Source organism: Adiantum capillus-veneris, chromosome 30 (assembly GCF_014529385.1).
Source record: "Adiantum capillus-veneris isolate H3 chromosome 30, ASM1452938v2, whole genome shotgun sequence".
Lineage (NCBI taxonomy): Eukaryota > Viridiplantae > Streptophyta > Polypodiopsida > Polypodiales > Pteridaceae > Adiantum > Adiantum capillus-veneris.
In genome coordinates this window covers 93,847,197-93,919,285 of record NC_140960.1, presented here as the reverse complement: position 1 = coordinate 93,919,285, position 72,089 = coordinate 93,847,197, and positions in this window count along the sequence as shown.

Below are 72,089 nucleotides of genomic sequence, written 5' to 3'. Positions count from 1 at the left end.
TCTCATATATACTTTAATTATATATATTTTTTGTAAACTATGCATCCGTACAATCAATCAACTCTCTCTCTCTCTCTCTCTCTCTCTCTCTCTCTCTCTCTCTCTCTCTCTCTCGTCCACTACCCTTTTTCTCTTTGGCTCCCTCCCACCCCATATCCTGCCCCCCCCCCCCCCCGCCGCCCTCTCTCCCTTCACTGGATTTCCCCATTAGTGATATCACTAATGGGTACTGGGAAATTAGCGAATACACACACGAACACACATGTATATATGCACATATATACATGCATATATATATATATATATATTTATATATATATATATATATATATACACATTATATATATATATATATATATATAGTATGCAAATATACATACATACATATATGTGTGTCTACCATCATGTTGCTTAATTGCATCCTCTTCTACAAGCTTCCTCATTGTTTCCCCCTCAATCCCTTTCTTTAGAAAGAGCGGACTCCCATTATGTTAGCAGCAAGCTAACACGGACACCATTTTTCGGAGTTCTCTTTGTAAAACATTTATTATTTTGATAAATCGGGAATATTGTAACTCCTATTTTCTCGGATAAACTGTGTAATTAATGAGCCGGGGCTACAAGTTTCCAAATTGTATCAGCTAGTCATTTCCCAACTTTGGTAGAACTCCAAATTATTAGTTTTGACCACCCAAAAACCTTGGCTAAGGTATAAAAGCCAATTTTTGTAAGTTTTTTAGAAGTTTTTGGATAAGAAATACACAGCGTGAGCTAAAGGTACTCACTTCTCTCCTCCTCGCGCTTCCTACTCCCTCTCCGGTTGTCACATTGTGATTGCGTTTGTTGCATTGTAACCGTAGGTAAGAGCTCTACGCATTGACGTAGGCCGTTCACAATATTTCATAGCTTTGGCATCGCCGATCCGCGGCCTAATTGCATCATAACTAGGAATTTACACTTTTAAATAAAAAACTAAGCATAGGCGGGGTATTGGGGCATCATTGCTAAGCATTTAGATACATTCTGGGTTGAAAACGACTAGGTCAAAATCCACTGTTGTTAATAATCGCGATTTTGGAACTTGACCTAAAGTGGGGTTTGAGACCATAAGCATGTGTGCTTAGGTCTTATAAATTTGTCCTAGAAGTTTCGTTATGTTTGGATGTCATTTGATGTTGTAACGGATGTGATTTGTTTGTCAATGGAGCGATTGGCTTTTGGTGATTTCAGTCACTTGAGTGAAGCTTGAGCTAGATGCGAGTTGTTAGTTGTTTTCCAAGAGACTGACAACCTCTTGTAGCCTCTATGCAATAGTCAAGTCAACTTCGTCCCATGGTTTGACAAATTAATCGTGGTTTTCGCTAATACTGCAATAAGATAGGATGGTGAGGTTAGACATGCGTCCCACATTTGGTGCCGTTGCCGGGGATCGAAGAGACCTAAACTAGAGAAAAACACGAGTGTCTTGTGTAGTTGTCCTTTAACTTCCTTTGGGTTCGCCTAGAGTTCAAAACTTTCTTTTAGAAACCGCATAGCTTAAGATTATCGTCTTTTGCTGTATAGAGGTAGCTTGGAAGTAATCGTACTTGCTGAGTACCTTTAGGATTGTAGGATTGTAGAATTAGATTAGGATTTTGAGAATGATTGGTAGACGAGACAAGTCTTAAGATCTGTGCTCAGAAAAACATAAACACAAGAAAACGAGTGTTTGTGGACACTTTCCACAAACCCATTGCATGAGAATCTAGGAGTAGGGTAAGTAGGATCCAAGGTAGATTTTAAAACATTGCTCTCTCTGAAAGAATCAAGTGTGAGTTGTTATTGGAAGTTGCAGAAATTCAGGTCTACCGCTAGAAATAGCTCAAAAAGACTCGAATCCACTCAACCCGACTGGAGAGTAAGCCTAAGAGTTGTCTGAAACAGTTGGTAAGCTCAACGACACTTCGAGGTAAAAATTTCAAGAGTTGGCTAAAAATCAGAGTATTTACTTTTTCTTGACAGTCTAGACCAAATTAAGTTTTGACTTGATTCATAGGCTTAAAATAGCTCATATAAAGACTGTCTTTGAAAAAATTACAAAAAAGTGTTCATTTCAAGCCTAAAGTTAATAATCGCGATTATTAACTTTCTGCTCTAAATTGATCAAAATTCATACCATTGACTCATTGCATGTGTACAAACAACTTTTGTAAAGGCCCAAGAGATTTGGATCACTAAACTGGCAAAAAATTGAGTAAAAACTAAAGTTTGTACGAACTTTTTGAATCTTGAGTGTAAATCGGGGAAAAATTTATCCAAACTTGTTGAAATTTGATTCATAGGCTTATATTGATAGGATAAACATGTGTACATGCTCAATTGACCAAAATTTTACAAAAAATTGTCAAAAGTAAATAATCGCGATTATTTATATCTGTCCAAAATTTCAACTTTTTTGACCAAGTCAGCATACCACTAGTTTTAACATGTTATAATAAACCCACAAACCAAATTTGGTAAGATTTGGATCACTGGATTGAAAATTGTGACTAAAAGTGCAAAGTTAGTCTACGGACAGATAATTGATGACCATTTGACTAAAAATCCTCCAAACTTGATGAAATTTGGATAGTGACCTTAACTTAAGGTGCTTAACAGATCTGTGTCAAAGTTGGGGCAAAAACTTGCAAAAATATAGCTGGAGTAAATAATCACAATTATTTACATCTATTCAAAACTTGATGATTTTGCAAATTTGAGTACACCACAAGGTCAAGCACATCAAGTAGACCTCACAAATCAATTTTGGTGAAATTTGGATCCCAAAAGTGAGACTTAAGTCAGATTCTCAAAATTAGAGTCTGTAGACACAAAACAGTTGATAAACTTGATCAGATTTTGTCCAAACTTGTTGGAACATGTCCAGGGACTCTAACAAGTTGTATACTTGCCAAATCCATTAAAAAAGTGCAAAAAACTAACAAAAGTAAATAATCGCGATTATTTACTTCTGCTATCTAGACACATCAATTTTGACTTTCGAACTTATGCAGTGTTACACCAACATAATTTAAAGCCACAAGGCAATTTTGGGTTCAATCGGATCAAAATTGATACATGTACACTGTGTTTACAGGTTGCCGATTAGACCTTTGATTTTTGCTAAAGTCAAATTTTGACTCTCGTAGCTCAATTTGAAGTGATACACAGAGACCAATCACGAGAGTTAGCAAAAACTCTACTGTATTTATAGAAGAGTAGCTAACTTGATCAAATTTGTACAGGAATCAAGTTGCAGACGAGGAATCAGTGGCTTGACAGAAAGTTGCAATTGAATCAAGTGGAAATTAACGACAAGTCAATCCAAAGGTGAGTACTCTATCCAAGGCTTCATAAGTCTATATGAACCTTAGATATGGTCGTGTACTAGGAAATCAGGGCATACTCAGAGAAACCTCCAGTAGAGTATCTACCGAAGAAAGCGTGAATCAAGGCAATTCCTTGCACACAATTCCTGAAGAAGTCTCAGACACTTTTTCAGATTCAACATCCAAAATGTATTCTTACTCGACTCACTCAAAAACCAGAATGACAATGCGCGATAAGCATATACTATCTTTTTACAAGACTAACCGTCATGGAGTCCAGGTTTACTTGGCCCCTAACACGGAGTATGCTATTCGCATTGATGACCATGGTATTGAGTTCGAAGAAGAGGTTAGGGCAAACAAACAAGGAAAAATATACATGGATCGAAATGGAACTCAGTATTTACAAGTCAGAAACCCTGACGTGATAGAAAAATGGGGGTTAGAAGTAAACACCATAATCCCAGATATGTCAGCAAAAGAAGGACCACCAACTTTAGAATTCAAGGGATATGATCAAGTAGACTTGAAACGGATTAGTACGGATAATCTTCGGATCGGAGTCTATTGTTGGAAAGATAGAAACATAAAAGATCTTCTGTGGACTTCTCATGCCAATCCAGGACAATTAATGGCCATGAAGATCATCTATATCTTCAAGGTCAAAGATAAGGGATCAGCAGACCTACCAACCCATATGTTTAGGGATTGTTATAACAATAACTTTGTTATAATGACTCCTGAGGAGGTAGAACAAACCAAATACCAAGGGTGTTCCATACGGGATTGGATATTGGGGCAAGGACAGAAACAATTACAAGAGATGAACACCGTGAGAGATCATCTGAGAGTAATGTGAAGAAACCAGAAACCACTTCATCTCGTAGAAAACTGGGTGACACTAAGGCCTATGCAGGGCTACATGAGTCACTATTTCCAACAGACTGGTTTGAAGGACTTGGAATAGGACCAACTGCCAGAAGACCGGGAGTTGAACCAAATAGACGCGTCAGACCAGTTGATTTTCAGAAATGGTTCAGAAAATACAGTGGATCAGAGGATTCATACGACCACTTAGTTGTTGGGGTATCAAGCCCAATGTGGTCGCCCAGGTAAGTGGGCGGGCCGCCAGGTATGTACACATATTCTTTTGTAAAAACCTAATAAGAACTCACTATGCTCTACACATTACAGTAGAGCGAGTTCACCATATCGTCGTGCTCTTCTTCTCGCACTCTCTCTCGCGTCGCACTTCCGCTCGTACTCCTTCAACTGGTATCAGAGCTCAGATCGAGGCTCGGGACAGCACTGCAGGAGGCTAGAGTCACCAACTCAGATTGGAGTGAAATTCGACAGGCGAAGACATGGCCCCAAATCTCGTGGGCGCGCCCAAAGGGCTCGGTGTTGTCAGAATTTCATTCTGAGGTCATCTCGGCCACCGTTCGGCTTCGACAAAGGTCTGCGCAGGCCATTTTCGACTCTGACTCTGACTCTGCAAATTTGGGGTTTTCGGCCTACGATTGCAGGTGCTGAGGATATTGACACTCCCAGAGTGTTGATTTGTGGCTGTCTACACATCGAAGGACGGCTCACAGTTCTTGGAGGCGTGTCACATACGACACGGGCGCATCTACACACAGACTGTAGGCGACATCCACTAGTTCATCAGGTAGCTTGTGTTTGCTGCTTGATATTCTAGATTTCATCTTGACATTGCAGGTACTTTCACATGGGATGTATTGTTAGAGATGATGTATGTCTATTGAGGGTTTGCTGGCTGTGAGTCACGCAGCAAACAACCGCCGCAGCGGTTACAGCATACAGTGGGAAATTTGTGGATGTATGACTTTGTGAGAAGTCTATGTACTGTCAGATTTACTGCAGCCTTTGTTGAGGGTCGAGTGAGGTTTTATTGAGCTGGGGGATTCTCGAATGTTGAGATCCTTTCGGTGATACAGGTCTTGGATCCCTCGAGCACCCTTAGATAGGCAGCTAGGATGTATTGACTGTGAGTTAGACAGTTGGGATTGCATCTTTGCTTTACTGCCATTGAGGCATTGTCACAGTCTATGCTTACAGGACAGTGAGAGGACAGTCAGAGACAGTACAGGTGTAGGACAGGTTTACCCACAGCTTATAGTGTTAGAGAGACAGTGGTTTTTTGAGCTGTTTTTTGGTCTGTTTTTAGTACACCAGAGCCATTTTACAAAGGAGACTCTGCCAAAATTTCTGCAGAATCTGAAGCTTTCTTGGTTCATTTGACAGGTTGATATTGGTTCAGAGGTCAGTTTACAAGGGAAACTCTGCCGAATTTTTCCCAGGAAAGTAAACTACTGTGAAGCGTAGCTATGGCTGGATCACAGGACACTGCTCTTTACAATATCAAGAAGCTGGATGGAACCAATTTCCCATTGTGGAAGAAGAAGATTTGGCACGTGTTGGTACAAAAGAAGTAGATAAAACCTATAAAGCTCAAGGGGATAAAACCAGAAGATATGGACGAAGATGAATGGAGCGAAATGGATGAATTGGCACTTTCTACCATTATGCTGACTTTGGCAGAAAGCGTTTACTTCAATGTATCAGACGAGATGTCGGCTTATCAAGCATGGATAAAGCTGAGTGATCTTTATGAGAATCAGAGTGCAGCTTCACAGGTATACTGGCTTAAGAAGCTTGTTGACTTGAAGATGAAAGAAGGGACCCCTATGTCCAATCATCTGAATGAATTCAACACCATCTACAGTCAGTTGTCAGCTCAAGGTGTCAAGTTTGATGAACCTGTTAGAGCTATGTTCCTGTTGATCACATTGCCAGAAAGTTGGGACACTTTTCGCACAGCTTTGAGTAATTCTGCACCTCCAGATGGTTTGAACATAGCAGGTGTAGAAGGAAGTCTGCTTACTGAAGAAACCAATAGAAAGACAATGGACAAAGGCAAAGGAACAGCCTTAGTTGTCAGGGGAAGGACCAAAGAAAAGTACAAAGGTGGAAAGAGGAATCAGTCTCGTAGCAAGTCCCGCAGTGCTAAAGGCAAGAGTGACATAGAATGCTACCACTGTGGCAAGAAGGGTCACATGAAAAGAGACTGCAGAGAATGGAAAGCAGAAAAAGGCAAAGAGAAAGCTAAAGACCATGGTGAGAAGAACAAGTCCTCAGTGAAGATTCAAGAAATAAATGTGACAAACACTGTTGCAGAGGATGACAGTCTAGTGTCAGGAGACATCTACTTCTTGAAGAATACAATGGACTCAGCTCTTCTTACAGCATCTGATGGAAATGCACTAAGTGACTGGATTATAGACTCAGGGGAATCACTTCATGTGTCTCCAAACAAGGAGTGGTTTACTTCTTATGTGACCACTAAAGATCATGTTCGGCTAGGCAATGGGTAGACATGTGAGATCTTAGGTGTTGGAGATGTTCAATTGAAGTTTCAGAATGGCTCTTCTTTCACGCTGAAGAACGTGAGACATGTTCCCGCAATTACAAAGAGCTTGATCAGCACAGGTTTACTTGATGATGCTGGTTACGTCACCATTTTTGGACAGAACATGTAGAAGATATCCAAGGGTTCTATGAAAGTAGCACATGGAGTAAAGTCTGGAGGACTTTACATGATTTATGTATCAAATGTCTCTAAAAATGTAATCAATGTAACCGAGCAGCCGAACGTTTCTTTGTGGCATAGCCGGTTAGGACATATGTCCAAGAAGGGAATGGAAATCTTGTCTCGTTCTGGTTATTTGCCTGGCTTTTCATTTAATGATTTTGAATTCTGTGAACATTGTCTGTATGGTAAGCAAACACAGCAGCCACATAAGCATAGAAGCAGTAGAAGAGATACACAGTTGGCACTTGCTCATAGTGATTTGTGTGGACCTATGCCTAACCTATCTCTAGGGTGAGCTTCTTACTTTATGACATTTATAGATGATTACTCGAGGAAAGTATGGGTTTACTTTCTCAAGCACAAGGATGAAGCGTTTAGTGTTTTCAAAACGTTTGTGACACTTGTGGAGAATCAGAGTGGTAAGAAGCTTAAATGCTTACGCACTGACAATGGTGGAGAGTATGTTTCAAAGGCCTTTCAGGACTTTTGTGAGTCAAAAGGTATAAAACGTGAACTTACTGCTCCTTACAATCCTCCTCAAAATGGTGTTGCTGAGAGGATGAATAGGACCATACAAGAGAAGGTCAGAAGTATGTTGTCTAATGCACAGCTGCCAAATGGGTTTTGGGCTGAAGCTGTATCAACAACTGTTCATCTTGTAAATAGATCTCCTAGCAAGGTTTTGCAGAAGGATTCAGTGCCAGAGATGGTATGGTCAGGCAAAATGCCCTCATACAAGCATCTCAGAGTCTTTGGATGTGAGGCATATACTCACGTTCCAAAGGAATTTAGGAACAAACTTGAGCCAAAGAGTAGAAAGTGCATCTTTCTAGGCTATGGTAATTCTGGTGAGATGGGGTACAGACTTTGGGATCCCGAATCCAGAAAGGTTGTCCGCAGCAATGATGTTCACTTTAATGAATCCAAATATCATTCTAAACCAGAGAGGGTTGAGGAGATTAGAAGAGTTGTCTTCCAAGAAGATGGACCTGCACGTGCAAGACAAAATGTCAGGGCTCAAGAGGAGCAAGGACAGGATAGAGTGGAACCACAGGTTGTGGCTGAGCCTGAGCCACCTATTGTGCGTAGATCTGGACGTGTCACGCGACCTCCTGATAGGTTTGTTCCATCTATGAACTATGTCATGTTGACTGATTGCAATGAGGCTTCATGTTACAAGGAAGCAGTGCAAATGAAGGACTCCGGGAATTGGCAATTGGCCATGCAGTCAGAGATGACAGCTCTGCATAAAAACTAGACATGGAAGCTAGTTAAATTACCACGGGGCAAAAAGGCTCTACCCTGTAAATGGGTTTACAGGTATAAGATCACCGCTCATGATAGTCAGCCAAAGTACAAAGCAAGGCTTGTTGCCAAGGGCTTTAAGCAAGAATAAGGCATTGACTTTGATGAAGTCTTCTCTCCGGTGGTCAAGATGACTACATTGAGATGCTTTCTTGCATTGGTTGCCATATTAGATTTGGTGTTGCACCAAATGGATGTCAAGACATCGTTCTTGCATGGTGATTTAGATGTGGAAATTTACATGCAGCAGCCAGAAGGGTTTGTTGAGAAAGGTAAGGAAGATTGGGTATGCCAGTTGTTAAAGAGTCTTTATGGCTTAAAACAATCATCGAGGGCATGGTACCATAAATTCCACAAGTTTATGCTTTCTCAAGGCTACAAACGTAGTGAGTTCGATCACTGTCTATATACAAAGAAGGCTAAGGATGGTAGTTGGCTGATCCTTATTTTGTATGTGGATGACATGTTGATTGCTGGCAAGCACTTGGAAGAAATTTCAGCTTTGAAGTCAAAGATGGCAAAATCGTTTGACATGAAAGACATGGGTGAGGCAAGTCATATACTTGGTATGCGCATTGAGAGAGACAGATCAAAGAAGTTGATTTGGTTATCTCAAACAGAGTATATTGACAAGGTTTTGCAACGTTTCAATATGGAGAAGGGAAAGGCACTGAGTGTTCCATTGCCACCATATGTGAAACTTAGCAAACAAGATTGTCCTGTGTCTGAGGAAGAACAGGCTAAAATGGATAAGATTCCATATGCGTCTGCAGTGGGTAGTTTGATGTATGCAATGATTGCTACTCGCCTAGACATTGCATTTGCAGTGGGAGTAGTAAGTCGATACATGTCAAACCCAGGCAAGAAACATTGGGAGGCAGTGAAAGGAATATTGAGATACCTGAAAGCTACAAAGAGTATGCGTATATGCTATGGGAGTCAGGAGCTAAGTGTAAAGGGTTTTACAGACTCAGATTATGCAGGTGACTTAGACAACCGAAGGTCTATGTCAGGGTATGTCTTTACATTGGCTGGTGGAGCAGTATCATGGCGTTCTAGATTACAAGATTGTGTTACTCAGTCTACTACAGAGGCTGAATATGTTGCAGCATCAGAGGCATGCAAAGAATCAATTTGGCTTAATCGACTAGTAACATATTTGGGAATCAAAGAAGAGATGCCTGTGTTATATTGTGATAGTCAAAGTGCTATACAATTGGCTCGCAATCCAGTTTATCACTCAAAGACAAAGCATGTGGATGTGAAGTATCATTTCATCAGGGAAATGCTTGAGGATAAGCAACTTCAGCTTGTCAAAGTTCACACCACAGAAAATCCTGCTGATCTACTTACAAAAGGACTTCCCTCAGAGAGCTTTGCGCATTTTCGCAAGCAGTTAGGTGTAGGGTAGTACATCACTTCTCTACATCTCTTGTATATTAGCTTGTATAGTAGCTTCTCTCACACTTAAAGTACCACATTGTACTTTAAGTGGGAGGTTGTTGGGGTATAAAGCCCAATGTGGTCGCCCAGGTAAGTGGGCGGGCCGCCAGGTATGTACACATATTCTTTTGTAAAAACCTAATAAGAACTCACTATGCTCTACACATTACAGTAGAGCGAGTTCACCATATCGTCGTACTCTTCTTCTCGCACTCTCTCTCGCGTCGCACTTCCGCTCGTACTCCTTCATTAGTAAGCTTTAAGCAAGTGCTAAGAGCAGAGCGTATATTCGATTTCCATACTCAATTCGAGGGGTTTGGAATGACATTAGAAGGAAAAGCATTGACATGGTTCCAAAACATTCCACCAAGGTCAATCATGGACTTGAACACATTAGCTCAAGGATTTGTAACTGCTTGTTCAAAAACGGGGATCAAACACAATATAGTAGCTCAAATCTACAGCTTTAAACAGAAACATGGTGAGTCTGTTAGGGATTGTGCAACTCGAATAAAACAAAACATTGCCAGATGCCGAGAGATAGAGATACCTGCAGAAGAACGACTTGTATCTTTGTTTCTAGAGGGATTGCTAAACAAAGAACTTCATGCTATACTCTATAGTAAAAAGCATACCACCCTATAAGAGTGTGTGTCAGATGCTATTGACGTAGGAGACAATTGTGAATTTTTCAATGAAGAAGATGTCCCTAAGGATAACCAAAGCGAGAAGTGGGAATGGCTGCTGCGGCACCACTCTCAGCCATAGAAGATATGCTAAAAAGGATGAATGACATGATGACCAACATGCAAAAAGCACCTATGAGGGGACCAGGACAAGGGATACCTCCACATGGACAACCAATTAGGCCACAAAAATGGTGTGCAATCAAGGGTAAATGGACCAAACATGAGACCCACGAGTGCTACTTCAAACCAAAGTATGATGGGAATGTTTAGTACGTGCCCATGAGGCCACAAGGACAACCCATGTGCAGATATCAGCCTAATATGGCCCAAGCTCAAAGACCACCAATGGGTATGGAAAGACCTCAACCTATATTGGGACAACAACCTCCGTATCCAGGACATAATGCAGTGCCTGTAAAGTACATGCACTTTGAAGGATGAACAAGCATTAGTGCATGTTACACCCTATGCAGAGCCTAGTCCATCTACAATAATGGTAGAAGGAGATTGGTATAATCCACATCCACCACCAATGAAAGAAACCGTGACTTATGCTCCACCAGAGCTCGCACCACTGTATTATGTAGCTAACTAGTCTTGCTTGGTGGGCCTTGCTATATAACATGCATATAATATAATGGACATATGCAAATTGACTTTTAACAGCTAGCACTGAAGGGAACAAGAGCAAGACTAATTTAGGAAGGACGGCATTGCATGAAAGGGATATACACTTGAGAAATGCTATAATGTTCATGGGAGGAGACAAAGTTAAGTGCATCAATTATTAGAGATTATAGGGGTGGTTACAGTTGAGATTATATCCAAGCGAGGTTGTACTACTATGTCTACAAATGAATGTTTTTTTTCTAGTATACATGCTACATGTGAATTCTTGCAAATGGAAAGTATTTCAAAAAATATTTTTCATTAAATGGTTGATAGCGCAACATGTCGGCCTGCATTTTTGAAGGTGAATTTCAAGTGTGTTTTGCCTTTCTTCTTTTATAGTTGTTTGTTTTGCCTTTCTTCTTTTGTAGTTATTCCCAATACAATGAATGGGGACAATGATACACGTAACTTCACCTTCCGTGTTCTGTGTTATGGCATCGACAATGCATGTTGCACCATTTGCCGCACCGATTGTGAAGTTGATATTTTCAATGATCATGCAATGCACGCAGATTGTGATTGAATCCAACTCATTGAACTTAGGAACTAGGAGCCACTATTGAAGGACATTTATGTTACCCGCATTCGTCTTCATTTCAAGTTTTGTAATGTCAATTTGATTGTATAATTTATGCAAGGCAAGGTTGTTATAGTGCTGGACGGCCGACATGTGAGTACGGATTATTGTAGTAGAGTTGTTGATGTAGTCACGCACATGCACTTCATCTATAATACATGCATCCAAGGTACAACTGATCTCATCTACGACTGGTTTTCTTTCACAAAAAATGGTGAGGAATTGAAGCAATTCAGGGTCCGTTGTTGCATGTCTTATAGAGCATGACATCTTGTACAAAGTTGCATGCAGCCAGTAGATCAAGCTTGTGTTATGACATATGTTACAAAGATCCCGTGCGTGACTACAAACTGGGGGTACTTGGGCAAGATCATCAAGCAAGAGAACGCATTTTTTGCTGAAGGGATTTGCCAATTTCTTGCTTGTTACACTGATATTTTGTCTTAAGATAAGGTCAAAAGTCGTTTGGGTTAACATGGATAGCTCATCTATAATTATAATATCTGCCTCTTTTGTGCCCAAATATCGCTCATCGGTCTCATGAATAGAGAGAGGATATCGTTGATTTGTGGTTGGTATCTTGAACTGGTAATGGACTGTAGATACAATGCTGCTAATCCTTGTTGTTGCCGCTTAGATGACAAAGCATCCAACAATAATACAGAAGTGAGGGCAACAAGAGTGTCTATTTCATTTATCTGTCGACCTCGTTTATCGCTATATATGTGAGGTATGCCATCACGCAACAAAGACATGTTTCTAGATTGTGAGTGAAGATGTCACATTGCATGCTCCAATCTTTATACAATGCAGTAATTTCAAACCATGACTTAGCATATGGATGGTAAGCTAGTTTCAAGTTGGCTGCAATTTTCTCTTTAGCTTATTGACGCTTGGATTGTAATCTTCTACGTCTTGAGAACTTTATACTGACACCTAGTGTGGGAGAAACGAGGACATATATAGTATGGCATCAATTATTTAGATACCTAGTATGGTATAAATTATTTAGAGCTAAAGTAAAGATGCACAAGGTGAATTCAACACTGTGATACACCACATGCATTCACTACTGTAATACATCACATACATTTGACAAGCAACCGTATGCAAAAAGTTGCGTGTGTAACTTACGTGCAGATCTTGATCGACATTGAGTGTATAGTTCTAAAAATGAGATCCAAATAAACCAAAGCAAAGGAAGTAATGCGAAAAATTCTAAAACAAGTAAGTAGATAAAGCGTGAATGAACTGCAACAATAAATGAGGTGCTTTATTGACCTGCAATGTTGTACTCCTGCTTTTTGATTGTCCAATCTACACGCTGATAAGTGAGTCAAGCTACAAAAAAGCAATGTGGATAGTTAAACATATCATCTTGCAATGAGACAACACACTGAAAGTGCAAAGTATATTGTGCACGTCATACAGAGGTGCCATACAAAAGTATGGTGGAGAGCTGGCACTGTGGTCTCTCCAAAAAATTATAAGAAACGAAAGCCGTGCCCTGCCCCGCCCCGTAGCGTTTATGTGTTGCGCCAAGCAAACGCATGCGCATGGGAAAGTGGGTGCAGATAACGGACCTTGCAATGTTGTCGAGCTGGAGTCGCGCTTGTGCAATTGGGACATGCAGTGTTGTGAATATATGTCCTCCTTGCCATACACAAAACATGTAGATGAAACTTTATACTCTATGTCCTATGATCAATATTACCTTCTCTCTCTCTCTCTATCTCTCTCTATCTCTCTCTATCTCTCTCTCTCTCTCTCTCAGGGTTGTAAACTGCTTCGGTTAGCAATTATGTCTTCTTGCCTCCTTGCTGACTAACCTACATTATGTATTGATACCAAATTGATGTCTGCATCTGCAACCATCTGAACTTGATCTAATAGCTGTTGCATTCACGGACCTTTGCTCATAGAATCCACCACCGAATCGTGGTTATTGGCAAGAAGGGAGCTCCGAAGCAGTAACTGCTATGCATTGAAATCCACACCACCAACATTCCCTACTTCGTATGCATTTGTTGAAGAGCAACGTTGTAGTATACTGTTGTTTCTAATCTCAACTGTGGCCGCATTGGTTGCTTCCTGTATGCGATTTAGAAAGAGAATCTCTTTACAAGCCACAATATTGACCATATACATGATTTAGAAATAGAATCTCTTTATAGGCACAATATTGACCATATTGTTTGTAGAATTTTTGCTATCCCACCCAGATGTTGAATGGCCAGCAATGAACTACTGTTGGAGGCTAATAGGTGCTGACATATTGGTATGCCTGTCTCCAGAAATGTTGTTACTCCGCAGTCCTTGCTCTTCAGCTTTTGCAACATCAAAGCTCTTTAGCTTCAGCTTTGTGTGAAAAAAAGAATTAGCTTTCGCTTTTGCTCTTTGACTATTTTTTTGATCTTGGCCAACAACGTATGCACCTGCATGATTGACTACGTGACTTTCGTTGCAATGCTGCTGCATCTCCTTGGAGCTACACATTAACCAACTCCCACGAACACCATACTCTACATTGAATTGGTCATGAGAGATGTTTCTGTTTGTTTGCAGATCATTCTGAACTGCTTGCCTCATCAAATTTTCAGATAGGCTATCAACAGAGTTGGACGAGAAGTGCGACGGAAGTCAACAGCTCATCAGACCATGACTTGCGCTAGTGGAAATATTCCCCAATGCCTTTCCCTCGACATTGAGTTGTCTGCCACTAATCCCCTCACACTCTCTGCTAAAAGCACAAGCAGCTAGCACTGAATTTGCTGGCTTAATTACTTGAGGATAACCATCATATGCTTCGGTATGATCGATCATGCTAAGCGTTTCTGCCCTCATGTCCACTTTGACGTTTATTCTTTCCATTTCTTCGGCCTCTTCCATCTGCATCACCAACACCCTGATAGCATCAACAGAAAAATGTGTTGAACGGGCCTATGAAGGCAACGAGTTTTGGTGGTTCGACTCTAGATTAGGCCAACTGATCATCGATTGAAATATGATTATCTTCTATTTCAATAGCACTAGAACAGACCTCTGCCATTGGTTGATCCATGAAATATCTGATCTTTGAGAATGCTCATCACATCGGCAAGCATCCGAAGTACCCTCCAACTTCTACGAAATATGACCAGGGTTTGAAAGGTCTTTGGTACTCCTTTCTGATTCTGCCCGGCTTACTGCTGCACAGGCAAACTGCGCCGAAAAGAATTGGTGTGAATCTTGAGAATTAGGCATGGGGACCTGCTGCATATCTCTCGCAAACTTGTTGCTTCTGAGGAACCTGCGAATTGCCTGTGCAAGCTTCACATCCCTGTTTGCGAATTGCGAATCGATCATTAGTGGGGGGGTTTAGCTTTTTGCTAGCGTGAAAAACTGCAGGTGAGAATCTGCCACATGGTGGCTTGTGCGATCAGATAGGGGGAAAAGAGCCTTTGGCTCACCAAGTAACCAGCATGTCAGGAAGATCCCTTGATGACTAGACAGCTGTCAACCCGAGCTGCATCAAAGTTGACTCCAAAAGCTTCACCTTGGTTGTGTGAAGCTTATTGGAATTGTAGGTGTAATCCGTCTTGCCCTATAGCGGCTGTCTCGAGCACAAAAAAACCTATGCACCACCCCCTGCTCAACCTCCAACCCTCACACACTTCTTGGTGGCACTTTTGACAGCTCACACACCTCGCCCTCCTGATCCTGACCGGCTTTCTCTCAGCCAGTCCTTTTTCTCTCTGCACACACAAGCACCCTCATCTCTTGCCCTGCACATTGTTCCCTTCTCTCTAACTGCACGCTCCGTATGGTTGGCGGGCCCTGCCCTCACGCTTCCTTACTGGCTGGCTCCTACTACCGCTTTGCCTTCATGCTCACACACTATATGTTTTGATAGCCCCGTCTGATCAGAGTTTCTTGGGTGTCATATTGATCGGCGGCGCCTGCCTGGCTTGTATTATCTGACCAGATAATCTGTAGCAGCATTGAAAAGATGAGCGAAATCCGGAGCTCTGTAATTTGTTGATAAAGATCTCAATCCTATGGTCAAGATTGAGCCAAGTGGCTCTTTACCTTGGCGTTAGCTGAAAAAGGAGCTTTGGCTCACCAAGTAATGAAGGTGTCAGACCTCCCATGGTAAGACCCATGATGAAGCCAAGAACAGGAAACTGTCACAATTGTGGTGCTGATGATCATTGGAAAAATGAATGTCCAGAGCCTGACAAAAACCTCAAACCGATCGAAGCTTATTGCATACAATGTTGCAAAAAAGGAGGACACTTTTCGGAAAATTGTCCTAAAAATCCTTTGAACAAGGATAAAACGATAGTAAACGTAGTCCAAGTGATACCTAGTAGCTCATCAGAGAGTGAACCGATTGTTCCAATCAAGGTAATCACTAGAGTCCAGGCAAAGAAAAAGAAACACAACTCCTCTGATGATTCGGAAAATACAAAAGTTTCTTCTCAAAGAATCAAAAGGAGCAGAAGCAAAAGCTATGAGATGAGAAAACAAAAACAACGGGTTGAAATCGAGGAGAAAGCAAAGAAGCTAGTCCAGGACAAGTTGAAAGAAACTGGCAGTGAATTCAAGGAAACAATCGTGAAATCTAGAGGATCCATTCTGGTTGATAAAATTTTTGAGCCTATTAATGCCGCCTTGGAAGCCTACCAAGCAGGACTTAAAGCAGGCCAAAACATGGAAAACAAGTGGAAAAACTATCCATCTCCAGACATGGAAGTAGGTAAGCTGGAAGCTTATCAAAATTTGATAAGAATCACGCAAGAAATGCTGGAAAAACAAAAACCCAAGCTTGAAAGTATTGCAAAACCTGAAGAGCTTGTGGTAAAAGAAATGAAAGCAAAATTCGATGTGGTGGCAGAACCCCACCTTGAAACAAATGAACCAGAGCTTATAGTGCTTGACAACGAAGATGCCTTAGACAAAATTCCATTCGTAGAGGAAGACTGGCCAGGACACTTCTGGGAGAAAGTGAGAGAGATCAATGATAGGAGCCTAACTCTTAAGTCAGCTCCTATAGAGGAAGTCTGGTTGGATAACCTATCTTCTGATATGAACATGGATTTACAATCCTTGTATGGGGATTGCGGATCGAAAGCTTCAGGAATGTCGAAACCATTGACCTTGAAAGCACTACCGTCTTACCTGGAAGATAACGAAGATGAATCCATTGTGTGCAAGACCACTCAAAGTAAAAAGAGCTGAACAGACCCTAGAAGTAGACAACATTCATTCAATTATGTCTACACCCATCCAATGCACTCTTACCTTGGGAGAACTGTTAAAACTTAGACCATACTTATGGAATGATTTACTGAAAACCCTAGAGAAGGTGGGGATAACGGGGTTAATCTCAAAGAATTTGGGAAAATTGAAAAAGGAAATGGAAAACAAAGAGATTTGATCAGTTCCTATGAACAAATTCGGAGAATATTATGAAGGGGAAGAAGGAAACACCACCCTCCCAATGAAATATAATGGGAAGAAGGAAACACCACCCTCCCAATGAAATATAATGACATTGAAACCATGGCGATACTCGATAGTGGAGCTGGCATAGCCATAGCCACTAAAGCAGTATGGGAATCCTGGGAACAACTAACCATTAGACAAACTCGAATGAAATTGCAATTGGCTGACGGACACATTGAGAGACCATTAGGGATGCTTGAAAAAGTGATAGTCAATTCCTGTGGAATTGAATATCAACACACTTTTGCCATAGTAGACTTTGAGAAAAAACTCAACTATGAAATCATATTGGGAAGACCTTTCATGCGACAGATACAACTTATCCAAGATTGGGGAAACAATTATCTGTACTTGAAGCAAGTGGGATCTATAACAAGAGTAAATCTAAAAGATCACACTTATAGAGATGTCTTGAAAATACCCATCCAAGAGTTTGATTCAGTCTCTTCGACTGAAACTAAACTCCCATCTTGGTTAAACAAAGACACTCCTATTTGGATGTGTGGAGCTTCAGAAAACGGAAGCTTAAGACGAGAAGAATGTATCCTAAAAAGGGATTGCACAGACAAAGCCTATGTATCCGAACCCTTTCCGGAGCATTTATTTGAGCCATTCGAGTGGACTCAAATTTTAGCAACAATGGATGTATGTGTGAGTACGTCTATGCCTACTCAATTTTGCAATGAGGATGGCTACGACATAATTCCCATCCAAATGATTTCAATCCTCCACATTGAAAACGAAGATGAGGAACCCAAGGACTTAATGAAAGCTCAACAGGCCTTTTTAGACCTCTATTACGATGCAACTGATGAGTTAGATGAACACTCAGCTACCTCAAAAGATTCAGGGTCAGAAAAAGAGCATATGAGAGCTAAGTTACTCTTAAAAGGAGGGGAGGAAATTTTTTTTTGACTTTCCAAACCAGAAATCAAGAAGACAAAAATGGTATAGACGAAAGAGAGACACCAGAATTGTGAAAACACGACCTATGCCATCAATTTCCAGTAAAACACAATTCTTGATGCAGATAGATGCAAATGATTGTGTCAAGGACAAAATAACTTGCAGATATCCTTCAAACAAAAACTCAAAAATTTCTCAGACATCGAGGAAAACAAGGAAAGGGTACTCAAGAAAAATCACAGAATAAGAAACTACTCATGACCAGAGTCGAGCGGAAAAAGAAATATCAAGAGTTGAAAAAAGCTCTAAAGGAGATATACACAACTGAAATGGAAACCACGGAAAAGGATGGTAAGTATGTAATGCATGTTCCATCCCATTACAAAAAGTATACTCTCCAAGATCGGAAAATCATAGTCGAACAACCTGTTAGGGAACTACGAAAACAGAGCGAGTCTTACGAAGGGCCTGAAAACGCTAAGAAGATAGACTTGGCTGAACCAAGAGAAGAGCCTAGACCTACTTACATCGCGAATGACCTAACAGCAGAAGAAGAAAAGCTTTTGTTGAGCTTGTTGAAGGAATACCGAGATATCTTCGCTTGATCTTACAAGGATCTCAAGGGTGTTGATCCAGAAATCTGTCAACATACCATACCCATGAGAGATGATGCGAAACCAAGTAGACAGAGACCATACACGTATAACAAAACATTTGCCAGGAAGATAAAAGAAGAGATTGAAAAACTAAAGCAAGCCGAATTCATTTATGAAATTGAACACACAAATTGGGTGTCTCCAATTGTGGTAGTACCCAAGAAGAATGGAAAACTACAAGTGTGTGTTAATCTCAAAAAGATGAATGCAGCTACCATTAGAGACAACTTTCCTCTTCCGATAACTAAGCATGTTTTAGAACGAGTTGCAGGGAAAGAAGCTTACAGCTTCTTAGACGGCTTTTCGGGATACAATCAACTTTTGGTTTACCCAAAAGATTAGCATAAAACTGCTTTTGCAACAGAATGTGATCTATGCGTACATTCATCAATCAGAGCTGATTACTTTGAACACCTCAAAAAGGTATTCGAAAAATGTAGACTTTATAGGATTTGCTTAAATTCTGAAAAGTGCACATTCATGGGTAGACGAGGAAAAATTCTTGGACATATAGTTTCTAAAAATGGCATAGCTACTGATATTGAGAAGATTCATGTCATTGCTGATTTGCCTAGATCAACAACAGTCAAGGGGGTACAAGTCTTCATGGCGCATTGTGGATATTACCGACGGTTCATCTACATGTATGCTATAATTGCAAAATGCATGTATAGCTTGATTACACACTTTGAATGGACCGAGGCATGTGAAGAATCCTTCATGAAGCTTAAGCAAGCTCTCACCTCAGCTCTAATATTGAAAGCACCAGATTGGGATAAGGTATTCCACGTACATGTAGATGCTTCCAATTTTGCTATAGGTTGTATACTAGCTCAACCAGGAGAGGGGAAAATTGACTTTCCTATTTCTTATGTTAGCCGACAATTGAACATGATGGAAAAGAATTATACCACCACTGAAAGAGAAGGATTAGGAATGATCTATGCTGTTAAAAAGTATAGACATTACCTATTAGCCAACAAGTTTGTGTTCTTTGTGGACCACCAAGCTTTGTTGTATTTGGTCAACAAGCCATGCAGCACAGGGAGAATAGTTAGATGGTTCATCATTCTTCTCGAATTTGATTTCACTATGGTTGTAAAAAAAGGCACTACACATCAACGAGCAGATCATTTGTCAAGGATTGTTTCAGGAGAATCACCTAAAGGGGTAGACGATGATCTACCATATGCCTATTTGTTCTCTGTGGAAATGATACCTAGATGGTCGAAAAACATTGTGTCATTGATGACAATAGCTCAAGTGGATTCACAAATACCACTTCCTATCAGAATCAGATTAATTGAGCAATCAGCTATGTATCAATTACTAGCTGGAAGGCTATACAAAAGAAATCGGAATGGGATATTTCTCTTATGAATTAATCTTGAAGAAAAAGAACTGTACCTAAGTCAAGCACATGTTACCATAGTAGGACTTCACTTTGCGGAAGACCAAACTATGCAACGAATCTTGAGACTTGGAGTATTTTGGCCGACTATGAGGAGAGATGTTAGATCTTTTGTAAAGGATTACCCTCAATGTAAAAAAAAAAACACCCATACCTCATGTAACATTGTTTCAAATGTCACCTATTCCTAAGTGGAGTAATTATCTGGTTACTTACTTATCGAGCCGAACATTTCCTAAGGATATGAGTAAACGCCGTCAAAGAGCAATTGAAACTGAAGTAAGAGACTGTGCTCTTATTGGGAACCAATTGTATCGGAGAGGTAAAGATCAACATTTGCGTCTTTGTGCAAATGAAAACGAGTATATTCCGATTATAGAACAAGCACATGCTGGATTAGCTGGAGGTCACGTTTTTAGTGAGACCACCGCAAGAGCAATCTTGATGACAGGCATATGGTTGCCAACACTTTTTGCAGATGCCAAAGAATATGCTCGAAGGTGTGAGGCTTGTCAATGAGCAAAAATGCCAACACGAGTAGATAGCATGCCCTTAAGACCAATGATGGGAGCTAGAGCTTCTGCAAAATGGGGTATAGATTTTGTTGGACCGATACAACCACCTGCTTATAGAACCCAAGCTCAATATATCATTGTAGCTATGGACTATTTAACCAAGTGGGCCGAGGATAAAGCAACTCAAAAGAATGATGGCAGAACCACTGTTGCATTCTTATATGAGTATGTATTCACAAGATATGGACTGCCAATAGAGATTGTCAGTGATCGGGGAACTCATTTTCTCAATGAGGTAATCGAGTATTTGCTTAATGAGTTTATGGTCATCAATAACAAATCAACTCCCTATCACCCACAAGCAAATGGACAAGCTGAGCATACGAATAAAATTCTTAGCCCGGTGCTGATCAAAGTGGTTAGTTCAGGGAGGACAGACTGGGAAATGAATCTCCATGCTGCTCTATGGGCTCATCGAGTTTCATTCAAAACAGCTTTAAATGCTACATCCTTTAACCTTGTTTATAGTCTTGATGCCACACTGCCAATATAATTTCTATTGCCGACATTAAGGGTAGCACAGAATCTTGAGTGGACTAGACATGAATTGTCAGAAAGACTCGAAGATTTGGAAAATCTAGACGAGCAAAGGCTAACTACTGTAGCTCATATCTATGCACAAAAGCGGAAACAAAAACAGTTTTTTGATTCCCACTTAATCACAAAGATCTTCAAGAAAGGGACTTAGTTTTAGTCTATTCCCTTAAGCAACACATTCCCAAGTTTAAGAAAAAGGGAAACGGTCATCGAAGATGTATCTCCAATTGGAGCAGTAAAATTGTTCACCCTACATGGTGAACCAATGGCTAATTCAATTAGTGGATGTTGTTTAAAGAAATACACTTTGCCACTAACTAATGATTTGCTAGAAAGAATGCATGCAGCCAAGCAAAGAAAGATAAAACGATAGCATGTTATTGATGAAGCCCAAGAGGAAACTAGGCTTCGGGTACTCAAGCAGAAAGCTGCTCTCAAGAATCAATAGATATCGATTCCCATCAACACTTTGGAAATAGATGATTGACAATAGGAATTACCTAAAGACGCAGTTTCAACAAATGACTGGTTAGATGGAATGGACCTGTGCATCAAAGTACAACTCAACAATCATAGCACCAATGCTTTGGTCGACACAGGAGCTAGAGTAAATGCAGTTAGTTATTCCACATACAAGTCAAGCATTGACGGCAGGAATAGCGACAATCAAAGGATGCAACAAGAACCCAACTCCAACATTGGGAGTAGTCAACTTGAACGTGATAGTACATGGATGTTCATGTCCTCATCAGTTTGTATGCTTGTCAGATGAACACATGAATGAAACGATGATTCTTGGAATTCCCTGGATGCGTACATACAAAGCAATACCAGAATGGGATACAAATCAGCTTAAGCTATCACCTAAAGGAGGGCAACTCATTGTTCCAATTGCACCAAGCAAGGAGGAATGGAAAAGAAGCAATCAACAGACCAAAACACGAAGTAGTCAATCTTCTCCATCCCCTCGACAATCAAATGCAACAAGTAGCATGCAAGGAGTCAAGAAAATTTGGGTACCAAAAGCACAGCTTAAAGATAAGCCGATTCAGATCTGGGTGCCTAAAACTTCACCGACAAAACAAAAGAAGGTTCCAAGGGTTAGAACACAGAGACGAGCATCTTCGAGCAGGGATCCTAACATGGAAATGGTTTGGAAGAAAAAGGAGCACTTATCTTCTCCACAAACCGTAAAACCAATCAAGCAATGGCGAGTTAAGTCCCAAAAGACTCCACCAAACCATGGTGTTTGTGTCTTAACTTGGAGAAAGTTTGTAAGAAAATGCTTTTGGACATTCTCAAACTCTTTCCAAGTAGACTTTGAGATGCTCCCACCCCACACTTCAACTCCATAAAGAAGAACTGGTGTCACCAATGCATCAAAAAGTTACTTCTTGAGAATCCAACACTTGATGTTTCCTGCATTACATATGTTCTCAAATGCATAATATGTTCTCTTTCCCGCTTCCAAATGACACATAGCACATTCATGCCACTTGTGATTGGACGGAACCTCAAGGCCAAGGTAGTTAAAGCTCTCAACAACTTCAAGTGTCTCTTTTTTTTACACAATGCATGGCTTCTCCTTATGGTTGGTTTTCACAAGCATAACCTTTGTTTTCACAATCAGCCCACTATGTAAGCAAAAGTTCTCAAGGACAGTTATAATCCTTTGTGCATCTTCTAAAGTGTGTGCTAGAAGCACAACATCATCCTCATACAACAAAAACATGATTACCGCATTGAAAATAGTGTCCTCTTCCATGCCTTCTTCTTGCATAAAGTCAAGTACCATTTGTTCCAATTCATCGATGCATAGACCAAATGGAGTTCGTGAAAACAAAGATCCTTGTTTAACCCCAATAGTGCTTACGATTTTTTTTGAAATTCCTCTTTCCATGCGCAATTGACAAATCACCTTGTCATAGATTCAAGAAATAGTTGTTATGCATTTTTTGGATGTGCATAAAGACATTAGATCATGCCAAAAAACTTGCTAACTAGCCTCATGTATATATGTGTACATAGTGCTTCAAGTCTTGGAAGTAACCATGTAAAAATTCATGTACAAAGGTTTTGTTTTTTTGGGTATGGATGCTAATGTTTTGGGTTGTTTGAGTCCCCAAAACATGATTTTGAATAAGTATTTTCAGCCATGTTTTATAGCTTGTGAATCGGACTTGTACATCATGAGTTATGTGCGTCCAAAGTGGGCGGTCTCAACTTAGAAAGTGGTTACAGATACATGCGACAAAGGCAACTAGGACAACTTGATGATCTAAAATTAGAAATGCTGAGAATTTAAATTTTTGGAGATAGATGAAGTAACGGGCTCTTAGCCGTGCTTTACGGCATCGCATTTGATGCCCATAGTGGTGCACTATGCTCCGAGGAAGTTGGTCCTGAGAAGGGGTCAAGCTAGGAATTCTCTGTGGGGAGAGAAGGGAGTTGGGGAAGAGTGGGAGGAATGTTCCATGTGGCAATGGGATTATCCCACATGAGAAGAGGAAAGGGGAAAGTGGGGGGTATAAGGGGAGGATGGGGTGCCCATTAAGGGTGTATCAATGGTGAGAGGAGCTCCCTCAAAGCTTGGCTATGGGGGCTCGTGGACATTTGGGGGAGAAGGGAGGCCATTTTGGATTCCCACTCAGCTGCCTAGGTGTCTGGCCCTCATTTTGTTCCTCTGGATACTTGACCCCATCCCTTCCCTTGGTCAAAAGGTCATCGGCTATCCATTTTATGCCCAAATTGAGCCCAAAAAAGGACCAATAAAATGAAGTCTTGCAAGAAAGCCTTGTCGGCTGAGGAGAGAGAAGAAATCTTTGGGGACAAAAGATAAGGAAAGCCCCCATTATTATAGCTGCAACACGTGCAAACTTTCCAGAGAGCTCATTTTTTAGCAAGAGAGAGTACACCCCCAACTTCGGATGGCCATATCTCTCTCATTTTTCCTATGTTTTTAGTATATGGATACTCTATGGACATCTAAATGAGCTACGTCATGATGATCTAGGTTTCAACTAATTCCAAGTGTGTTTCATGCTAGAAGGGTTCTTCATAAATCTTTACATGTGCTTATCATAGGTGGTTTTAGCGGTACAATAGTTCTTCCTTCCAATGGTGTGACTCGTGTAGGGCTATGGAGGCACTTGTTCTCCTTTTTGTTTGCACACTAACATTGTTTTGGTGCCCCCACTAAGGATCAACTACTCTTGTGCTCTAATTCTTGTGAAATATGTCTATTCTACAGGTAGAGAATGTAAAGCGGATGTGGGTTCTTATGGACAACTACCTATGTATGTGCAAATTGTGGACAACACTTGAGGGGGTCTTGTAATTGGATTGCAGTCTTTGGAGGGTCGTGAGGTTTTGTGAAGCCAAGCACTGGGGGCTTGGTTACCCAGTGTGAGGTGGATTAGGTACTGGAGCGATCCATCGACATCCCTTGAACTTTCGACGTCACATGTAAGTGTTTTTTGTGGCAATATCGAACATGGCGGACGAGTTTCCACAATTTCATGGATTGCCTAATGAGAATGTATGAACGTTTCTTGAGAAATATAAAGTCAATTGCTTACTGCAAAATATACTAGATCAAGCTATATTGTTGCGGTTGCTGCAATATAGTTTACAGGATGAGGCAAAAGTTTGGTTACAAAATCATGAAGAGCTGGTGCATGCACAAACTCTAGGGGTGGTTTTGGACTACAATCACGTGAAGCAAGCTTTTCTAGCACAATACAAAAGCATCAAAGTATCTAATGAAGTTTGGTATGAAATTTTGGGGTACACTCAGAAGGTTAATCAAAGTGTTGATGATTTTGTCATGCAATTCACCTGTTTATGGGATAAATGGGCCCGATCTTTGGGAAATGAAATCTCTCCGAGCATGTTAAAGAAGGACCATTTTGTTGCAAGCTTAAAAGAAAGTATGAAGTTCAAAGTTGTGCTGAAAAGGCCTGCTACCTTCAAGGAAGCAGTCACTATTGCCAGGGAGAAAGAATGGAAAGCTCAAAGACTTAATGAGTATGGGAAAGCGGTCCATGTACAAGGTAATGGTGCCCAAAATGATAGAAATTTGGCAGAGATTGGAGGCCAACCTGCTCAAAGGGTTGCGAACACTGAACAGTTACAACGAAATATGCAAGACATGATGACCATGATGCAGGAATTACAACTCAGTGTTCTTGGAGGTGGTCGTGGTCATGGTCATGGTAGAGGAATGGCCCAGCCATGTGAAGCTCAGCCTAATGCTAATGCAGGTCATGGACAAGGTGTCTTTGAGCAACAAAGGAGGTTGTCAAGACACGGGTTCGGGCGAAGGGCCAGGGCCAGGATGGACATGCAGTCTAGGGGGTCCCTATATTTAGAAGGCCAGGGGTCTATATAGGGCATGGCTGGGTGGAGGTTAGCATGTTCAGTTCCCTAGGCTTTACACTAGTATCAAAGCTCAGGGGAGGGGAGAGCTTTGGAGGAGGGGGAAGGACTCTCTCTCTTTAGGTCTCTCTCTCTGGAGTTCACTATGAGGCATGGCCTCCCTCTCGCTTCGGAGTCTTCTCTCTCTCCCTTGTTTTTCAGAATAGATGTGCATGGAAGGAAATATTGGAATTGGGAGAGCTTTGCAACGATCAAAGCGTAGAGGTGGAACAAGAGATTGCAGGAGGCAAGATGAATTTCATGCAAGCAAGCCTACAAACCATGCATAACTATGGTGATTCAATCTCGACGAGCACGAGCATCATCGAGGGAAAATTGACGCCACTTGGTATGCGATGAGAAGTTAAGGAAATGGGCCAACACGGCAAGTTCATTCAAGGATGAGGTATGCATTAGTTTTTGTTTAGTTTGATCAAGTTTTCAAACATGCTGTATATTTCTTGCATGCAGCCGCCTATGATTAGTTGTACATCTGAATCAAGCACGGCTTGTGTACAAAGAATGTTGATTCGAAGCAGGGCTTCTCCAGAGTACCTAGATAGCACACGTGTATCTAAGGTTACAATTTGATGCTACAATTGATGCAACGGCATGGCGAATTTCATGGAGATAAGCATAGCCTGTTACTCAATTTGCTGACGGGTGGTGCAAAGCTGACTTTCAGTCTTTCTCTGTCTACCTCTAAGTTTGGGGTTGCGATTTGGGCAAGGCCCTTAAGAGTAGGAAGTAGAGCAGCTATTGCACCAAGCAACATAATCTATGACATAATTTCTTGTTAGTCTTCTTAATTGCAACTCAATTTATTCTTAAAAGGGCAAAACGCATCGGCAGGAGTACTTACTGAGGTATGCATTTGATTTTTGTGTATTAAGCATGTGCTTGACACCCTTGGTATGAAATGGATGACTATGAATGATCACGGCTATCATTCATAGAGCCAAGAAGGTACGAGATGCCTAATTTTCACGTATTATACTGTTTTTCCACTAGATTGACCATTTGACAAAGTCCATTTTGTGGTGCATGATCGACAAGGTCGACTTTCTTTTGCTATGACATCTGTTTGTTAGCATACATATCCTTTAGCTATGAGCTCTCAGGAACTTCATAAGTGGTTAAGGGCAGCAAGGCTTCCTGTTCGGCATCTTGCATCGAGATTTTCCCGTCTAGAGTTTGCTATGAGCATAATATCGTGGAGGGATTTACGGATTGGAATGAATCTTTCCATCAAAAGTTCATGACAACTGGTTACAACAATGGCCAGGTTAGACAATTTTAAGTTTTCTTGTTTTCTGGTGCTTGGAAAGTATTGTTTTTGTGCAAAGCAAAGTGCTTTGATAGTTTAACGTGAAGCAAGGCTTCTCTTTAGTGCTAAGATACTGCTTCTTGATTGGGAATCAAGGACATTGGCACACCAGTTGGGGAAACTAGCAAATTTGGGAATATCTGCTCACACAATCCCTACCAGTTTGGGTTGCTGTCAACATACAACAACACTTATTTCACAGGCAACGTGCCAATGCTAAGTCATTTTCATACAATCACGACCCATACACGGTATATGGTCAAGATTGGACTTGTGTTTTCTGTTGTCTATCTCGAGGAGAGCGTCATACAGACAGTTTTTGGAATGCTTACAGGATAAGCTGCAACTCAGGCATAAGATGTCTAAGAGCACACATTCTGGGCACACACTCTACAAATTTAAGGACCATTCCTCAGCCCAGCATGCTCTTCTTTTCTCTCTTCTTCTTATTTCTTTCAAGAATAACGAAACTCTTCTAAGAAGCTTTTGACACATATTCTGCTCGTGAATAAGCTTGGGCCAAGGTTCTCTAACTCATAGCTAGCACGTGGCTAAGATTCTACTCAAATTAGTCTTCATCGGTTCGTCGATTGAACACTATTTTGCATAAAGGCTATGAGCCAAACAGGCTACGAGCCGTTGTCGGGTCAAGGGCAAGACCCAACTATTGGCATTCTTTGGGTAACTGTTTTCACGATATACCCAAGGAAGTACACATCGACGTTAATGGACAAGCAAGAGTCTTGTCATTACGGATGTTTAGGGTATCATTTTTGCATTATATGTTTCTAGTACGATGTTCAAGATGAGTTTTTGATACTCTTGCACTTACATCAGCTGATCTATACCATGGAGTCTAGAGGCAGCACACAGTTGGGACAACATGGTTGTTAATACGCGCTAGACATCTAACTTCTGTGGATTTCTTGCTCTCACTATAGCACTACGGCATGTCTATGGACATACTTTTTTGGGGTACGACCCGGCGGGTGATTGTTACATCACCCCATACACATTCAGGATCACAGGTGGATCTGCATTGAGAATCACAGTTGATCTCTCACAATTAGACTTTCAAGGAAAGAATTTTGCAATCTACCACGCGGTAGCGGACAAATTCAACTTTTCAAGTTGATTTCAATCATTACGTACACGGTTAACTATGTTGGTTATTGTTACCTGCTAGTTCAGTAGTTTCTACAAAGGGTCGTACCAAAGGGTTTGACTATGTAGATTTTAACCAAAGGGGTGGGATTGCGAGGGCAACACCCATGGTTCCCAGTGCAATGTTTTTTGTTTTTTCACATGTGGGAGACGTGCTCCTTTGCATTTCAATACGGGTAAGTGAACATTAAGTTCAATCCCCAGGTACACATCTATTGATTTGGTGTTATTCCTTTTTCAGTATGCTTTGCTGGGTTTTTCAAGGCGTATAAGTACGCTTGAATGTTACAGAGCCATGCCAAGGGCATGTCGGCACAAAGTATTTTGGGCCAAGTGTTCAATCTATTTTTCTGCCTTATGCTGTTACGAACCTACGTGTAGGGTTCAATTTGGCACATGTTGTCACATGGGATACAACATGGTCTAGGAACTCCAGGAGTTCAGTTTAGCCAGTGTGGAGCAAGATAATCAGGGTCCCTCTCACTCTTGTCGTAAAGTGTTTACAACTACCTCCACACACAAGTACATATTGTACTTGTAGGATGTTCTTTCTTCAGCCATCCTTACTTGAGACATATTCCACATGTGGAGAATATGAGTCTCTGGACTCACACTGGCGCCATTATTTCAATTATGTGTCACGACAAAGTCCCTAGGTGCTGGTCACATCTGTTTTCTGGACCATTTTTAGCACGACGTATCAGGAGCAATTTCATGGCCAGAAATTGTCAGATACTTAGAATGACTTGTTAAAGTACAAGTACTACTAAACAAAATTACGGATGGTTGTTTATACATATAGCAAGGCTCTAAATTGTTAATGAAAAATTTTCATTGTTTGTACCTAGAAGTGATCACTGTTTCACCTTCTATTATGGTTCAGACGTTTCCGCAAGGCTTGCAAAAAGATTGCAACTGAAAGTATTTAGTTTCTTTTCAGAACTATTTAATGTGTGCTAGGCGCATCACATTTGCCATAAGTATTGGCAAGGATCATTACGAATATACAGGTTCGGGTTAGTTTTTGCTAAATGCATGCACACTAGGTATTATGGGCCCTAGTGTTTAGCAAAGACTGATTTGGAACGGCATGCATATTCCTCAGGTTGTTGCTTATGAAGCATTTTGCACTCTATGTGCACTATCTCTATGAGATTACTTTTGAGTCTACTAATCACCAATAGAGGTCATGGTTCGGTTTGGGTGTTTGTGGATTTTTTTAAGTTAACCACGATGGTTATTTCACACATTGTTGATTCCTCAACAATGTTATACGCTATTGTGATTTCCTGTTTAGCAGTCGTCTGGGAAGACTATCTATAAACCATGGGGGAAACACACCTCAGTACTGTTAGTATCCAAGGGGATTGACAAATTACAAAGTGTAATCTTGGGTAAAGGATATGCGAAGGGTGTACATTAGCACCAAGCAATCAAATTCATAAGCATTTATTGCTCTTTTTGGAGTTTACTTACTATCAGTTAACGCATGTTGCGACTAGGTAGTCTCTTCATGTATAACTCAGGTTCTCAACCTTGAACACTCGTTAGGGTGGGGTTGTTTACTGATGATGAAAATTGTGACAAAGTCAAGGACTTAAAATTGACTGATGAGTTATGTCAGCATGCTACTTTCATGGAAAGTGACAAGAGGTACTCTTTTTACGGACATGCAGTCTAGGGGGTCCCTATATTTAGAAGGCCAGGGTTCTATATAGGGCATGGTTGGGTGGAGATTAGCATGTTCAGTTCCCTAGGCTTTACAGAGGTTCATCCCTACCTCTTATAATTGTGGTGAACTTGGTCATATCAGCACTTATTGTTCAAAGCCAACAAGGATGGGAGGTGATATGTTTCCACTTCCTCAACAGATTCCTAATAGGGCTAATGATTATGCATTGGATATGCGGGGATATCAAGGTACTGAATAGGAAAATCAGGCCTCAACCTCTGATGGTCATGTGGGTATTATGCGGGTTGAAAGGAAAGAAGCAGATATGATGCCCGTAGGCAAAAGAAAAAGGGAAGGCTATGCTGCTCCGGGTCCCAGTAAGAAGAAAGGGAAAGAGAAAGAGGGTGAAGATGCAAAAGCTAAGAGGAAGAGAAGACCTCGTAGACGGTTTGAAGTAGTAGATCTACCTTTGGGAGACGGCCAAACAACTTACAGTAAAAAGGAAGACCTACTTGGGAGGAAAATAGATTGTACTTTTGGACCAGTTGATGAATATGGTGCCCAAACTTAAGAGGCAATGGAAGTCATTAGTGAATCTAGAAAAAGAGCCAAAGCATGGACAAGTCAGAGTGTTGGCTGTGGGAGAATTACCCAACATTTGTCCTGTGGTGAACGCTTGGCACAAAGGTGTGGGCATGGGAGAGGCCTACATTGATGGAGGTTGTCAAGTTTGTGCGATCACATAGTCATGTGTCGAGAGATTGGGTCTCATTACATGCGAAAGATCTGGATTTAGGATTTGACTAGCAAACCATGCCAAAGTAAAGTGTTTGGGGTTGATTAAGAATTTGGAAGTTGAAGTATTTAACATGAAGGTTATAGTAAACTTTCATGTTATGCCAGCTGGCCTAGGAGCTTTTCCTCTCAATTTGGGATGACCTTGGTTGAGAGTTGTGGGTGCTATGCTTGCAAGATTGGGGCAAGGGCACAATCTGTGTGTATGGCAAGATGGGTGAAAAGATCACCGACTACCAAGCAACCTCTGGTACTAAAAGATGTGAGTAAAAATGATGAATCCAAAGTTACTAGTGAAGATAGTTTTGAAGATTTAGAAAGCGGCACTACTTCTAGTTCTAGTGATGAGGATGAAGTGTCATTCTTACTATTAGATGAAGAGAATAAAGAAATTGGTGAAGTATTGCAAGTGTCAGGGGATATAAATGCATCAAGCCGTTTAGAACAATTTGAAGAGTTGATACAACCTAAACAGGAATTGCCATTGAAGAAGGGGTTGATTCAAAATATGCTAAGTACTGATTTGACACAAGGAGAAAGAAGGGAGTACCTAACAATGTTGGACATGTTTTGAAATCTTTTCATCACTTCATATCAAGAAATAAGGGGTTTTGTTGGAGATCATGTGAAGATTGAACTGGTTGAAGGGGCAAAGCCAATAAGATAGAAATTAAGAAGGATGGGTAAGGAGCAAATGAATGCTTTAAAGAAAGAAGTGGATAAACTTTTGGATGCAGGGTTCATTGTGCCAATTGATAATGTTGAATGGGTGAGCCCTGTAGTGGTCACTCCAAAGAAAGATGGGCGTTGGAGAGTTTTTGTTGATTATAAGCCATTAGATGTAGTGACCAAGAAAGATACTTATCCCTTACCTTTCATTGATCAACTTTTAGATGCAGTGATTGGCTTTGAAAGATACAGTGTCTGTGATGGTTATTCATGATATTTTCAGCTTGTCCTTGCTCTTGAAGACAGGAAAAAAACTACTTTTATCATTGCATGGGGTTGTTTCTGCTTTTACTGCCTTCCTTTTGGGTTAACAAATGGGCTTCGAGCTTTTGAAAGAAAAGTGGATTGGGTCCTTATCCCATTTCTGGGGAAATTTGTCAAAGGATTCATAGATGATTTCTGTGTATACAGTTCAAAAAAAGAGCATGTTCAAAAGCTTGAAATGACTTTTGCAAGGTATGATGAATGCGGGGGTCAGCTGAACCCTAAGAAGTGTCATTTGGTGTAGCCAAGGATGAAGCTTCTTGGACACGTGATTTCAAAAAATGGAATTGAAGCAGATCCAAAGAAAGTAGAAGCCCTATTATTGCTGTTGTCTCCAAAGGATACAAGACAATTGGCCACTTTTATACAAAAGGTTAAATATCTATCTTGATTAATACCTTTGGCATTAGAATTATTGTATCCATTACAGCAAGCGGTTAAGAATGATCCATTGGAGTGGACACGTGATTGTGAAGATGTTTTTGACAGAGTCAAAGAAGTTTTGAGTACACTACCCATTATGCAAGCTCTTGACTAGGAAAAGGAGTTCTATGTTAACCCATCACAGTGGGATATGATGCCATTGGGGCCATGTTGTTGCAAAGGGGGAAGGAATCTCAGTATATGAAGCTTGTTCATTATGCTATCAGAGTGAAGACTCCTCATGAAAGAGGTTACTCAGAAATTGAATTGGCGATGAACAATATGGTTTATGCTTGCAAACGATTCAAATATTACTTGTTGCAAAAGTTGTTCAATTTTCTCACCAATTATTCACTGCTTCCTTAGCTGTTTATTAATTTGATATATCAAAAAACAATCATGAAATGGGTTATTGAACTTCAAGAGTTTGAGTTCACTTTTTTGGTGGAAGAGAGTACTCGGGCTACCCTGGCAGATTTACTTACTTATAAAGAAACTCATGTGTTGGTTAAGGAAGAGGTGGTGCGAAGGAAGAAAGTCGAGACTCTTGCCATATCTGATGCTTCACTGTTATATTTTGATGGCTCTTATTGAAGAAGTCATGATGCTGCTTCGAGAGGCATTGTCATTTATGATGCACAAGGAAAACTAGTAAGGAAACAAGAGCTGAAACTTGATGCAAAAAGTAATAATGAAGAAGAGTACATGGCTCATGAAGATGGCTTGCACATCTATTTACAATTGGGAATTAGACGCCTACAAATAAAAGGAAATGCCTTGTTGGTTGTGAAGCAAGTATTGGGAGTATGGAAGAATAAGAATCCTAAACTGATAAATTTATGCTTCATTACTCAAAAAGTTCAAACCAGGGAGTTTGCAGCATATTGAAAGATCTCAAAATGAGGAAGCTCATGACGCTACCCAAGAAATGATCACTTGTGTGTTTTTGTTGAGGGCTATGCCCTTTATATCATGGAAAGGAAGTGTTATCAAAGGAGGTGGAGTTTTTGTTAACAGGTGTTTTACCTGAGGGTCTACCATCATCCAAAAAGTATGCTTTTATAAAAAAATCTAGGCAGTACAAAATGCTTAATGATGTGCTTTACATGAAAGGAAGTGATTTAGAATTGCATCATGTGCCTTGGAAAGAGAAAATCTACAAGATTTTGGAAGAAAATCATGAGGGATCTTGTGGAGGCCATTTTGCCATGAAGATTACATTGCATAAATTTTTTCAAGAGGGCTATGCATGGCCAAGTATTCAGCGGGATGCTAACCATTGGTACAAGTCTTGTCAGAAAATGGGAAAGAGAATTTTGAGGCCTGAATTACAAAAGACAATTTTAGCTTTTGATGTGTTTGAAAAATGGGGTCTTGATGCTATTGGACCCTTAAGGACCCATGACTAGTTACATCTTGACAGCAATGGATTATTGTTTGTCACGTTGGATAGAAGCCAAAGCTGTCAAACAAATTACTAGTAAAGAAATGGGAAATTTTGTAAATGAGCATATATGCCGCAAATTTAGTGTGCCACTAGAACTACTTTCAGATAGAGGACTGGGATTTAGAGGAGAGCTGTTTGATTTCTTGTGCAAAAAGCTCAATATATAGCACTAGTACAGTTCTCCTTATTATCCACAATGCAATGGTCTCAATGAGAGGTTCAATGGAGAGTTGGTGAAAATCTTAGCAAAGAGGACCCAGGCACATGGGAAAACTTGGGATTCAGAGTTGCCTTGTGCATTATGGGCCTATAGAATTGCTATCAAAATGAGCACAGGATTTTCTCCTTACCACTTGGTCTATGGCAAGGAAGCATTATTTCCAAGTGAAGTGGAGATTCTTGCACTCAGATTGTTGTTATTGGGAGATGAAGAGCAAAGAGATACTTGGCAGAGAAGGTTGTTGGACTTACAATGTTTGCAATTGGGCAGAGTTTTGGCTTTAAGCTACTATGAGGAAGTGTCAAAAAAAGCTCATATAAAGGCTAATGAATGTGTGAAAGATAAGGGAATTGAAAAGGGTGATCTTGTGTTGCGATACAATAGTAAGTTGGACAATACTTTCCAGAAAAAAGTTTCAAATCAAGTGGGAAGGTCCTTTTACTGTTGTGAACAAGTTTGACAATGGCACATATTAGTTGGCTGATTTGGGTGGTGGATAGCATAAATACCGTGTTAATGGATATAGACTAAAGAAATATCTAGCACATTTGATGACAATTATGACAATGAGATGCTATCAATGGAGGAAGACAATGTAAAGACATGTGAAAATGTGAATGAGGTTTCTGGGAATGAGCTACAGCAGTTGTTCACCCTAGAAACCTCTGCTTGTCATGAATGATCAAGTAGAATAGAGGGGTTGGCAAGCTATGTCATGCATTTTTTGGATGAGCATAAAGTCATTAGATCATGCCAAAAAGCTTTCTAACTAGCCTCATGTATATATGTGTACATAGTGCTTCGAGTCTTGGAAGTAACCATGTAAAAATTCATGTACAAAGGTTTGGTTTATTTGGACCTGGGTGCTATTTTTTTGGGTTGTTCGAGTCCCCAAAACATGGTTTTGATTAAGTATTCTCAGCCGTGCTTTATAGCTTGTGAATCGAAATTGTACATGATGAGTTATGTGCATCCAAAGTGGGCGGTCGTGACTTAGAAAGTGGTTGCAGATACATGCGACAAAGGCAATTGGGCCAACTTGATGATTTAAAACTAGAAATGCTGAGAATTTAAATTTCTAGAGATAACCGATAGAAAAACTAGGAGGCTATTTGACATTAACCTCTTCATGCATGTCACTATTCAAAAGGGACAACTTTACAACTAATTGATGCACATTTCAAGCGACGTTATAGTATCAATTTTTTTTACATATACAACTAACTAAAAGTTGGTGCATGCATGCTTGAATGGTTGCAGGTTCTCCCTAACTTTAGACTAGATTTCTATATGTAGAACCATAGAATACTAATTATTCCCACATAACATGAGGAGAGATTATGCTAACATTCCCCCCTTAAGATTGACTACTAACAAAAGGACAAATTAATAGACAACATGATGATAAATTTGACAAGACACGTGAAAACAAGAGTTGAAGACCCCCTAGACAACATAGGGTGTGTACTTCGCTCTAAAGGCAATCAAAATGGAACAAAAAACTTCTGGAAGCATAATCATTCTTGAGAAAACGGGTCGGCTTGGAATTGCAATGACGTTGTTGCTAGTTGTGTCGGTGCCGTGTGCATGTGCCAAGCAAAGGATCTCATAATGGGCAAAGACCAAAGAGAGGCGTACACTAAGCTTGAAAGTAGGTGGAGAGATGGGTTGAATGAAAACCTATCATGTTGCAGAGTTCTTCAAATGGTTTTTCTTTGAGCGATTCATGCTACTTGGCTGCAAGCGATTCATGCTGCGTGTTCATCTCAGAAAGCCCATTGCAGCAGGGCCAAATATGTAGCTCTAAGGCTAGCAGGGATAGTGATGCCCGAGCTGGAGGGATATGTGCAGTTAAGGGCATCGCAAGCTCCAACAACTATGGGATAGGGCTGGAGTTTGTGGTCGGGATTGGCGGTAGGCAGATCTTGGCACCACAAACACACACACACATGCCATTTGCACACAAGAAGTGAATGGGGAATCCATTTAGAAAAGATTGTTGACAATGAGATGATCAATAATTTTTGACACAAGCCCTCAAGCCCCATTGTGATTAAATTTTTCTCATGAAGGGAGTAGTCACTGCCACGATGATGAGGACAACGCCGGTGGTACAACCTTCCCTATGACCCTATGATAGGACTACCTTGTGAGCTTAGGATGAGTCTCTTGTGAACCTTGGCGATGAATTTGTTATGAGAGCCATCATGATGTATCAAGCACTACACCTAGATGAATGAGTAGCACCTAAGGATATGATCATAATGACAAGTACACCAAGTTTGGTTGAAGGGGGCGATTGTTGGAGTCAGCCCAACTTGGGCGACCAAGGTAAGTGTGAACATGTTGTAAATGCTTCTAAAGGCTTAAGGAAAAAAAAACTAATGAAATCTCTCTTTCATTTGTACTCCACACTCGTGCCTTATCTTCTCTCTCTCTCTCTCTCTCTCTCTCTCTCTCTCTCTCTCTCTCTCTCTCTCTCTCTCGTCTGCTTTCTTGCCATGTCTATCAGAGAAGCAATACGCTTCCAACCCCAACAACCCAAGTATGACACATAGCATCATCAATGAATGTAGAAAAGTATATGTACTTGCCAAAAGATGTCTTCATGGGACCATATACACCACTATATGTACAAGTTTCAATTATGTTCAGCATGTACGGAACCATCTTTGGGTAAAGAGGCTTGATGCATTTTTCCACGTATAAAGGAGCGTGCACCATGCATGTGTGGTGTGAAGTGAAGGAGATAGCACATAGAGATGGGTGGAGCCAGCCTCACAACTAAGAGGAGCCCCTTATTATTGTATATACAATGAATAAGATATGGTTCGTTCAACAACTAGACACTATGTCCGGCATGAGGCAAGGCACACGCCTTTACCCCACAACCTCCCACTTAAAGGCATTGTGCCAATAAGTGGATATATTATAGGATCCAATAGAATATACAATGATAGGTGAGAAACTCTCTCAACCTATGCCCATTCTCTCTCTCAAAATACATGCATGCCCTAGTATAAACTCTAGTGATGTGCTAAAGTACCTATCTCTATTAGAGTGCACATGCATATCCCATAGGTAATGACCTCCTTGATGCATCATGCTAGTGTCAATCATTGCAAGACTTACAACGCCAACTGCTATCTCGGTTCTCGACACTAAAAGGTCATATTGAGACTCTCAAAAGATAATGATAAATCCATGATATATACGAGCACGTCCCTGGCATCCATATTAACACTCAATGAAACCTCTACCAATCTATCTATGGCAAGCACCTCGATGCTAATTGCATCAACTCCATCAGGACAAGTCACGTATGGATGTGTCAATTTTGAATGTGGGGTAGTCATCACTTCCACATCATCCATAGGGACTAGATCCACATGTCCTGGCATAACCATATCAGTCTCTATAATGAATATATAAAAAAAGTCCATATCATCCATCTCCATAATAGGAGGCATATCCAAGGGGATAAACCTGATGTGTCATGACCACCCCAACTATGCATCTATAGACACGTTGTGCAAGTAGTATGGAGATCTACAAAAAAGACTTGACTCGTCTCTGATGACATTTCTGTAACCAAATCAAGATTGAATCATCACGAACCTCAGATACATTCAACCGGTAGGCCAAGCCACTCCAGGCCTCCCCTCATAATTACTAGCGATCTACAATGCGTATGGAAAGAGTGATCTTAAAGCAATATATGACATCTATTGTTTGCTAACTATCTCATGAAGGTAAAACTTCATCTCAATTGAGGAACATGTTAAACTTTGTCTCAATTGAGGAACATAACACACGTGTTGTAGGGTATAAAAATGCATAACCGCATGTAGAAGTAGAGAGCAAACTCGATGCTCACTATGCATGCCACAAACCTATTTGCAAAATCCAAAAATTGTGTACAAACTATTTTGAGCGTAGGTGGGGTTTTGTGTGTGCAAGGGTAAGCAATTTTGTTAGTGGAGATTGGATCTCATCTTCTTCTAAGAGCTAGTTTTCTTTTCCTCATTTATCTTGTGAATATAGAGGTGTTATAGAGGCTACCCCCAAGTCCTTCACAAGGTGTCTCCTTCATGGGTGAGCTCCACCATGCTCATGAGACAGAGCATATAGTTGTGCAACACATGCAAGTAGACTTTGTAGAGACAGAGGTAGAGCGACAATGCTCCAGTGAGACACAATAGGTGTTGTGAGAATTTGTGCAGACAAAGGTTGAGTGGGTTTGCTTGAGGTCTGCTCCCTAGAGACACAGGCAGAGATGACAGACATGGTGTTCATATACTCATGCTAGAGGCTGATGAGTTTATTCTAGGACAAATAGTTCCGCCTATGGATGAGAGCGATGTAGTCATCCCTTTATTGACGATAACACATCCATATGTGATGAATAGTCTTAATGATGTAGTGCATGAAAACAGCACTGAGGAGGCTAGTACAACTAGGTTTGCACAGATTTTGTCAATGTTTGGGCGTCTCATACAAACTAATGGTGTTGACGTCTGACCTAGTAACTGTAGTGGAAGCATTTATAGCAGAGATTGTTAATCATATCGTGATTGACACTAGTATGATGCATTGTGGATCTATGTAGACCATACAGAGTTGCCCGTGAGACTTACATGTAGGCTCTAGCATGGATACACACGCTCGACTATCACGAGAGCCGATATGGTTGCATGTAGATCAAGAGAGCAAGCCAATGGGCATAGGTTGAGAGAGTATCTCACCTATTTGCTTGTACATATTAGTAGTTTAGCTAGTAGGACCCACTCATTGGCACATTCACCTTTAAGTGGGAGGTTGTTGTGATAAAGGAAAAGTGCCTTTGGCCGAGATGGAACGTTTGGTGTCTGACTGCCCACTGCATACACTTTCCTTATCTTTGTACATATATAAAGAATAAGGAGATCCTCACTTTGAGAGGCTTGCTCCACCCACACAGTGCACTCTTCTCTTTCTCCCCTTCCGCACCAACTGCACATGCACGCATTCGTGCACCGTGCTCTTTGAACAATCAAGGATTCACTCCCTATTGAAGCAATTATAGGCCCACATGCTAGGGTTTTGTTTGGCACATCTTGTTAGTCACAAGGTGTGCAACATGGTCTAGGAACTTATGGAGTTTGGTTAAGCCAGTGTGGAGCAAGGTTTTATGAGTGTCCCTTTCACTCATGTCGCTGAGTGTAAGGCAATATCCAAAAAATCTCAAGGATATGAGCTTCAAAAGGCATCAAAACCTCATTGTGTGGAATAATCCCCTTGGAGGAGGCTCGCCCTCTTTTGATCACATTACCCCTAAAAGTGGTGCTTAGTGTGAAAATAAGCTTGAAAAGATTCAAGGCTATGGTGTGGAAGCAATCTATAGCACACGAGAAAGGAGTCTACAACTCATGCTTTGATGCTCGGTTGTAGCCGCCCAAGAGACAAAAAATGCTCAAAATGCTAGGGAATGCCATTTGGAGCCACTTTCATTACATTCTTCTCACTTGACCCCGCCTCCTTGCTTGAGTATAAGAGCGCTTTCACGCCCGTAATGCAAGCCATGCAACGGCTCTAAAACAATGCAAGAATCCCCTTGAATTTGTCACATTTGATACACATATAAAAAAAGTTACTAGCTTCTCCCAAATCCTTCACTCGGGGGGTTCACCATTCAATACCCCCCTATATAACATGCCTTTGCAAGTTATTAAAAAAAACCCTCTTTTAACATGTCTAAATGAATAAAATGACCCTTTATTTTAGGAAAATTTTCCAAAATTGAATATAAAAACCCTTATTTTAATGTATCTCTATTAGATTGCCTAACTTTTTTTGCATTTTAAAACCCCTCCTTTTGAACTCACATTATATATTAACATAATTACATAGTGCACCCCGTGAGATCCTTCATAGCAAAAGTCTAACTTAACATTTACTTCAATTTTTTAATTTCATGAAAGTTCTTCCCAACAACTAGCATATCATTGATACATAACACAAGAAAAATGAGTGAACCATTACTAAGCTTCTTCGTGTACATGTACAGATAGTGATCCTCTTGAGTCCTCTTATATCCATAAGATTGCATAAATGTATCAAATTTATGATATTATTGCCTAGATCCTTGCCTCAAGCCGCATAACGCTTTTTTGAGTTCACAAATCTGAAGTTCTTGATTTATGGAGCATGTCAACCTTTTTTGAATCGACAATTCGAGTTCAAACGGTCAAGTTATGAGCAGTCAAAGTTTTGCAGAGGGCCAATTATGTGCCAGTTTGATCGCCTCGATCGATGTGCCATCAAAGTTTTTTTTGAGCATGCTAGGGTTTTAGTAATGGTATGCAATATATGAAGCCTACTAGAATTATAGGACACTGATCAAAGCTCTGAGTGTGGAAATATGTCTAGTTGAAGTTGGGGGGTAACGGCGACGATGAGGAGTCAGATATTTTTTTTGCCATTTTGCGGTTCCCCTAGATTATTTCTAGAATTCAATGCAACTTTTTATCATTTTTTAATATTTTTGGCACTATTAGGTCTCCCCAATCTCATAAAAATAAAAATTCTTTCGAAACAAATTAAACGTCATCTTTGTGAGGTTTAAAGTTTTGTTAGATTTCAACATGTTTCCATGCTTTAAGGGATGGAACATTTGTATTGAAGTTGTGGCCTATTTACATGAAATTTTGCTAACATTGATCTATTAACAGTTTTTGCATTTTTAAAGAGTTTTTTAGCACAACTAATACAATTTTGCTTGTTCACATGGATTTCATGTCTTTTTCTTTGAATTTTAGACAAGCTTATATCCCATATAGCTAACAATACAACATTGGGGTTATTTTTCATTTGTATCAAAATGAAGCTGAGATATGATTATAATCTCTTCAATATACATGATTTGATCAAGATGGTTTAAATATATATATTATATAATATTGTCATGATACCTTTACAAGTTATCTATATATTGGAGTTTTCTAAGGGATTGCAGAGGCTATATTGTGAAAATTTCATGTGTGCAGTATTTATTGCAAAAAAATTTATTGGAAATACGGTTGTAAAAATACACTCAAAGATGGAGAAGATGAAGGAGAAGCTCAAGAGCACACAACATAGGAAATAGTGTTATTGAGTGTACCAATACAAAAATAAATCTTGCCCTCAAGTGATGAGTGTATATACAAGCCAAGGGGAGAAACATTGTCCTTGTAAGTGAAAAAATGTCTTGATGGTCCTAAGTGTGTTCATGCATGTCACTATCATACGAAGTTATGCAATGCACATGAGCTGGCACTCATGTATAGGGACTCAAGTGCCAAACCCTATGTGATCAATCCACAAAGGGGACTAAGTTCAAATCTTTGCAAAAAGCTTCAAACTTCTCACAAGGCAAAGCCTTCGTGAAAAGATTAGCAAGGTTATCCTACCTTTATAAGGACATCCTACCTTTATGAAAAGATTAGCAAGGTTATTTTACCTATATAAGCGCATCCTACCTGTGTGAAAAGATTAGCAGGGTTATCCTACCTATATAAGCACATCATCCAAGCTGGCCTCTCCTACAGATAGTCTCTCCTTGACATAATGATAATTCAACTTTATGTGCTTTGTGTGATTATTAAACATTGGGCTCCTCGAAACTGCCAAAGCACTTTGACTATCAATGAATATAGTGGTTGTAGAGATTGTCCATAGTCAAAAGTTATCTGATCAAACCACACTCAATGGTAGTTGTGAAAAATGACATGTACAAAGCCTCACAGCTAGAATTAGCCATTGTAGGCTACTCCTTGCTCAACAAAGATATGCATGAGTGGCCGAACATGAAAGAAAAACCACTAGCAGACACTCATGTGTCATATCAAGAAGCCCAATCTGAGTCTAAAAAAGTATTTAAATCTGGCAGCAAAGATTTCCCCTTGGGATAAAACAACCCAAGATGTATATTTCCACTTAATAACGAGAAGATTGCTTATCTACCTTCCAATGTGCAAACCCTAGGCTAGAATGCATACTGAACATCTGGCCTTGTATTTCTACATAAATTCGACAACTAATAGCATGCTGATAGGGAGTGCAATCAAAGTAGCCTCCAACATCATGAAGACTGAGCTTCAAACCTAGCTCCATAGAAGTGGAAATAAGTCTACATTCATCAAGGCTATTGCCATGTAACAATGGTTTGATGAACTTTGTTTGACGCTCATCAATATCTCCATCAACCCACTTAAACATATGCCCAATAATGATGCAAAAGCCCCAAATCTAACATCTCAAAAGAGGCATTCAAATCAGCCTTGAAATTAACAATATGTCCATCATTTGGTGAAGGAAGCATGTCATCAACATAGAGTATAATGATTTAAAATACATCATCCACATGCTTGACATATGAAGTGCCCTCAATTAGACTATTTTGAAAACCATGTGTAGCCGAGTAAGTATATATTTTTTCATTCAAGCCTATGGAGCATGCTTCAAATCATAAAAATCCTTTTAAAGCCTCTGTATCCTTTTTGAAAAAAACCATGAGGCTGGGCTACATACACTTCCTCATACATATCACCATTCAAAAATAAGCCTTCATATCCAACATATATACATTCCAACCATTATGAGCTACCAATGCACAAATTCTATGAATGGTAGTCATACAACAAGTGTGAGCAAACGTCTCATCAAAACCAATGCCCTTTTCTTGATCATATCCTTTTGCACAAGTTTAGCTTTCTACTATCAATGCTACCATTAGGCTTACATTTTCACTTAAAAACCCTTTCAGCACCAATGGATGTTTTTAGGAAGTCCAATAAATATCATAGCATCATACTTAAATTGCATTGTAGCCAATCAATTTTCTAAGTTTTGTGCTTCATCCAACGACAAAGGTTCTTCCTCATCATACATAATAGACACAACCAAAACATAACAATCTGATGCATAAGAGGCATGTTGAAAACTCGAACAAGTACAATTAGAAAAAAGTGTGCCCACTATACTGTAAGGTGTGCACCAACCATTTTGGCATTCAATCCTATCCTCGTCAATTATGTCTTATAAATTTGCATCAAAAAATGGATAATCTTCAACAACATTTGAAACCTACATAGGCTGGACATGTTCCTCATTAGGACTTGCATTCATATTCACACCATTAATAAAGGAAACAATGTACCCTTTTTATTCTATGAGCTCATATCTGTCTCCTTGGACATGCTTACAAGGGTTGAATTACATTACTCACAAAAACAATTTGAGTAATAAGATATGCTTCATTAGTGAACGATACTACTAGTAATATTTTTTTTTTCTAACCTTTATCGCTAAGCATGATCCTTCCACCCCCCTCAAGTAGATAAGAGGCATTGTTGGCATACATGACAATATTCTCATTAGGGAAAGTCTCAAGAATAGTGAACAAATTATGATGAGAAGTAATGTGTTTGAATTTTGTAAGACTAGGGGTATTGACATGCAAATCTCCTCCCATGCAACTCTATTAATTAGAGCTTTTTGGCTCAACTACCATAGCCCCTTGCCATGCAAGCCATACATGCGTTTCCCAGCTAGCCTTGCCATTATAGAACCCTTCGCTTGACTTTACTCCCACTTGGAGAAGAGCTTTTATCTTCTAATACAAAAGTGGAACATTTCTTCTTAAAATCACTAATGTTTTTTCCAAGTGGCAGCTTGTCCAGGCCTGTCTTTCCACTTGACTAGTACGAGATGATGAATATGATGCCGTGTCCATAACTCATGAAAATCCATGATTGTTTAAATTTGATTTGGTACACTTAGAGGCTCAAGGAATTTGACTATGATACCTTGGTCAAAAACATTGTTGTCTTATTGTAAGAGTTTTTGTCAAAAATACTAGATTAAATACTTACATGAAATACTAGATGAATAGGAGAGTGAGGTGAAAGTTTTAATTTGTAGGCGATTTGTCCTACTTGCTTGATTATCTTGAATGGTCTAGGAGATAACATAGGGGTGGGGCCAAACTTAAGACTATCTGGAGCTTGCAAAATACATCACCACCTTTGTCGAAAGTGACACAATGATTCTTTTCATTAACATGTTCTCTTTAGTTGTCTAACATTTTGGCAAGCAATTCTTAACAAATTCTTTACGTGTTGAAGCTTTTCTATGGCCAACCCCGTAGTGGTGAACTAGGTTGAAAACTGTATATGAGCATAAAGGGAGTAAACTTTGTAGACACATGTTTTGTACAATTGTAAGAATATTCTAGGATGGGGAGAGAATCTTCCCAATTTGTTTGTTACTTGCTGCCATAAGCTCATAGAATATCTTCAAGTACTTATGTGACCCATTTGGTTTGAGTAACTCATAAAAAGGAGTGAACTTAACCCTCATAGCACAATTGAATCATAGGGTATAAATATTTAATAGCCACTGAAAAGAAACAATAGCACAAACCATCCAAAGACATTATTGGTAATTCGGGATGTACTTGTTGAAAGTAATGCTAGAATTAATACATAACCATTGTAGAAAAGAAGAGCTTTGCTATAAACATGGAACCATAATAGGATAGGAACATACATCGTGCTTAGGTTCAACAAATGAAACATTTTTGTTTTCATCAGATAGCACTTGCTATTCATGTTAGATAAACTTGGGTTGTTTATATTCATGTTAGATAAACTTGGGTTAATAAACAAGCATAATCATAACTTGCTACAAATTTTTTTAATTTAATATTTGATAATTTTGGCCACTTAAATTGTTCTAAAGGCCTTATGATATGGAGTGGTCCTCTCAAATGGAAAGTGGTGATTAGTACCAAGAGGGGAACTTGTCATGACACATTATTAAGCAATGGTGGGACCATCGGTGTAATGTACACCATACATTGAGAGATTGTGTGCATTATGTGTATGTGTGTGGAAGAGCCTGTGTAATAAGAATGAGTGTGTGTGTGTGTGTGAGTGAGAGAGAGAGAGAGAGAGAGAGAGAGAGAGAGAGAGAGAGAGAGAGAGAGACGGTTCAAGATTGAGCCACCAGCATCACCTTTATCGTCTTCGTTGAGCTTCTGTCGTTGCTCATGGAGGTGAGTGGCCTCACTCACCCCCCCCACTCTTAGGAGCCGTCCTTCAATTGCCTTCTTCTCTTTCACCCACAATGTGCAATGTCTAATGCATTGTGCAATGCAATAGGATGAGAAGGGATTTAGCTTATGAACCTACCCTTAACACATTCACATTTACATGAGGTGAGATTACATAACATGAGATGAATATTAGGTGCATTTGTTGACTTCCTATTTCAAGTCCTAGAATGTTCTAAGGTCAACCCCTTTCCTAAAGAAGATGCTTATGCACATGCATTTGGCCTTTAATGTGTGTAATACACTATGTACTATCCATGCACAAAGTTTAGCTCTTAGCTATAAAGAGATCCCCTTGGTATGCTCTTGTTGTTAGTTTAGTAATAAAGTTCTGCTTTCATTTTCACTCTCTCTTGTTGTGTGTGCTTATAATTGTTTTAATCATGAATGTTACTTTGCTTAACCCTCCATACTTCATACTTAACAAGTGGTATCAGAGCCTTATGAGAGTTAGTGCAATGCATACCTTTTTGGACTAATTAGCACTTGTGCTGGTATAATTCTCTAATGAATTGTGGCATTAACCAAGTGAAATTATGCTCTTCGGTATTAAGTCCTTTGAGTTACTAATAGCCTTAGTTAATTTAGCATTGATTAGAGGAAATTATGGCACTCCCTTTGTGTGAGTAGGCTTTTCTTCATTTGCACGATAATCCATCTACTAATCACCTTGCCATTCGTAACTATTGGTGAATTTTGAGCACACTTTGCTCAGTGTCAACTAATCAATGATAAGATATGCTAATTGGTGAGATTTAGAATCTTTGTATTAGGTAATCTATGCTCATTTTGTGTGTCTTATCTTCTCTTAATTACTCCCGTGATTTGTATTGTTTGTCTTTAGAGATAAGGTAATTGACACTTTAAGCATTGGGTGAGCATGCGAAGATTTTCTTCGAGATTTCCTAGTCCCTCCCGAGTAGCTCGGCTTTGGAGATTTAAAGAATGGAGGGGATATGTAGGTGAATCTTTATAAATGAGTTTGTTTCCCACCTTGGGCATTGGGCTTTGTGCTATGTGCATACTTGGATGATGGAGACAAGTTATGGCTTAGGTCATCGTCGCCTTCTTGCTAACTCTGAGAGGTGGTGTGTATTTTTTTAGGGTGTTTTGTGTTAAGCACGACTCTCCCTAGGTCTACAAGGTGATGAAAATGTGGTTTACTTAGCGCTTACAAGCTCATCCTTTCATCAAAAGCAATTCTAATCATAAAAAGTCCACATATTTGCAGGTAGGATAGTATAGAAATTGTAGGGACATACTGGGTCTATATCACTTTTCATTAATTAATTAGCTAGCAACATTGCATTTGAAACAAATCTGCCACTCCAGAGCACAACATTTGCAATCGAGAGGACGATTGATATCGAAGTGATCAGGCTTTTGGAGATTCATATAGTCCTTCACATCTACCCAACAACAGAAGTAAAATTCAGTTTTCTTCTTAATACCCTAAACTGATATGTACACAAAAACGACCTCTAAACTTGGAACGATAAATTGATAATATTGAACAATATACTAGCAATCAATTGATCCCTGGATTTTCAACAACAACATCTTAGTACCGCATAATAGATGAGCAACCTTGATCACTAAATCACCAAATAATGACAGAGTGTTAAGGAAATATGGTTTCTCAATAAAAAAGACAATGCAGAAGTTTTGCGTTAATTGACAGCATAGAATTATTTGTTGTAGTAAACTGTACAATACAGCAACATGCACGTGTAAAATGCTAGTGTTTTTTGTGCAAACATCGTGCACAGAATGCTAGTGTGTTGTGGGAAAAAAACCCATACATAAGTATGGTGTGGAGTTGGCACAATTCTCTACATTTTTTATAATACCCTAAGAAATGTGCCTTTCCCCCGCCACTTATATCCCCTCCAGTGTTGAAGGGGACTTATGCTTTTCCTCTAGTGTTAGAGGGGCTAGTTTTGTTAGTAAAATCTTTTTTTTTTTCAAATGACGATAGTTTGTTAGCTTCGCTTTCTTACATTTGATTCAAGGAACAAGCACGTATGTAGTACTGCCGATATGCAACGTACGAAAATTTGAAGTAGGGATTCTATTAAACAACTTTTTTAAAGGAAAAACCCAAATATTGGCTTAGACAAAGAATGTAGTGGTTAAGTTCTCTCTCTCTCTCTCTCTCTCTCTCTCTCTCTCTCTATGAGGTTATTGAAAACAGCACGCCCACACACACGTAGATGCATGCGTACATCTCCCCAGCTTGGAGTCAGCCAAGATGCACGCGTAGGTGATTATGTCTCTCTCTCTCTCTCTCTATGAGGTTGCTAAAAACAGCGCGCCTACACACATACAGAGATGCAAAGTTACAGCCTCTCTCTCTCTCTCTCCCTCTCTATGAAATCAATTCTCTCTCTCTATTTTTCTCTCTTTCACTAGCACTAGCAAAGATACAGCCTTTAATATCACAACTAATTACCAACTCTCTCTCTTTCTCTCTCTCTCTCTCTCTCTGTATTTCACTAGCACTGGCAAAAGATACAGTCTCTCTCTCTCTAAAACAATGATGTCTGTGTGTGTGTGTGTGTGTGTGTGTGTGTGTGTGTGGCATATCCCGCAGTCAATGCACTCCAAGAGACGAAATTCTGGATAGAGGGTCCTCAAGAACGTTTTGTGGTTTACAAAGCGCATCACGTTTGGCATACATATTGACCAAGGCATTGCCAAGCACAACAATTTTTTGCAACAGCCCCTCACTAATAATGCTAGCTCTTCAACAGCCTTAGACTAACAATATCATCGTGAATTTTATTGTGTCGGGACATGATCCCTGTGTGTGTGTGTGTGTGTGTGTGTGTGTTGCATATCCCGCAATCAATGCACTCCAAGAGACGACATTCTGGATAGAGGGTCCTCAAGAACGTTTCATGGTTGTGACAAAGCGCACCACATTTGGCATACATATCGACCAAGGCATTGCCAAGCACAACAATTTTTTGCAACAGTCTCTCACTAATAATGCCAGCTCTTCAGCAGCCTTCGACCAACAATATCATCATGATTTTCTTTGTGTTGGCACAGGATCCCTTTTCAGCAGTCCCCCCCCCCTCCCTCCTCTCTCTCTCTCTCTCTCTCTCTCTCTCTCTCTCTCTCTCTCCAGCAGCCTTAGACTAACAATATCATCGTGAAGTTCTTTGTGTCGGCATAGGATCCCTTTTCAACAGTCCCTCTCTCTCTCTCTCTCTCTCTCTCTCTCTCTCTCTCTCTCTCTCTCTCTCTCTCTCTCTCTCTCTCTCTCTATCTATCTATCTATCTATCTACGGCTTGGAGTGAGCCTTAGACTAACAATATCATCGTGATTTTTACCTTGATCATCTAAGATGGATTTAATGAAAGGAGCAACACCAGCTATGCCATGTGGCCACATGTGATTGGTGAATCTCATGCGTTTAAGATGCACACGTAGCTGATTGCAGACTGCAGCAGCAGTCCCTCTCGCAGTCTCTCTCTCTCTCTCTCTCTCTCTCTCTCTCTCTCTCTCTCTCTCTCTCTCTCTCTCTCTCTCTCTCTCTCTCTCTCTCTCTCTCTCTCTCTCTCTCTCTCTCTCTCTCTCTCTCTCTCTCTCTCTCTCTCTCTCTCTCTCTCTCTCTCTGTACGGCCTGGAGTGAGCCTTAAACTAACAATATCATCGTGATTTTTTTTGCATCGCATGCGTTTAAGATGTAGCTGATTGTAGACTGCACCAGCACTCTCTCTCTCTCTCTCTCTCTCTCTCTCTCTCTCTCTCTCTCTCTCTCTCTCTCTCTCTCTCTCTCTCTCTCTCTCTCTCTCTCTCTCTCTCTCTCTCTCTCTCTCTGGCTTGGAGTCAGCCAAGATGCACGCGCGCGTGTGTGTGTGTGTGTGTGTGTGTGTACGGCCTGGAGTCTCAGCCAAAACGCAAAACGCAGCGCATCAGTCTCTCTCTCTCCTTGTCTCTCTCTCTCCTTGTCTCTCTCTCTCTCTCTCTCTCTCTCTCTCTCTCTCTCTCTCTCTCGGGCAGTAGCATGGAAAAGGAAAATGCAGCAGTCTCCTCTCTCTCTCTCTCTCTCTCTCTCTCTCTCTCTCTCTCTCTCTCTCTCTCTCTCTCTCTCTCTCTCTCTCTCTCTCTCTCTCTCTCTCTCTCTCTCTCTCCCCCCCATGGACTTCCGACAGCAGCATGGAAAAGAAAAACGCAGCAGCCTCCTCTCTCTCTCTCTCTCTCTCTCTCTCTCTCTCTCTCTCTCTCTCTCTCTCTCTCTCTCTCTCTCTCTCTCTCTCTCTCTCTCTCTCTCTCCGGCATGGAGTGATTACAATCTGCAGCAGTCAGCAGTCCTCTCTCTCTCTCCCCCCCCCCCCCCCCCGATAGCAGCATGGAAAAGGAAAGATTATAAATAAAACGAAGCAAGCGAAGCAAACAAATACCTCTGCTCAATTGCTCTCTCTCTCTCTCTCTACGCTAGGCGAGGAGTATGACAACGCTATCATGCTGCTATAACAGTTGCTGCCTGCCCGCTTTTCGATCTCTTTTTTTAAAAACCATTGCTTTAAAAACCAACCATTGCTTTGTTCAATCTCTCTCTTCCTCTCTCTCTCTTTACATTCTCATTTAGCAGGCCAATCATATGTGGCCACATGGCATAGCTGGCGTTGCGCCTTTCATTAAATCCATCTTAGATAATCAAGGTAAAAAAGGTCCTCACTCTATCGCAGGGTTCACACACTTGTGCATATGTTGCACAACCCGCCGCGCTTGGCAATGGCGACCTCTGCAATCGAACCCCCATCAATGCCACCAACAGATCGTTGCTCGGACCCTGTTGAGCCGTAGCTCCCAAGTCGGGCATTGCTAGTAAGACAACCGACTGACCCAATGGCCTCCTCTTGTCCCCCTAGCACCGCCATACCCTCACGCACTGTTCCCTCGTAGACCATGGGAAGCCTTTTTGTCTTGCAAGTAATCAAAGATGCAATCCATAGAAAGAATGTATGTGCACAACCAACAAGACAGCAGGACCCGCTCCCTACTGCGTTGACAGCAAGCCAGTGAGCGAGAGAGACAGAGAGAGGAAGGGACTTGCCCTACTACTGCGCATCATCACCGCTTCCTGCTACAAACCTGTGTTTTGCGCCAACCTGCTGCCCGCCTCAATGGCCCGATATTAAGCTGAAACACATTTTTCCTATTCCGCCACCTACAACCCCCCCCCGGTGCAACAAAAAGAATCTCTCTCTTTCTCTCTCCTCCATGTGCCCTCCTCCCCCTTTTTGGCTCAAAAGCCTCCCTTTCCCTTCCGGCTCTAATCGTTTTCCTTTAGTTTTCAAATAGCATCTTCGGTGATTCCTCTCAAAACAAATGCAAAAAAGATTATAGGCACATGCTTGATTTGTGCTCAAAAACAGTTTTTGGGTCTAAAGAGAAAGTCTTGCTGAAAACACAAAAAAACATCAGGAGCTTAGTCATCAAAATTGTGGGTCATTTATAGCTAGAAGTAAACAACCGCTACAAAGAGTTATAACTAGTCTCTTATCTATTCCAAAAAGGCAAGTGCTCTAAGCAGATTCAGTGCTAATTGTACTAGCTTTGATTGTAGGGTAGAGGAGCCAGTAGGGGGACGGGTAACTTGGGGAGCTTCAATCTCTTTCCTCCGAGCTCGACTTCTTGCGCTTAGCTGCTCATTTTAATCGCCTTTTCACAAGCTTTCAGGAGAATTAATTTGGGGCTGGTTGGATTTGAGAGCCGATGGTTGCGGCACCATTTTTGGAATCATGTGTATAAAAAATCGGCATGAATAAGAAGATCAACAAAGACCAAAAGAGGTAAAATGTGACCACGGAGGCTTGAACCCGCACATTGGCTAATGAAATGACGTTATTTCAAATCAACTAGACGTTTTGGTTGCTCTTTTTCGTGCTTCTTTTGGTCATCAAGTGTGTTATATTATGGTTTTATTTGTCCTTCCTTTGGGGGCCGTACCACAAATGGCCCCTCTACCCTAGCGTTGGTTAGCTAATTAGTAAGGTTTTCCAAATCTACATACACCAACTCAAAGATCTTCTACTGTTCTTATTGAACCTCTTTCTTTGATTTGCATGGGCCTTCTTTGACATTTAGTAAAATACTCATGAAGGTTCCCACTACCTCGCACTTGTAATGGATGTGGATGTAAACGGTAGCATCAGAGATACAACAACAGTCTTTTTCATTCAACACCAAGCTGGGTTGCTATAGTAGAAGCTTCTATTTATAACTCATGAAGGTTCCCACTACCTCGCACTTGTAATGGATGTGGATGTAAACGGTAGCATCAGAGATACAACAACAGTCTTTTTCATTCAACACCAAGCTGGGTTGCTATAGTAGAAGCTTCTATTTATAACTCCATGCAGTAGCATTCAAGGGTTATGGAAGCCCCAACTACATGTCATCCACGAGATCTAGGGAGTTTGCCAACAATAGGATTTTCCAAGATTGAAACCATCAATGATCTCAGGGGTTTGTAGAGTAGACCTTGTACAAAGATTCATACCGTGAGAGAAAATAAGACTGGTCAACGAGAGCTAGCTCAGTTGGTAGAGCAAGAGCCCCTTGTGTCAAAGGTCTTGGGTTCAAACCCCCTTGACAGCTCGTATGACATGTAGCACTTAGGGGCTGTTTCCCTCGTCCAAATGATGGATTGGCCACCGTAACCCAGCTGGGATGACTCTCCTTAAGAGTCGGATTGCCTCCACCTACGGGGGTTGGGTGTGTGTGTTGTAATTTCAAAGTTCTACTCTCTCTCAAAAAAAAAAAAAAACCGTACAATTAAATCCATGATTTGCAAAACCGTTTGGCACAAAAAACAAGAAAACGTACGCATCATTGACAAGTTTATTTATTCTCCAATAGTATATTTTCTAAACAAGGTGAGGGATCACGAGGGCCTGCCGGTTGAGCGCAAGGGGGAATTTCTCCTTTCCCCCTTGCGCTCAACCGAAATTTTGGAAATTGAAGACGGCACGAAATTAAGCTGAGACACATTTTTCCGGAACACTGACGGCATGGTATTAAGTTGAGACACATTTTTGCCTATCACTGCCTGCAGCGAAATGTATGAGATTGATAGCATTTTAGAAACACTTTCTCTCTTTTGAGGTTGACACTTGACAGCATTTTCAAAAATGGCATGGTATTAAGTTGAGAAACATTTTTGCCTAACACTGCTGCAACGAAACGTGTGAAATTTTCAAAATAAAAAAAGGCATCTATACTCTTTATGAACGAGCCTCAAATTCAGGCTACTATGTGTCTTCAAAAGCACATTCCGGCTCAAATTCTACTCTATAGTCTTGATGAATGATGAGGCTCACATATTTAGGTGGGGAAATCTGAGGAGCCAACTTGCAAGAAAACAAGAAAATGCTAACCCTTCAACTCACCTGGCCGTCATGATAAAAAAGCATCGATGAGTAAAAAGGTTTGCTGCTGCTAACCTATGACGTGCAAGGTGAGCTAGATACTCTACAATTTGGCTCTCTCTCGCCACAATATGTAGATAGCTAATGTTATTTCTGTTGCTAGGTGGTTCTCTCCATTGGTGCAGCTAGTTGACCTACAACGACTGGCTGCCCCAGGTTCTCTCTCTCTCTCTCTCTCTCTCTCATAATGTAAAGATAGGTTTTTTATTTTATAATACTTTGTTGGGAGGGCAGTAGGATCCGCTAACGAAGCAAGTGATGTTGGGTATGAGCCCATACACACACTCTTTTGATTGCAGTCATTGCCTCTCTCTAAGATGCCATGCAGTAGTAATGCTACACACCTTTCTCAACCTTTCTCTCTCCGACCAGAGCTACAAACTCCCATCCATCACCATTTGCTCCCTTCGAGTAGGAGCATAGCACTTTGACGTAGGGGCAGTTTCATCCCATAGAGAGCAACGCCATGCAACCACAATGATGAGCACAATAGCTATGGTGACGTTGGGTACAATCCCATACACACACACTTTTGACTGCACTCGTTGCCTCTCTCTAAGTTGCCATCCCTCAAACACGTGGATGAAGCTTCTAGCTTCGACAGGTGTACCTTGCATCTCCGATGAGGGAGGCGATCAGATTTGCTGCAACAAGGTTTGCAACAACATTGTCTGCAGAAGGCTTTGCAGGAAGGTGTCACAAGTGCTAGCAACTTTAACTACAGTGATGGTTGTTGGTTTGCAGAGGCTTCACATCAGCGGCTCCATCTGCAGCAGTAACGTCTTCATCTGCTCCACGTAGGGCTGGCATCATTTGCTAGGGAAAGGTATCAACCGGGCATTAGCAGCAGGAGGCCGTGGCTATGTGTGGGCATGCAAGGGCTTGCCACATAATTCTAAGGCATGAGGTTCGTGAGAGGTAAGGTTTGTGAGGAGGAATCAACAGCTACGCATGTAAAAAGGTAATTTACTCCACCAAGGAAGAGGGAGGAAAGGTTTGAGCAGTTGCTTTGTCAGTGGTGTGCGCGTGTGCGGCCCAGTAAAGGACTAGGCTCTGCTTGAGGGAAGGTATAGGGGCAAAGCGGTGCGTGTAGCATGGGCTTGGCAGGACGATAGGAGGCCCAAGGCCAGGGATTAAGAGGGCGGCATCTGCACCAATGACAAAGGTATTAAGTTGAGACACATTTTTGCCTAACACTGCTGCAGCAAAACGTGAGGTTGAAAGCATTTTAGAAATCAAAAACTTGCAGCGAAACAGTATGCGTAAGCATCTTAAGTCCTCTCTCTCTCTCTCTCTCTCGCTGTGCCACAATTGAAGCGTGCGCTGTATTGAATGCAGGTCACAACTCAGCTGCAAACGTCTCAACTGCAAGTCTGCAACTGCAACATACGTGCTCTCTCTCTCTCTCTCTCTCTCAATGACACAGACGTGCTGAACGCAGTACTGGACAGCTCGCGACGAAAGACTTTACAAACGTCCACGTGGACGGCATGCATTAAAGAACGCCTAACTTGACCCAATACTAAGGCCTCCTTTAGCAGGCCAAAAAGATTCAAAATTGTTTCCTATTTTTCATAAGGAAAGGAAAATCGACTCAATCAACCTTAGAACAAACAAGCAGAATGATGGAAGAGACAAGACCAAATAGAAAACTAACCTCAGGACTAAATAACACATAGTATTAATGAGGGGGGGGGGGGGGGGGGGTAAGGGGATCGAGGGCAGAGAAGTGCGCGCACGAAAATCGGAGAGGTTGCAGCCGTAGATGGTCACTTAAAAACTAAACCCGGCCACAGACTAAACCCGGCCACAGATTAAACCCGGACAACATGTGCGCGCGGGTGGGATGGTTACCCCATGCATCACAATCTGGGCGACGAGGCCCTGGGTTCAAATCGAGTCGCTGCTCGGGTTCTTTTTCGTGTTGACTTGCCGCGCGTCCGGGTTTAATTTGCCTCGGGCTCCCCGCATCCACTTCCGCGCCGTCGATCCCCTTACCCCCCCCTCTTTAATGTTATGTGTCACTTAGTGTCCTGGGAAAACTAACCAATGGCAAGAATAAGAATAAGACAAGGAAGATGTACAAGAGGTCTAATCTTACAAATAGACAATGTGGCACATACCGGAGGATGTGCAGGTTTAGAGGGGGTGGATGTCGTGCTGTGACACGTACATAGTGGGAACGCATGCTACAAGATCTATCTTGTATTTTTTTAGATACATAATTATATTTCCTATAGTGTACATATGCATATTTAAGTATAATAATAAGCCTTCTATCTCATCCTATTATTTTTCTCAAGGGTAACATATCCTTACTTTACCATCAGAAAATACTATGGGAAAAGCATCAATAGCTCCGCCTCTTTAACTTGGGGCAAAAAGCATTGATTCTTTATTTCTACTATTTCATTATCATCTCACACCCTAGTTAGATCCTATATCTAGGGTAAACTCCAATATATATATATTCTATGTATTTTTTATACTTTTCTTATATTTCTTTTTAAATAGCTACTAGGAGAGAATCAAATCCTAGTGGGACACTAGGTGGCATGATTTCAAAGATACACTTATTTTAATGCATTATTGCAAGCATGATTATAAAACTTTGTCAAGGAGCAATGTCATGCTTTCATATGGCATGAGGTGTCCTTTGGAATTAAATGAAAGTTTAGGCTAAGGAGACCACATGAAGACTTTTGCTGCCATAAATGGACCCTATTTTGATGAATTTTTTACACAAGGGTCCAATCCGAATTGGAAAACGATTTTAAAATGAAAATCGTAGCTAATGAGCTGAAGTTTTTGCCCATATTTTTACTTTTTTATTTGGAGCAACGGTTGAGGAGATATGATCAAAATACTGGACCCCAGTCTGCCCACATCATGCAAGGACAGCTCATTTCCAACTTTTCCAAATCCTGTTCACACTGGCTCCTCTCTTCTTGTGTAAACCCTTGTGGGTTCCCTTCACCTATAAAAGGGGACCTCTTCTTCCTTGGAAACAACTCAAGCATTCAAGTCATTGATGAAAGGAATTCTTGAGGGAGTGAGTAGTAATGCCTAATTGTACTTAGCCATTAACATAAGCCCAAGCCTACACTTTCTCCTAGAGGGAGACTAGCCATTCTTGCAATAAGCTAACCTTGGAAGATCAACTCTAATCAAAAAAGGTCTTGCACTTGGTGTATCAATCAAAGTGGAATTATCCACTCTTCTTCTCTCTCCATCAATAATGGTGCCAAAGGGTTTGTCAAGTAAGATGTGTTCTACATTGATGTTTTCTTGATTTCTTGTTGTTTTCATTTTCATCTCTAATCCAACATATACATATATATGTATCTAATCTCATCTCCTTAACCAAATCTATCTCTCTCACTCTTAGTAATTCATCCTCTCTACAAATTTTAGGTTCTCTTTGCTACAGGTACATCTCTCCCCGCAGTATCCTTATTGTCTACGGGCAAGAATAGGGCTTGGGAGGGAAAATTCTCATCTCTTCACTTCTCTCATATCTACATTTCTCACATACTATCCTAGATGAATAACCCACATGATGATCATTTCTATCGCTTTCACTCTGTACAATCTGTTAGAATTAACGTATGGATTAATCGTAAAATACACTTTCAGCAACGTATAGTGTTTCTCTTTGGCCCTGAAAGGCTCAATGAAATACTTCTATCACCGGATCCCATCATACTACCTCTCATAGACTATAATTTTTCTTTTGATGTAAGCGTAGTTATCTTGCTATGAACCAAGAGGATTTGTACACACAATTAATCCCAATCACTAGACAAAATATATATATTATGGTAAGCACAAAACTACAATTCCAAAGAACAATTCGTAGCCTATTTGGTCAGCCAAGATTGAATGCCATTAACTCATCCATTAACCCTTTCATATTACCCATGATACGATATGACCATAACCTTGATGTTTCCATCTTCGTATTGTTTTGACATTCTCTTTTGCGTTCTTTCTTTGTGTGTGTGAATGCAAGAGAGAAAGAGTGAGTCTTCTTTGATTGCACTTCTTTCCAAACCCTAATCTTCATGGCATCTATGGTTTAACTCCTTCATATAGTTTTTACTGAGTTCTCTCACAAACTCTCACAGCCATAAGCCTGGTGCTTTCCTGGCAAGACCGCAAATTTCTCGACATATTTTTGGTGAACCCAACGCGAATCTGCTAGGGTGAGAGTTTGTGGGTAACCATGGGTGATCATGTTGAGCAACAGGGTATGCATTTTGACCCAGCAACAATGCAAATGTTTCAAGCATTTTCAATGTTCATGCAACAACAACATGCTACTGAAAGAAGGGAGATTTCAGCAATGAAGGCCATACAAGCGGTCGTCAACAGAATGGATCAGTTCAATGGCAAAGATGTAACCAAGTACTTACGCGAGTATGTGAAGGAGATGGAGCTGCATCGCGTGTCAGAAGGTGAGATGATTCAAAGCTTTGAGCTAGTTGTTGCTCCAGAAATTAGGGAGCATGTTAGGGCAATTAAAGATGGGCATGGGAGAAATTGGGAAGAACTCAAAGTAGCTTTAAAGGAGGAATATTTCATGGAGGACTTTGAGAGAGTGACCAAAAGGACATTCTTAGAATGGGTAGTCAAGCCAAAGCAAGGACTATCAATAACAGAACTACTTAGGGAATTTGAGCGGCGCTATGTACAACTCACAAGGACAGAAAGGGCCACACTAGATGCAGAGAAGACAGATCTTTTCTTACAAGCTGCAGGTAAAGAGTTTCAAGAAAATTTGGAGCTTCTTCTTGAAGATAAAGATGCTGAGAAAGGACTAAAGACCGATTGGAATGAGGTTGAAGGTGCTGTCTCACTGCTTGCCAAACAACAAAGAAGAAGGGACAAGATGGTAGTAAACACTACAAGTCCTTCCACCTCAACTTCTGACAAAATGGTAAAGCCTACTTTTATCGCTCCTAAGTTTGATGAGTCCATGCTAGATGAGCTTGTGAAGGGAATGCGTGACTTGAAGGTGATGTTTGCAAAGCTTGAAGAAAAAGGCCAACCATCAGGGCCACTTCCTAGGCAAAGACAACAGCCCAAAGAAGGGTTTGTTAATAGATGTATTTGGTGTGATAGTACAGACCATGTAAGAAGGGATTGTGATGATTTTAGTGATGCTTTGTCAAAAGATGTTGTCTTTTTTAAGGATGGTAAAATCCACTTAAGAGAGACAAGTCTACCCTTGAGAACTAACTTTGGGAAGGGGGGAATGCAAACCTTAGTTGAAGATATGGCAACCAAGCATGCCACCTCTTCAGTTGAGGCAGCTACTTATGGAGTAAAAATTGAACATTTTTGTGATGAAGAGGTGAGTGACCATCATGGTCAAATTTGGCCAAATGTCATGCAATTAGCTAAAAAGGGAAAGCTTACAAAAGAGATTCTACATGAAGTAGGTGATTGCATACGTCTAGAAACAGGATGGAATGATCCAGTGGACTCATTGTCAGTGCATGCCTACATTACAAAATGCCAACAAAATGAGGCAATTGTAGAAGAGAAGCGCAGACGTGAGAATGCTGATGAAGGACCATCAAAAAGAGCTTCTAGAAGTGGGGGAAGAAGCGACTCAATGCCTTCTCAAACACCCTCAACACAAGGAGCATCTCCACCTGAAGTACTCATGGAGGAGTCTACAACAGGAAAGAAGAAAGAGCCAACGAAAGGTAAGACAAAAGGCCCAACTTATAAACTACAATCTGATATTGAGGTTGCTACAGATTTAAAGAAAGTCTTGGAGGAAAGGATCTTGAATAGCAAGATTGAGTTTACTCTGGGAGAAGTTCTTGGCATTGCAAAGCGTGAATTCCATGAGGAGATCATTGACATCATAAAGAGAAAGAGGCAAACCCTTGCTGAAGTTTCTCGTCCACAGGTTGAAGGGAAACCTCAAAGACACAAGGGATGCAACTGCAAAATAAGGAGAATGAAGGAGCTGTGGTAGGATGCTACCAATCTAGTGGGAGAGTGAAGCAAGTGTATTTCTCAAATGATGATAAAGAAGTTGAAGATATTCCTAGGAGTTACTATTCACGAAGTCATTGGGCAAGGGCTACTACAGAAACTTTGGTCAAGGTAGGTGATCTTGAAGAGCCATTTGTTGCCTTGATTGACCATGGTTCAGAAATAAACATAATGTCAAAGAGTCTCTACAACAAGTGCAAATGGCCGATGGACACAGATCATGGCTGGATGGTAAAAGTGGCAAACAATTCATCCGGTGAATTGTATGCAGCATGTCCAGGTGTGAAGGTAACAATAGGTGATGTAAAGATTGACCAAAACTTCTTTGTACATGATACATCGTCATATCATCTCATCCTTGGACAACCCTACATTGTGGGAGTTCGAATGGAAACAAAGGTAATGGACGATGGTTCAGCATATGCTAGAATACGTAGCAAAGATGGTAAACGAGCTGTCCAATTTCTCACAGTCTGTGTAAACCATGAAAGAAATCGTGACAACCTCAGAGAACATCCTCTACCAAAGGTAAGCAAAGAGTTTCATGATCATAGAGAAATGATGGGTTTTGGCCAAGTACCATTGTAAAGAGGGATTGCAGTGGTACAGAAAGAAAAAGGGTCTCGCTTGATCCAAAAATAGGTGAAAATTTCTCGATGAGCTCCTTGGTAACAAGGAATGGATCAGTATGTTTTACAAAAATTGAAGATTTGAAGAGATATGAGAGGCAATATGTGCATAATGTACAAATAGGCATGAAAAAGAGTGGGTTGCTAAAGCCTACTGAAAATGTTTTGGGTTTGTGTGAACAAGTTTCTTTTGTAGATACTATGGGTGAGCTTGATACTATAATGAGGTCTAGTTTGCATCTTGAAAATGAAGTTGTGGAAGTTTGCTCTATGGAAATGTATCAAGTAATAGAAGCCTTTAAAGAAAGCCAAACAGTTGGCCCATAAGTCCATGTTGAAACTAAATACAAGAGTGTAGCGAAGAAGGTGAAACCAGTAGCTTCACCCTTACCACCCAACAACAAGGAAAAGATTGAACATGCTTCTTTACAACCAAGTTTGCGGAATCCTAAAAAGATCGGGCATACCTTCACAAAGGAGTCCTTTCAAGAGTTGCAGATTGGTTGCGAGGAGTTTCTAACAAAGGAGGAGACAAAGTGCTTCAAAGAAATGCTTTCAAAGCATGGTAAGGCTTTTGCATTTGAGCCACATGAGATAGGATGTGTTGATCCTTATATTGTAGCTCCTATGGTAATTTTCACAATACCTCATATGCCTTGGAATCTGCGGCCTATTCCGGTTCCAAAGGCTCATTTGCCAAAGTTAGTAGAGCTACTGAATGAGAAAATCAAAATGGGAATCTTGGAGCCTTCTTGTGCTCCATACTCAAACAGGTGGTTCACAGTTCCAAAGAAGAATGGTTCTCTACGCTTCATCCAAGATATGCAACCAGTGAACAAGGTGACAATTAGAAATGTAGGAATAGGTCCAATTGTGGATGAATTTGCAGAGGCGTTTGCAGGGAGGGCAATCTACTCAATGGGGGATCTCTACTCAGGGTATGATCAATTTCAGCTTGCAAACAAAAGCAGAGACTTAACAACCATGAGGACACCTTTGGGTTTGGTAAGGATGTGTACCTTGCCACAAGGAGCAACCAACTCGGTTGCACATATGATGAATGGGATGAATAAGGTATTACGTGACTTTATTCCTCAAATCACAATGCCTTTCATTGATGATTTGCCTATCAAAGGATGTGAAGAAAGTGACAAAGATGAAGCTTTGGATCTCAAGGGATGTCGCAGGTTTGTGGTAAATCACATAAATGATTGTGATAAAATTTTGTATAGGTTGGAAGAAGTGAATCTTACATTGTCAGGAAAAAAGTCTATGTTTGGTGTCAAAGAAGTGCTCATTGTGGGGCACATGTGCGGGCCATATGGTAGTAAACCTTGTCCATCAAAGGTAGATGCCATCCAAAGAATGAAAGAAACATGCACTAGCATCACTGAGGTTAGAAGGTTTCTGGGAGCATGTGTCTTCTATGTTATTTGGATTCCACATTATGCACATGTAGCTGATCCTCTTTATCAGCTGCTTAGAAAGAATCAAAAGTTTAAATGGACAGAAGCACATGTAAAATCCATGAAAAAGCTAAAGGAGTTACTCCAGTCAGCAACGACTTTGAGAAAGGTAGACTATGAGTGTCAAAGGCCAGTGATTGTGACAGTAGATACCAGTCCTACAGGGATTGGATGGGCAATAGGGCAAGATGACAAAGAAGGACACAGGTATGTGGTAAGATTTGGAGCAAAGGTACTAAGTGCTCGCCAAAGAAACTATCCACAGATAAAGAGAGAGTTATGGGGTATGGTTACAGCCTTGAAAAGTGGGAAAGAGTACCTAATTGGTGCATGTGTGGTTGTAGAAACAGATTGTCTACCACTTCTTGGGATGATTACAAGCTGCTCAACACCAGACATTGCTATGTTGCGGTGGATTGCCTACATTAAGTCCTTAAATCCCGAGTTTAAGCACATTGCAGGTAAAGACAATACAGTGGCAGATATGCTATCAAGGGCAAGGTATGAAGATGAGTCACAAATGATTGATGAGGGAGATGATGTAGGCACAAAATTCTATTCTATCTCTCATGTCAAAGGTAACAATGTCTGCATGACTAATTCACTTGAATTGTTCTTGAAAGATCTTTATGAAGGTGATTGGCTTTCTATTGGAAGGTACTTGAGTACTCTAACAAAACAGGATGATTGGTCTGAACAAGAATTCAAGAGGATACGCTGGAAAGCATATGGGTACTTTTTAAGGGATGGTTACTTGTGGAAGCATCCTAAATAAAAGGGTGCTACACCACAACGGGTTATATGTAAAAAAGAGACTCAAGTAAAGCTCATGCAAGAGTTTCATGAGAGTCTATGGGCTGGACACAGGGGTGTGTGGGCAACCTTCTCCAAGTTGAAAGAAAAATACTGGTGGAAGGGTATGTATAAAGATGTATCTCAGTTTGTAGAGTCATGTGTAACTTGTCAAATGTATTCAAATGTTCGACATCGTGATGGATTGCACCCTACATATCCACTAGCCATGCACTATAAATGGGTTGTGGATCTAGTCACGATGCCTTTAGGACTCTGGCAGATGAGATACTTGGTTCTTGCACGAGAGGACCTAACTAACCAGGTTGAAGGAAGAGCATTAAGAGCTAAGACCACAGAAGCTGTGTGCAAATTCCTTCTTGATGAGGTGATTTGCCGTTATGGTTGTGTGGGAAAAATCACTGCAGATCGAGGTGAACTGGATGCCGAAGAAGCAAGGGAGTTCGTTTCTAGATTAGGGATCAAGCTTTCTCTTACTACAGCTTACAACCCTGAAGGCAATGGAAAGAGTGAAAGAGGGCATCCTCCTATCATCAAAGCTTTGGCCAAGGCTTGCGAAGGAAGAGTTGGTGAGTGGCCAAAATTGTTACCATATGCTTTATGGGCTGATCGTACAACACATAGCTCAGTAACTTGCTACATGCCTGCGGAGCTAATGCATGGTCAAAAGCCAGTGATGCCGATTGAGGATACAATTCCCACATGGAATGTACTACCTTGGCAAGAGGGGCTTAGTAGGGAAGATCTCCTTGCACTGCGTATAAGGCAGCTAGAGAGAAGACTAGGAGACATTGAAGCTGCAAAAGAGCGACTCAAAAATGCATGGTTGAAAAACAAGGACTATTTTGATAAGCGACATCGACTCAGGAGCAAAACAATTGACAAAGGTGACTGGGTTTTAGTGTATGATAGTAGCCTTGATAACCAGCACACAGTCATGGGTAAGTTCTCAAAAAGATGGTTTGGACCGTATGTTGTAAAGCATGTGCATGAAAATGCTACTTACAGCTTGTCTGAACTAGATGGTACAGAAGTAAAGATTCCCATTGCAGGAAAAAGGATTAAAATGTTTAAGAGAAGAGGAGACAATGATCTAGAAGATATGGATGAGGAAGAAGAGAAAAACACAGGTGAAGATCAAAGTGAATATGAAGCTCTGGAATCATCCAGTAAAGAATAAGACAAGGAAGATGTACAAGAGGTCTAATCTTACAAAGAGACAATGTGGCACATACCGGAGGATGTGCAGGTTTAGAGGGGGTGGATGTCGTGCTGTGACACGTACATAGTGGGAACGCATGCTACAAGATCTATCTTGTATTTTTTTAGATACATAATTATATTTCCTATAGTGTACATATGCATATTTAAGTATAATAATAAGCCTTCTATCTCATCCTATTATTTTTCTCAAGGGTAACATATCCTTACTTTACCATCAGAAAATACTATGGGAAAAGCATCAATAGCTCCGCCTCTTTAACTTGGGGCAAAAAGCATTGATTCTTTATTTCTACTATTTCATTATCATCTCACACCCTAGTTAGATCCTATATTTAGGGTAAACTCCAATATATATATATTCTATGTATTTTTTATACTTTTCTTATATTTCTTTTTAAATAGCTACTAGGAGAGAATCAAATCCTAGTGGGACACTAGGTGGCATGATTTCAAAGATACACTTATTTTAATGCATTATTGCAAGCATGATTATAAAACTTTGTCAAGGAGCAATGCCATGCTTTCATATGGCATGAGGTGTCCTTTGGAATTAAATGAAAGTCTAGGCTAAGGAGACCACATGAAGACTTTTGTTGCCATAAATGGACCCTATTTTGATGATTTTTTTACACAAGGGTCCAATCCGAATTGGAAAACGATTTTAAAATGAAAATCGTAGCTAATGAGCTGAAGTTTTTGCCCATATTTTTACTTTTTTATTTGGAGCAACGGTTGAGGAGATATGATCAAAATACTGGACCCTAGTCTGCTCACATCATGCAGGGACAACTCATTTCCAACTTTTCCAAATCCTGTTCACACTGGCTCCTCTCTTCTTGTGTAAACCCTTGTGGGTTCCCTTCACCTATAAAAGGGGACCTCTTCTTCCTTGGAAACAACTCAAGCATTCAAGCCATTGATGAGAGGAATTCTTAAGGGAGTGAGTAGTAATGCCTAATTGTACTTAGCCATTAACATAAGCCCAAGCCTACACTTTCTCCTAGAGGGAGACTAGCCATTCTTGCAACAAGCTAACCTTGGAAGATCAACTCTAATCAAAGAAGGTCTTGCACTTGGTGTATCAATCAAAGTGGAATTATCCACTCTTCTTCTCTCTCCATCAATAATGGTGCCAAAGGGTTTGTCAAGTAAGATGTGTTCTGCATTGATGTTTTCTTGATTTCTTGTTGTTTTCATTTTCATCTCTAATCCAACATATACATATATATGTATCTAATCTCATCTCCTTAACCAAATCTATCTCTCTCACTCTTAGTAATTCATCCTCTCTACAAATTTTAGGTTCTCTTTGCTACAGGTACATCTCTCCCCGCAGTATCCTTATTGTCTACGGGCAAGAATAGGGCTTGGGAGGGAAAATTCTCATCTCTTCACTTCTCTCATATCTACATTTCTCACATACTATCCTAGATGAATAACCCACATGATGATCATTTCTATCGCTTTCACTTTGTACAATCTATTAGAATTAACGTATGGATTAGCTGTAAAATACACTTTCAACAACATATAGTGTTTCTCTTTGGCCCTGAAAGGCTCAATGAAATACTTCTATCACCGGATCCCATCATACTACCTCTCATAGACTATAATTTTTCTTTTGATGTAAGCGTAGTTATCTTGCTATGAACCAAGAGGATTTGTACACACAATTAATCCCAATCACTAGACAAAATATATATATTATGGTAAGCACAAAACTACAATTCCAAAGAACAATTCGTAGCCTATTTGGTCAGCCAAGATTGAATGCCATTAACTCATCCATTAACCCTTTCATATTACCCATGATACGATATGACCATAGCCTTGATGTTTTCATCTTCGTATTATTTTGACATTCTCTTTTGCGTTCTTTCTTTGTATGTGTGAATGCAAGAGAGAAAGAGTGAGTCTTCTTTGATTGCACTTCTTTCCAAACCCTAGTCTTCATGGCATCTATGGTTTAACTCCTTCATATAGTTTTTATTGAGTTCTCTCACAAACTCTCACAGCCATAAGCCCGGTGCTTTCCTGGCAAGACCGCAAATTTCTCGACAGCGCGCGCACACACATAGAATATTAGAGTCTGCCCCACCTTTTCATAGCAAATACATTTTCTATTTTTAAGAGGGAAACTCACCTAAAATAAACACATCATTCATAAAAGGGTAAAAAATACTCCATCAAAAAATGATATTTTAATTTTATGAGTTGCAAAAACATCTAATTTCAGTCCAAAATTACATGGTTGAAATATTGATCATGGTCTCGCCTAAATTGGGCTATTTTTGAACTATACATAATGTTTCCGTGGCATTGATTTCTCCAGGTAGTGCGAAACTGCCTCCAACATAGCTCGAGATTATATCGTTGCAAAAGATCAAATTAAATTTAAGAGTTCTCAAAATATGACCGTTCAATAACAAAACAGATTAGTCTGAAAATGCTGCTAGATGAGGCAAAAAATCAATAAGCAAAATCATATAAAATCTAAACCTCCGTAATTCAATGAAGCACAATGCCTTCAAAATCCAGGAAAAAGAAATACAATTTCCTTATTGGTGAAGAATACCATGCAGCACAAGCGTATTATGAATAGCTTGCTGTTTGATTTGCTATTCCCATTTGCTTTTTGCAATGGACTCCCATTTGATATAAGCTCTCATCAAGATTAACAGCTCAACATACAATAAAATATAAACTAAAGTACATAATTTAAAGGTTTATGGATTCGGCAATTTTGATCAAGTGAATAGAAAGGTGAGTGAATTTCAAAAGCCATAACTCATTGAAGCACAATGCCTTCAAAAGCCAAGGAAAAAGAAACACAATTGTACTAATGAGCCCAAGAGAACTAATAGAGTTGCCATACTAGTGAAGAATACCATACAACACAAGCGTATTATGAATAGATTATTGTCTCAGTGGATAACCAAAACAAACTCAGATCGAACTATCGAACTGCAAACTTGCACAGAGAAAAGCCTAAAGCGGTAAAACACTCAGGGGGTGTACCTACCAATATCCTACGTATCACGTGCAATCAAAGGTAATATAAAACTCCCTCTACACATTTTCTAACTTTGAATAAAATGATCCCTCTTTATTAAGAAACTTACAACTTTTTTTCAAAATTGAATTAAAAAAATCCTCCTACAAGTGTAAATCTGTAACTTCTAGAAATGAAATATACCCTCCTGTCGAGCGCATGTGATACACTTACAAATCAACAATGTGCACCCCCCGGGCTAAAACAAATGTTGAAATCTAATAAAAAAAGCAACATACATAGCTGTATCAAATAATCTTGGATCCAAGAAGCTACCCGTCTCAAATCCAACGCTTCCACCTCTATTGTCGCGTTGACAATCTCCAACTCAAAGCACATAGGACTAAATTCAACTTATGCACATTATGCACAATTGGGCATAAATATGTCGAATACAAGCTTAAAGCTTGGAGACTGTGGAAATTTGTATCAATGAAAGGATTTAGCTAAAATAATGGAAGCCTTAATGCGAGATACAAGTAGAAAAGCAAGTAGTCAATCAGTATTTCAAAACGCCTACCATAGATGGGAGAGACACAGTAGGGCATGTGTTCATAGTCGCGAACATGAGCGACAATCAGAAGGAAAGGGATGCAAGTAATTTTCCCTGCAAAGCAAGAACGCCTAGGTCGATTCACCAACATGCTGGAAGGATACCTCTGCAGCACAACGACAAGCTTTCCCTTTGTTGATGATAGCTTTTAATGAGGCCAAGTGCAAGTGAGACCTCAAAAACAAAACATAGTGCTTCAACGCAGTTGAAGCAGGGGGCCACAATGCTAGCCCTACAAACAAATCCTTGTTTCCCATTACTCACCTTAGATTAAGACGATGAAAGGAAGTACTGCCTACGAGTCTTCTCTAGTCTTGGAGATGCACAATTCGAGTTGCAAAGTTTGTCATGTAGCTTCCATGGAATGAAATGTCTCACATAGCTTATAGATCTAAGAGTAGAAGGAGATTGGAAACTTGTGCTAACCAATCATATGAAAGTGGAGAAGAGAGAAGGAACCTTGAGCTATATCAAAATACGCTTGGTTTTCTACTTTAAAAGATATAAAGGTGGTGTATACCTTGTTGAGACAAAGAAAGCCCAAGGTCAATTTTCTCAAGAGGAGCAAAAAGTAGGATGGGAGTGGAGGAAGGTTCTTGCTCCCCTTTCCATTCCTCATGCTCGCAATAGCAGGTCTCACCAATCTATGTGCTGGTGGAGGTAGACCAAAACATCCCCAAATTGAGAGTGGAACATGCCAGATTGCTTGAGAGAGAGAGAGAGAGAGAGAGAGAGAGAGAGAGAGAGAGAGAGAGAGAGAGAGAGAGAGAGAGAGAGAGAGAGAGACATCACTCATAGAAGGAGATGTATGGATGATGATTGGGTGGACATTAATGACTACATGTTGTGGAAGTTGGTTAATGGCATGGATATCAAGAAGGCATGCATAGTGGAAAGGGACAAGCATATGGGTTCAAGGGATGGTGCAAACCAAGATGAGCCATGGTATGACATTTCAAATGCGTGGAAAGGGACAAGCATATGGGTTCAAGGGATGGTGCAAACCAAAGATGAGCCATGGTATGACATTTCAAATGCTAAAAATTTATCTTCTTTTGTAGTCTCAACCATAGATACACACACCAATGAGAGAGAGAGAGAGAGAGAGAGAGAGAGAGAGAGAGAGATCACTCATAGAAGGAGATGTATGGATGGTGATTGGGTGGACATTAATGACTACATGCTGTGGAAGTTGGTTAATGGCATGGATGTCAAGAAGGCATGCATAGTGGAAAGGGACAAGCATATGGGTTCAAGGGGTGGTGCAAACCAAGATGAGCCATGGTATGACATTTCAAATGCTAAAAATTTATCTTCTTTTGTAGTCTCAACCATAGATACACACACCAATGTTGTTGATATTATGCCTAAATGTATGAGTGTATCTTCTCAAAAGTATGCACTTGATGGTAGAGGCAATGATGCAAATGATGAAATGCATGAAGAAAGAAGAGTGATAGAAATTGTTATTGGTGGATTAGCTCATGTGCATGAAGAGATGTGGGTTCTCATCCTAAGAAGCATTTCAATGAATTATGTGTGGCCAATAAACCCTTGCAAAATATGGGGTGTGATTTGGAAAACGAAATGCATGAGGATGCTCAAAAAATGGTTTTGCATGACTGTATTGCTCATGATAATGGTATATATGCATTCTTTGAATATTTTGAAAGAGAAACAATGGCAAGGAGGATATAATGGACATTGTGGTAGTTGGCATGGTTGAAAATTGTGTAACTAGTTGAATGGGCTCTTACACTAGAAAATGGCTGGCATATGTGCTATCTTTATAGAGTTTTGGAAGTGTTTATCATCATTATTTTTTGTGGTCATGTGCCTCAAAATTAACCTTCATGGTCAATATCGTGTATTTAGGTTTGGAGAATGTGTAGTCAAAGTCTATATATGGTTCTTGTGACACAGAATGCTATGGTAGCCTTTTATTGGCATGCATTTTGCACATAGTTGTGCATTTATTTGAATTTAGCCATGTTCATAAATTAAATTAAGATATTCCAGAGACTTTTCCAAGATTTGAAGCATTTAATATGGAGTTGTGTTATAGTTATGGTGTATTCTCTGCATGTACAATGTATGGTAGCCTGTCAGCAACTTGCTATAGAGAGTACATTGGGAGCTCAGTTGTGATGTGAGGTATGTATGATTTTGAAATATGGGAGTTTTCATATGTCCACGTAAGCCGTCTTGGCTTAGTTCATGTATGCACCCAGTGAGAGACCATTCAGATATATTGCAAAGTCCCCCTAAGTTCGTATGCTGATAGCATATCTCAAACTTTGGAAGCTATTATGCGATATGCATAAAATTGAAGCCTTGTTTCACATAATGACATGTTCAAAAATTTATCGAGCTTCTATGCTCATAGCCATTTGATGCTTCTGCATAAGCAATCTCAAAAATAAAACCGACCTTGTTGATCCCGACAAATAATCAACCTTGTCGAGTTGTATGGAGTAGCAAAAGCATAAACAATACCCACAATTAATGCATATCATAATTGTAGTGACAAAGCGTACCTAACATTGGCCAATGCTGAGAGAAGATGCACAAGTTATTAATTGCATACCCTTGATGACATAATGGGTTCTAATGGGCTCCTTGGCCATAGAATCATAAAATATGCATACCTAACATAAAATGGGCTCCTTGACAAAGCGTACCTAACATTGGCCAATGCTGAGAGAAGATGCACAAGTTATTAATTGCATACCCTTGATGACATAATGGGTTCTAATGGGCTCCTTGGCCATAGAATCATAAAATATGCATAATAGGAATCATGCTCGCTTGAAAAGCTTACTCCAATTAGGAAATTTTTCCATACTGATTAGCCAAGCATTGGTAGGGATTCCCCTTGGAAACTGTTGCATGATTGCCTTCTGACCATTTTGGATGGTTTGCATAAGAACTAAACAAATTTCTTGATAGCCCATTAGCATCATGAACTAAATGTACTTACCATTAGCAGCATGGAAACTTCATTTCTTCAACTTTGCATAGATGTGTCATACACATGGAGATGTCTCGAAAACATTGTTTCCATGCACACAAAGAGCATGACATCCATACATAAAAAGGTGAAAATGAAAACAGATGTGCTTTGACACACAAATCTATGTATTGCCTCTTCCAAGTTTCCATGAAACTTAGAAAAATGTAAACAAATCGTGTGCATGCGATGCATGAGCGTGCCAGTTTGCAAAAACTCTACATGAGAGAAGAACATAGACATGCACGTCTCATGAATATAAGAAAGAATTCTTTTGCTTACAAAGTAATAGATCACAAGAGTGTGGAGAAACTGCGTGTGAATAAGTGAAAGTCTCAACACAAAACTTCTTGAATTCACAACGTATTTGCTTACATGCAAGTGCATGCAAGAGCGAGAGTGAAAAATTCAACACATAGCAGTTGTTTTGCCTCAAGAAAGTGCAACCCACACTACATGAAAGAATATCGGACATGTAGTGAAAGAAGCTCTTATTGTAAGCAAAAACAAGGAAAAACACACCTAGTATATCTCGAGGCGTCCATATAATAATTTCATCTATGGAGCTCAAAACACATTTTTGATGGTACGAAAAACTTCAAAAGGGGAGTTAAACCCTAGGAAACTTGTTGGAAAAGCTGTTAGGATTGCCACGTATGCATCAACGATGAGTTCTACAAAGCATAGCCTAAAAATTGTGATCCTAAGAGCTCTCCCATCCTTGATTTGTAATCGTGCTCTGATACCGGTGAAATGATAGAGGAACTATTTCATGCTAATATCCACCCATCCTTGCCCCTATATAGACCCGTGGTCCCTATTTTAGGAGCCCCCTTTACCATGCATGTGTATATTAGGGCCTTGCCCCCCTAGTCCTACCTTAGGCCTGACATCGAGGATGTGACAGGTGCATAAACAACAACAAGGGCCTTGATATGCTCATTGGACCTTCTCTTTTATATGTAGGTCATGCGATATAGTATCTTTCATTCAAATATTTTTTAAACACGTCCACAACCTTATCCACAATTAGGTGGAGATGTTGAAGTTTCTTTGTCATCAAAAGGTTTGACAAGTGCAAGTTAGTAGCAAAGAGTTTGTTGAGGAAATTTCATTTTGTCACTTTCATGGAATGTGAGCAGCTACTTTATGAGTACCAATGATATTGACATCCTATTGGGGCATTTTTGGTCTTAAGGCCTTAGAGCAAAGCAAAACATGCTTCATCTTTTTTAAATGCACGATTCTCGATAGCAATTGAGAAAGATTTCTAGGAAATCTAGCTAAATTCAAGGATTCTTTCAAGGAAGAAACACACACGGCTCTCAACCTGGGCCAAAAGTGCTCCAAGTTCAAGAAGAAAGGCAAGAACAAGGATTCCATAATTTTAGCAAGAAAAGAAGTTTCTTGGTGAACCTAGATTTGAGCTTGAGAGTTTACACATAGAGTGGGTTTTGGGGAATTTTGAAGAGGTCAATGAGGCGGTATAGACAAGGTTTTGTAAGGTAGTCAAAATTCACCGCAATGGAAGCGACATGCAAGGCATGGCAGTATGGTGGGACTCACTCCACACAAGAATGATTTTTTATGATTTTGTTATGATGCATGACATTCTATCAAGGACATCATCGGCCAGATAGAAATTTTTTATTGACATTTATTTGGCCCCATAAGTATTCTTTGGTTATGCTTTATTTATGGATATCTTCTTCTAGGCATTTATTTTGTCTTTATGAATGAACAATGACTCATTTATGATTGAGTTCCTTCATTCTGACGACATGCATGCAATAGATCATGTTTTATCTTATCAATACTCATGCTTATGAAACATAGCAAACCAATTCATGTGGCACTTATTTTGGCATCTATGGCTACTCAAGACAAATAATAGACTCGAGTAGGTATCATTTGGAACATATTAAGCTAAGTACCCTTGAGAAGACACTTTTTAGGACAAGGATACTCGCCAAGGGCTAGGATCCAATTAAGGTTAAGAACAATATAAGGACACAGCTAAGAGCCAAGGGTGAGCCAATTAAGGCCTAGAAGTTGATTGAGGTAAACCAAACTTTACAATAGACACTATTTATTTGTAAAGTTTTGTTAGATACTCTTTTATCATCTATATCTCTTGGAAACAATATATAAGGCTTTACACTTAAGAGTGAGTAGTAGATGGGTTTCTAGTTGAGTTTTTTTTTTTTTACATCAGCCTTCCTCTTTCAAAATATTCTGATACATAAGTGGCGATGAGCAAGTATGAGTTATGTAGCTCAATTGTGTTTTCTTATTAGCATTACTATTTTAGGACACTATGCGTGTGTAGTTTGATGTTAGCTTTGGCCACATCTAGGATGATGTTTGGCTTCTCAACCTAAAGGCCATGTGCAACCATAAGAGCTTAAGCAAAGAGATGTAGGTTCAATTATTGTGTGGCCATGATTGGGCAAATTGTAGCCTCTTTTAGATTTTGGAGTTAATAATTTATACAAATTCCATTCAGTTTAGTAGAGGCACTCCACAAGAGGCTCTTTTTCTTTCAAGAGAACAACACCAATTTTGGGATTTACTCGGCATCTGGAGAGTAAATGTACATGTGGGCTTAAACACAAGGTGCCGAACTTTTTGTGTGTCATAGGCAAGTCCAGATGCTATGAATAATTTGCATTAGTAGGTAAGCATTCCAGTTTTCAAAAGGATTTCTTGAGAAATAAGAGCAATAAGTTTTGTGCAGTAAGACATCTCGCTTAACGTGGGCTCTACTTTTACTTGAGAAGTGGGAGCAATAAGTTTTTCTTAGTTAGAGTCTTTCACTTTAGTCTAACACCTACGTACAGAGGTTCCTTTTGTCCAAAGGTATAGACTCTTATGAGGATATTTGATGGCAATTTACAATTCAATTTTTGATACGAGCATATAATTTCATCTTTGAGTACATAAGTTGGTATTTATTCAAGAGGATCAATTGACTTGATGTAGGTTTCGATTACAAAAACATTGAATCTGCTCTTACGAAGAAATGCTTCATCGATGTTTTTGAGGACAAAAGCTCTTCTTCAAGGGGGGAGTAAT